The sequence below is a fragment of the Lampetra fluviatilis genome, chromosome 49 (genome assembly GCF_964198595.1).
Source record: "Lampetra fluviatilis chromosome 49, kcLamFluv1.1, whole genome shotgun sequence".
Classification (NCBI taxonomy): domain Eukaryota; kingdom Metazoa; phylum Chordata; class Hyperoartia; order Petromyzontiformes; family Petromyzontidae; genus Lampetra; species Lampetra fluviatilis.
This window is the reverse complement of record NC_136323.1, coordinates 9,380,147-9,452,235: the sequence shown is the minus strand read 5'-3', so window position 1 is coordinate 9,452,235 and position 72,089 is coordinate 9,380,147.

Below are 72,089 nucleotides of genomic sequence, written 5' to 3'. Positions count from 1 at the left end.
TCAATCTTAATTTAGGAGCTTTCGTGACTGCAGGAATTATTCTTTGGTTCTTTTCGGTTAAGTCACGTCTAAAAATAAAATAATAAATTAAAATAAAATAACATATTACGACGTTTCGATTGCAACACAAGCAATCATCATCAGGCATAAAAGAAATAGCAACAAAAATCTAACTAGAAAAAACTATAGACAGACATACAAGCAGACAGACATCACAACGGCACACAGAGAGAGGAGCAAGCTGACAACGCGGCACGGGCACGCAAGCCTGAAAATTAGGAGGCAGGCACACAAAAATTAAATAACCTAGTAAAATATCGAAATGTGATGTAATACAACACAGAGAGTCGGTTAACACACAATTAACGCATAGCCTGGTTGATTACGTGTTTCAAAATTTGCTAAGTTAGAATTTTAAGTGTGAGCAACAAAAATCTAACTAGAAAACTATAGACAGACATACAAGCAGACAGACATCACAACGGCACACAGAGAGAGGACACAAATCGGCACAAAGAGAGGGGTCGTTTCTGTGACGGTCCCTTAAATATAGAGAAGAGGGGGTGGGGACGGGGAGAGGGAGAGGGCAGAGAGAATCAAGCATATCAAAGACTGCACGCCAACGTACTCCTATTGTAAGTAAACTGACAACGCGGCACGGGAGCGCAAGCCTGAAAATTAGGAGACAGGCACAACGAAAATTAAATTAGTGTCATCTCCTTGGAATTTTCACACTTAAAATTCTAACTTAGCAAATTTTGAAACACGTAATCAACCAGGCTATGCGTTAATTGTGTGTTAACCGACTCTCTGTGTTGTATTACATCACATTTCGATATTTTACTAGGTTATTTAATTTTCGTTGTGCCTGTCTCCTAATTTTCAGGCTTGCGCTCCCGTGCCGCGTTGTCAGTTTACTTACAATAGGAGTACGTTGGCCTGCAGTCTTTGATATGCTTGATTCTCTCTGCCCTCTCCCTCTCCCCGTCCCCACCCCCTCTTCTCTATATTTAAGGGACCGTCACAGAAACGACCCCTCTCTTTGTGCCGATTTGTGTCCTCTCTCTGTGTGCCGTTGTGATGTCTGTCTGCTTGTATGTCTGTCTATAGTTTTCTAGTTAGATTTTTGTTGCTCACACTTAAAATTCTAACTTAGCAAATTTTGAAACACGTAATCAACCAGGCTATGCGTTAATTGTGTGTTAACCGACTCTCTGTGTTGTATTACATCACATTTCGATATTTTACTAGGTTATTTAATTTTCGTGTGCCTGCCTCCTAATTTTCAGGCTTGCGTGCCCGTGCCGCGTTGTCAGCTTGCTCCTCTCTCTGTGTGCCGTTGTGATGTCTGTCTGCTTGTATGTCTGTCTATAGTTTTTTCTAGTTAGATTTTTGTTGCTATTTCTTTTATGCCTGATGATGATTGCTTGTGTTGCAATCGAAACGTCGTAATATGTTATTTTATTTTAATTTATTATTTTATTTTTAGACGTGACTTAACCGAAAAGAACCAAAGAATATAATGTGACATCAATCAACAACGACATTGCACCGAGCGAAACGCAGCATCGTAAAAAACGAGCAGTGCAGACAAGTCACAAGAAGACAGGAGAGGTCACTCACAGGCAAGCGATGTCCACACCTCGTGTGAGTTATCCGTGCTACTGGCCACGGTAGCGCACCTCCTCCTCACCCTCCGCCCCTCTCTCTGTACCGCCACGGACACCATGAGTTGTACTTTGTTATTTTGTTGACTGTTATATATGTGTATATGCTAAACAGAATAGCATTCTACAACAACGGCATTCCCAAAGGCGACGACTCCTGTGCCACTGCGCTCGACGCACGAAGCGCGGGACACTGTTTGATAGAGAAATGGTGAAGGAGTGCTCCTGCTGAACGTATCCTGTGGTGCGATTCCATTTAAGCTACCATAAGGGACCTTTCTTGCCAGTATCAAAATATAAGAATATGTTTTACCATTTCTGCCAATGAAACAGGTGGTAAGATACTAAAACACCAAATGGAACCTTTTGCAAGGAATCCTGTCTGTGTTTTAACATATTAGCACCTGTTTTATTGCCAGAAAGGGTAACACCTATTCTTATATTTTGATACTGGCAAGAAAGGTCCCATATTGTAGCTGCTATACATTCCCTGATAGTGCATTGTCTTTGTGCTGTTCGCCTTTTGGCGTTCTATGGTCTGACACCGTTTGAGACGAGGCCATAAAGAAGGCTGTCTCTGGAGTAGGCCAATCAGTCTCAAAGACAAGGCATACATTACCAGAGCATGTTTTCGTTTGCATGCTCACCACAAGTACGTGTGGTTCATGCAGACAGGATTCCTTGATAAATGTTATTGTTTGGTGTTTTAACATCGTAACACCTGTTTTATTGCCAGAAAGGGTAAACCCTATTCTTATATCCACGTAAGCTATTTAAGCTTCCGCTCAAGCTTCCCTGCCTCTCTGTGTGCTGTGAAGAAGCGCCGTGGTGTCCAAAACGCCACCTGTTGTGTACTCGACCTTATTGAGGCCACACACAGAGGGTCAGTTGTGCCGTGTTGATGCCATGACCTTGCCATTCGGAACTTGACCTGCGCGGTTGTTTTTTTGTTGATGGTTGTTTGGCTTTGCTCTTGCCAGGCTTCTATGGTGCAACGCCAGGTCCCCCGTCGATCATGAGATTTTATTTCCCAATGGCGCTTTTCCTTTGCCAAAACGACCACAAACCCCAGCCAGTGTTATTGACGAATATGTTCAGTTTTTTTGCTATGTGTAAGCCAAAATAACCACAAAATAACCACAATTACCATAAACCCTTGCAAGTGTTATTGACGAATGTGTTGAGTTGTTTTGCTACTTGTAAGCCACTCGCTACTTTCTGTCTCCACTCCGCAGGAGGCGTTTGTGGTTTCCCACTCTAATGGACGTGGATCAGTGCTGACCTCCCGTTTACAGCCTCGAGGTGGTGCTGGTAATTCCACCTTTCTCTGTCAGAGGCACAGCAACTGAAAAGTGGATGAGCTTACCCCGACTGTGTTTTAATTCACAACCTTCCTATGGCAATAATAATAAATCATATTTATTTTGTTAACTTGTAACGCCTCACTGAGTCCCGGAACTATTTTCAAGTGTTTGCAGTCGGGGGGGGGCAATGTTGCTGTTGCTGCTGTGTGAAATCCCAATTGAGTAATTTGTGAGGAATTTTCCATCATTGAGATGTTTGGCCAATACCAGTTATGCTCTATGGGTTTTTTTTGCTATGGGAGGAAACCGGAGAACCTGGAGGAAACCCATGGCAGAACAGGGGAAAAGAATACAAACTCCACACAGGAAGGCGCCCGTGACGGGTATCGAACTCCAGCTCCTGACTTGCTGTGTAAGACACGAGCACTACACCACTTGGCTGCCCGCCCTGGCGATATTCACAGTGACAGAGGATGCTTTCCGAAACACGGATTGGGGAAATGAAGGCATGAACGTAAATGGATAAATATTAACCATCTCATACGTGCTGATGGGACACGGGAACCAGAGTATAAATTAATATTTGTGGCAAATAATTGACGAAGATGACGAAGGATGCTGCGAAGTCGATCTCAAGATAAATACGAGAATAGGGCTTAGAAAATACGGCGTGGCGTTCATAAAATGCACTCCGTTGCAATGATATATTGGTAAATAAATCGTTTAAGTTGTTTAAATTCTATCTCCAAACACTCCTAATGCTCCTTCAGGCCTCGCTTCAATAACGCGGCAGCGGTTCCGTGATTGATGTCCCGCGCCGGGCTCCGGGACAGACCGCCGCGGCTGCAGCAGCTCGGGGTCTCCACCGCCACCACCACCGCCACACCGAGCCTCGCAGCCCCGTGGAGGTGAGGGGAAGGGGAGGTGAGGGGAGGCGATACATTGCAGGGACTTTTGCACTCAAATTAGGCCCATAAATTAAAACACACAGCCCCGAGCCATCCAAGCACGCTGTGCGAATTCCACGACTAAGTGGTGTGATACATCACACGCTCCGACCCCACATTCCCGAGCAGACACAGCAAGCTGGTTAACTTAATGACACCTATTATTAGATACACGCTCTCCCAGCTCGAGTTGATTGCTGCGATGTTGACCTCCGTGAACCCATTTGACTCACTGTCTCGTTTTCTCGCTCCATCCTCCCTCCCGCTCCTCCCCCTCCCTCCGCTGCGTTCCTCTTTCTCTCTCTCGCCACGGTGGGAAGATGTCACCTACCTCGCCTGGTATACAGGAGGTCGTGGGTTCGATCCCGACCCTGACGCCTGCTGATGTATATTTGTAGTTTGCATGTCCCTTTCTCCCCATGGTTGCATGGATTTTTCTCTGGGTCCTCAGGTTTTTCCCTCCACATTTAGAATCAACGTCACGCGTTTAGAGTATTTGGCTGCTAGACATTTCTACGTGATGATAAGCCGCTTTGTTCTTCTGTCATTTGTGGCCAGATCGCTTCTTTAAAAATAGCTATATAGCTCGGTGGGCCCTACCTGGTATAATAAAAAAAATGTTTAGTTTTTAGTAGTTTTAGTCCATCCTGCTCATCTGAGTCCCCTTGTGTGTTTCCGTCAATCGTCGCTTTGCCCATCCCGGCGAATGCGTGTTTCGTGACTAAATCCCCACGCGTAAATATTTGCCTCATGATTCATAGGGCATTGCCAGTGATCTAATAACTCATCTTCCCCTCTCGGGGTGCTGTTACACAGGGTCTGCAGAATGCGTGGTTATTTGATTGTAGCTGTAGACACTCTATGTGGACAGTTGTCTTCAGAGACTGAAGTTGTATTGCTGCCCATTAAGCAAAATAATTGATTTCTACCACCCACCAATTTCAGGAGCTGTCACGATTCGGGCTCAAGATTCGATTCGAGAATCAATCATCTTTTTTTACCGTAGTGGAGTTCAAATCCTGGTCGGGAGTTCATTCAGCCCATCATTCCTCTGAGGTTAATAAAATAAGTACCGCGTTGTCGGGAAGTCGATCAACGGTGGTTGTCCTTATGGATAGACTTGTCCCCAACGTGGAATTTCCACCGCTGCCCACTGGAGCAGTACATCGCGTTGACTTTGACTCTTTCACCCACGGTTGCTGTAGCATCGCTTACGGTAATGTCCACTGTGGTAACGGCCACGTGCAGCTACCCGGCGCTTGCCTCGTGCTCACATGGGACCTGTAACGGCGCCGTGGTTCAGGCGGCGCCTCGGCCGTTATGCTCGGTGCGAGCCACAAAAAGAACACGGACAGGGCTTGTTCACGTCCTTCTCTACGCATAGCTAGTAACCGAATGAAAGACCGGTATTAACCCGGTTTTTGTATCTTACCTGGTAAGACCCAGTTAGCTATTAGCCTATCTTTAAGATGCCTGGCCATCACAAATTATAGCTCAAAGTAGTGGCTTATCATCAGCCAGAGTTTGATTCGCAGGCACGGCTCCCATCAGTGGCGAGTGTAAACCTACAGTGGTCCTGCTGGCCCACACACTCTCTTAACCAACTCGCATTGGCCAGAATGGTAAAGTATGGGTAACCAACCTCCATTACTGATATGTGTCATGGGGAGAGGGGGTGGGGGGGCTTTCACCCCATACATGTCAACCCCTTATCAATGTCTACCTTATGATAGACCAATTCAGACTTTATTGGTCACCGCGTGCCCTTATAAATTTCAAAGTTCATCCTACAAAGTCCCATCACAAGGGAGAAACACAAACAATTTTTGCCCGTATTGAAACGGCTGTACGCCGTATGGACCTGCAAACTCAATTTTCCTGTACAAGAATAAGGGGTAAACCGTCTGGGTTGACAGGCATGTCAACCAGTTATGGATTGTGAAAAAGGTGTGAACGTTATTAAAGTATTCACATTTCCGTATTTTATCAAAAATAATTGTTCACATAAAACCCACGGCAATTAGTGGATAGAGGTGTTTAGGAAGCACATTAAGAGGTCGACTTTGACGTCACCCATATTTCACAATGAGCAGGGGCGGTTTCTTCATTAGGGCGATTGGGCGACGCACCACCAATGTGTGAAAGGGACTTTTTCAATCACATTAACAATCTCATTCAACCACAGAGCTATGCTAGCCGTATCTGTGCCTCTGGATATAGTCCAATCAGCGTCATGTCACGTTCTGTGGAGTACCGCCTCTTTTTGGGCGATTTCACTCTGGCTGAGAATCGCCCCGTGTGGTCCCATAGATTTACATTCAAAGATGTTTTTTTTCGAAGGGCGGGCGCTGCAATGCATTCTCTATGGCTTCCGGGAGGGCTCCCACTAACGTGCTTACGTCATCATACGTAAGCACGTTTCAGTCAACAAAATTATTTGTCGCCACCTAGTGGAATCTTTAATAAAAGAAACTGAGTGGATTGTAATAATAGTGAGTATAGAAACAAACAAGATGTATTGTAAGAGTCACTTTATTTTTCATTAATATTAAAGAAGTGAAGTTGCCTTTACATGCTTAAGCTGTTAATTTATCCATTGCATGGGTGGACCTTATCCTTATCAATCATCCAGACATTTGCCCCCCCTGAGAGATTTTGCAGGAGCCGCCACTGACAATGAGGTGGCACTTTGTGAAATACATCTTCAAGGAACGCAACGTATGTTGGAGCTCGCTCTACCGATGTATTTATGATTTAGGTTAGAAAAAATGTAGTACGAGCCGCAGAATTAATACTTGGTCCAAGGGGCGTGTGATTCCAAGGTAAAAAACCCCTCAATATTTCAAGAGCTGCAAACGCACTACGGTGAATACAAGACGCTGGTCCCTTAATAAATAACGTCACGAAGCGGTCCCTCAAAGAATCGCAAGACAGCTCACGGAGCCGCAGGTTGCCGACCCCTGGGACAGGAAGCTGCTTCCAAAGAGAATTGAAGAGACCCTCTATCTCTCTCGACATAGAGAGGAGTATGTCTCGAGTATGTTGCTAATATGGACAGCAAAGATGCAATTAGGTTCTACGAGGTCACGACGTCCGCGGTGGCGGCTTTTCACGGGGCGCTCGAGCTGCCGACTTAATTGTGATGGAGCAGCATGCAGCCTCTGCTTACCGGACTCTTACCGTTAGCGTGGTCTGCATTGATTGACATAGCGGCAGCAGCGGCAGCAGCAGCCAGCGCGGCACATCAGCACATTCTATTGCTCTGCCTCATTTCTCTCAGAACCGTGAATTGCTGGGCAATTAGCGATGGCGCTGAAAACCCAATGGGCTGTCGAGGGTTAATTGACGGATGAGCAACACAATGAGCCAGAGAGCCAAGTGCCCTTAACCCATTCCCCCAGACTATTTCACAATCGAATGCCCGAATGCAAATTTTTTGCACCCAAAGGCTTTTGTGTTTGGCATTTTTAAGATTTTGTTTATTCTGTGTTGCAAATTGCACCGTCGGAATTAAAACAATCATTGCGTGTAACGCCGCGCGTTGATTTTTCGCTGCTCGCCGCAATGCGATATTCTCACTCGTAAGAATGCAAAGCAGTGCTCAACGTCTCATGCGGAGACAATCACGACATGAGAGCCCTGTGACGTCCGATTGGACTCCGGTCAACGTGGAACGTTGGTCCAACGTTGGCTCAACGTTGGTCCAGCGGTTCCAACCACATTGATAACTCATTTCTTCAGAACTGATTTGCGTGTTTTAGTTTGTTGTCTTTCCTCTCGCACCTCAGATCAGCACGGTTGCCTACGTATGGTGCAAAAGAAGATCAACACACATTAGATACATAGACTCATAGAGAGACCCATAGACTCACACAGAGACCCATAGTTTGTTGTCCTTCCCCCGCAACTCCGATTGGCACGGTTGGCTGCGTACGGTACGAAAGAAGTTCAACATACATGCTATGCATGGCAATGTTTGCCCAACGTTATGCTTTATATGCATATAGATCACGGCTTTCCGACTCGGATTATCCATCCATAGTCACCGCGTGGGTTATCGAGTCCAGTTCAGAGTGAGCACTGCGCTCCGTAGCAATGAGCGGAGCGAGCGGCGTGTGGAAATCCAAAAATATCAATCACCGCATGGCACGTTCCGACAAAGACAAAGATCCCCCCCCAGTGTAGGCTCAACAGACGGTTTTAGGCAAGTGCTGTTAGTGAGAAGCACCTATGAAGGTCTGCATGGCACACGAGGGATGGGTGGCCAGCAGCACACCCGGCGCCTTTGTCTCCCAAATGTCGATGTCTATACACTGTACCAGTTATTCGTTTGAGGCAGAGTCGACCTAGGGGAGCCCCAGGACCGGTCCAGATAATCGTCCCCAGTGTTGGGCGTGAGCGAGAATCGAACTCAGTCGCCGGGTTCGTAGCGCAACGCGCTGACCGCTGCATATTTGTCGGAGGGACGTTTAGCAAACTGGTTTTGCATAACGTTTGTTTTTGAGTTATTTACCCCGAGTCCAACTTGGCAGCCCTCTCTGTTCCTAAGCCATTCGAAGATTTTCTGCAGTTTGCTTCGACGGCACGTGACAGTGACCGGATCAATGGCAAATCAGAAATGTGTTCTAGGGTACTCCCTGTTATTATTTTTACTCCTTCATGTCTCCAATCCAATTTTCAGAAAACGTTTTCTCATGTCACTGTGCATTATTAAATTTTTTATTTTACCAGGTAAGGCCCACTGAGCTATGTAGCCCTTTTTCAGAAGCGGCCTGGCCACAAATGATAGCTCAATGAAGTGGCTTGTCACGTGGAAATGTACTTCAGCCAAATACTCGAAACGTGTGTTGATTCTAAAATGTGGAGGAAAAAATCGGAGGACCCGAAGAAAAATCTATGGGGAGAGAGACACGCAAATGCCAAATATAGAGGCGTCAGGGACGGGATCGAACCCACCACCTTCTGTATATCAGGCAAGGTAGTTAACATCTCAAAAGGTGGCACCTAGTCGGACTCAGCTTTCACATGCAAGTTGGTACCACAACTTGCTGCCTATTCATCAGATTCTGGAATCGACCAATGATCCTCAATAGCCTTCGCGCCTGCCCTTCGACTCGGTAGAAGTGGATTCAGTCATCTCGTAAGCAATGACCTGAAGAAATAATATTATTATATAATTTCAAAATTCGGTCCGTTTAAAAAAGAGGATCAAGATTACACAAGACTCGAGAGCTAGCTGAAACTTCGGTGTCGTTGTGACAGTTAATTGCAGTATTCTTAAGACTGTAGTCTGCTGCGATGATTTAGAGATACTGGGAAGGTTGAAACTGGTCCAGAGTTTTCCTGCTCTAAAAAATGCTCCTGGATCATATTGATCTGGAAAGCCAATATGCCGATGGACTAAACATAAATAATTATATGCTAGGTGGAGACAGAATGGAGTTCTGCTCATATGTGTAGTGTTATAGTACTGGCAGGTGGAGAGCGGCAGCAACTGTGGTGGACAGACAGTACAGACGCCGGTGAGGGTGTGCACGGGGTGTGGGCAGAGCAGAAGAACTGGGGCAAGGGTCACGGAGGACCCCATCTGGAGATCCCTGGAACCTGCTATCGGGTTTGAGAAGGGAGGCGCGGTCAGGGCGGAGCCAGGCCGCGCTGGGAGCATAAAAGAAGCTGAGAGCGGGGGGCTCGAGGCTGCCGGTTCTGGGGGTGGACTCGTCTCGTCGTCGCTGTCGTCTCCTCGCCGTCGTTGCTAAACGTCTCCGCTAGATATTGCGCTACGAATTATAGTTGGCTATCTCAGTCAGCACCGTCAGTGTTAGACGGCTAGTGTTGTGTACAGGTGAGGCTAAGCTACTGTGGAGAGTGTGTGGACGAGACCATGAAAGTTGTTAATAAAGAAAGTACCTCCTAGAAACTCTGTCTCTGAATCGTTGACACTACATATTAATGAGATTCACGATCACGTTTTTTGGGTTAGGTTTGTGTGAAGGTGGATGTGTTGTACACCCACCTCCATCTGGCACAGCCAATTCGTGGGGTTTGTCACGTGAACAGCACATACTGCAGCACACTGACAGCAAACCCACTGCATTTACAACTGAGTATGACGTGTCGCTGGTGATTACAACCAGCATCATCAGGCGTGACAATCCTTACTGATTGGCTGTGCCGGGTGGAGGTGGGTGTGCGACACATTCACGCGTTGTGGCCCAAAAAACGTGATCATAAATAGTATTGGTCGCGAAAGCCTGTGTGTTAAATATGTGTATCAGACAACACATCCACCTCCCCCTCCCTCATCTATATAATCCCTTGTTACTAGCAGCTCTTTGGCCTACTTCAGCAAGTGTGTCTTGCTGTGGTTGTTCCCACCTGATGACCGACGCTTGTGTTGCGCCCGAAACGTCGTGATTTAATTTATTTTATATTTTATACCTACGTGACTTTACCGAAAGAACCAAAGACTATGTGTATCAGACTTTGCACTTGTACAGCAAAGTGGTCTGTTTTCACTGTTTCGTGCATGACTAACAATTTTTTTTTTAAACGCTGCACATTTTCTTGCATGAAGTGGTGTGGACAGGCAGGGCTTTACAACTCGACGGAGACTCATCGTGCAGAACGGTATTTTGTACTTTCATCATGCGATGCATCCGCTCGTTTTTTTTTAGGTCAAACATTGGTTAAACGCGACAGTCGCAAACGAGTCCGCGATTATCCAGCACTTGAACAAACTTTCCTCTTGACTCGGTGCTCCTCGATGATTGGTGGGGCCGTGGGAGATGCAGCCCGGTTGTAAACCACCGGGCTGCGCGCCCGCCAGCCCTCCATTAGTGGCCCCCGGGATGACTGGCCGAGCTTTTAAGGGCTGCCCTATTTAATCTAATAATTGGCGGTGCCTTTCACCCACCGATCCCGTGGCTTTTAAGAGAGGCACGATTGACTGTTGGCAGGAAAAAATAATATAACAATTCCGAGTACCGCAAAATGGATGCAAATAACTGTGATTCATCGTGAGAATCTCGCACCACGCTCACGGCGCGCCGTGTTGGCAGCAAATGGCTACAAGAGCTTCCGTGCGGGCAGCGATCTCTCTCGCTGGTTTCTGCGGAGAATCGCGGGCGTGCGTGCATGCGTCACACTCCTGTGGCAGGCAGCGCATGGCAATCCTTCACACCGTAACAGTTCTTCACCGCCAACCGATAAGCCGGGGACCGTACGTTTGAAACTACGATTGTAAAGCGCTGTCTCAGTAAACATGCCAATGTTGGGCCCAAAGTTGGCATGTTGGCCGAACGTTGGGCACAACGTTTGGGCCAACATTCCATATTTCCTGGGATGCAGCGTTTTTCCTGCACTTATCACATTTGGGGCACTCTCACTTAAAATATCACCACATCCGGCAGGCCTCTGTTTTTTTAATTCAAAGAATTTGCGGTTACAATCTTTCCGCGTTTTCAAAAATCGTAACGGCTTCAAAAACCAAACATTGCAAAACATCGTTGGAAAGTTTAAAATGAAGGGAAACATTGCTGATCAGATATACATTGAAACTCCTGTTATCTGTATCTTCGTTATCCGTGGGCAACAATCTGTCTGATAACTCCCATTATCCAAAGGTCGATTCTCGTATCCAACATCTTTACAGATAATCACGTGCGTTAATGGTCGCAGCAGATGCTTAACTCGCCATGCAATCGAAGGGCGGCCCCGTGCACGACACTCGGCATTCCGGATCTCCGTCTCATTCTTGTACATTGTGACTGATGTGCAATTTAGCGGTAAATTCATCCTGTCATTCGTGATGATCACGGATACAAATGAGGACCACGGAGTGGAATTTATGGATTCCACTTGGCTTGAAGCGACCTGTAGTGATTCTATCATTCGCCGTTAATGTCGTAAGATGATCCACCGTGCGGTCATTCGAGATCTCTGTGACAGCACCGGGCGGCACGGCGTAGCCAAGAGCGCCGTGTCGCGCCGTTCGGCGCGTGCGGATTTTTTGTGTTTCTGATCCAAGCATCGTTGCGGACGATGTTAAACGATTAAACCATACTTCTTCTTAAGGCCACATTGCTCGATTGTTTTTTTTTTACGATCAAGCTCAGCTTTCCAGAGGCACTCCAACCCTGACCTCATCCCATCGCCATTCACATCATCTTGATCCCGGCCCGGGCCTTTCGCTCCGCTGGGTTCCAGCTGCGTCCCTCCGACTGACGTCTCCACTTGTTGAGCGAACTCGTTGCTCAACGTGACCCGTGTTTTGTTCACATTCATGCCATGTCCAACTTTGCAGTCTTCCTCGCTGTTAAACAGCTTGACAGGTACGGACAACCGATAACCGGTTGTTTCGTTTTTATTCGTGCGATTATCAGTAATTAAAAGGGAACAAAAACCCTGTGTTATAACAACCCCAGTTACAAGTACATTTGCGCAATTTCCTGCCTGGAAAATGCGAGCGGAGTGGAGCTTATCTCGCCAGTTGAGTCTGCGCAGAGCCTTATCTCTCTCTAAGTGAGAGGAGGGGAACAGCCCCAGTGTGAGTGAGCGACTGCGCGGAGGCTATGATTAGCACGGCAATGCTTTCAGCCCGAATGTGCAAGATGATAAACGGCAATTAGTAGTGCGAATCCTTACAGTGCGCTCACACGTCCTTGCTAAGTGCCGTGGATGGAAATGAGCATTATTTGCATTGCTCGAGGCAGTTAAAATATTACATTCCAAAGGTACATCGTATATATATCGTCTGCAATCGTTAACCGACATTGTGTGTGTGTGTGCGTGTGCTTATAAAGATCCATCGTGGTCAGGAATTTCTGCAATGATCAGAGCTGACACGATTGAGTTTTGAGACGCCCAAAGTGCCCCACAAGCCCTGCGTCTATTGTACCGCGTGGATGCAGACCGGATGCAACCTGTAGATGCGGCCAGGAGGTGCAGTGGTACAGCGAACGGCTCGCCGAGTAAAAATCCTCGGTGGAATTTGACTCGGCAGATCATCCATCTGGGGTCGAAACAATCCACACCACTTAGTGGGCAAGTCAACAGCGGCCATCCTATGTATATACTCGCCCCCGCCATGTGAATGTAGAATTTCTGCTGCTGGTTGAGAGCAGAAGGACCACCGCCTCAATCCTCCGTCGGGCAGGAAATCTCTTTCTGACTTTGGGGAATGGTGCGGCGCAGCAGCAGAGCAATCTCTCAATGGGAAGCATTTAATTCCAGTCGGGAGAAAACCCAGCCCATCATTCCTCTGCGGTAGATAAAGCACGTACCACTTTGATGGGACGTCAACAGTGGCAGATCTATGGGAAGACTTGTGACATCATTTGAAATTAATGAGTAAGTAAAATTAAGGAACATCTGTAAGTGTGACATGCACAGTAATTTAAAAAGATAAAAACAAATCTACAAGTCTGTATGAAGTCCACTGCTGGGGAGAGGTGGTGGAGGCGGGGGGGGGGGGGCTTGGTTGTGTTGACCATACTTCACTGTGTTGGCAGCGCTCTAGTCGAGATTCGAACCGAACGCTGAAACAGCGGAAGCGTGCTAGGCCTCGGCAAGGTAAGGTAAAAGGTAAAAACAATGAGCCTACCTTTACCCTACCTTTTACCTTACCACAATACAATCACTCTACCCTTACCTTTTACCCTTTAGCAAGGTAAGGTAAAAGGTCAAAAGCAACGGGCCTACCTTTACCCTACCCTACCTTTTACCCTTACCCCATACAAATTACCCAGTTACAGGTTAATTACTGGGTTACTACTACACATGAATAAGGTTTATAACAGGTAAATGCTAGGAAGAGCGCTTTATTCATGTAATGCGAGCAAGGATTGAGGGGGGGTGGAGTCTGGGTCACGTGGAGAGTGGGTGGAGTTAGGGTCACGTGGGGGGAGAAGATTTAAGGAGAGAACCGGAAGGGGAAAGAGGAGTTGAGACGGAGTGAAATACAAGGAGGCCACGCTGGGCAAGACGGAGAGTGTGGCACGGTTGCCACGCGGTGGGAGACGTCGACACCGACGGCCATCGGTGTCAGACGAAGAGAGCTAACGGGGCAGTGAGAGGCTAGCTGTGAAAGGGGCAGCAGTGACGCTAGATAGCGGGGCAGCGGTGTGGCTGCAAGGATTGCCTGACGGGGCAGCAGTGAGACTGCATATTGGAACAGCAGGGAGCCTGCACAACGGAGCAGCCGAGGGCTGTGGAGAGGTCGTCGAGCGGGACGCAGGCCTGAGCGAGACGCCATGGTACGGAGATTCTATGAACCCAATAAAGGACAACGGAGATCGACATCTGAGAGAGAGTCCTTTATTACATTGGTGTCAGAAGTGAAACGGCATTTCAAAACAGCTCAGGAAGAAGACCGTCCCTGCACCATCTTCGGCAACATCTTCCGACGACGACCTCCCTCCAGCGGTGGCGCTACCCACGATGGAGGAGGAAAGCGGAGCGGGGACGAGCGGGGTTCCAGCCGTGCAGGACGTGGCCGCCTCGGTGGGCCCATCCGCGCGGCTGGACGCTGACGACGGATGGCGACAGGTGGCGGCGCAACTAGAGGCGCTGAAGATGGTACAGGCGCAATTGTGTGTTCTCGTCACGCCGGCGACGACTTCGGGGAGGCCCGGCGAGGAACAACGGACCGGGGCCTTGCCGTCGCCGTCAGCCCTCCCGACCATGCGGCACGAAGACGCCATCTTGGGCGTGGCCGAGGAAGAACGGCGGGAAGCCGCCATCTTGCGCCCTCCGCCGCAGGAAGCTGCCATCTTGCACACGTTGCGGAGCGACGCCATCTTGTCGCTGCCGCGCGTGTCACCATCAGAGGAGGACGGAGGAGCAAGAACCCGCAGCCGTCATTTAACAACGGTCAAAGAATTTTCAATCGGCGGCGATTGGAGCGCATTCGCCTGCCGTTTTCAAGCGGCCATACGCTCCGCCATGTGGACGGACGCGGAGGCCCTGGAAGTCTTACCAACACTTCTCGATGACGAGTCCGTCCGGTTCTTCTGCTCCATCAAGGCCGACAAGAAGAAGATGCTGCAGGGTGTATTCGAGGAGATGCCGGATGCGTACCAGCCTCCGGACGACGCCCATCGGAGATTTGTTCAGCGCCAACGGGTGCCTGATGAATCGCCGGTGGCCTACAGAGGCGCAGTTCTGGAACTGGCGATGGCGGCATACCCCGAGACGGAGCCCGATTTGTTGGAGCCCCTCGTGTTGGGCAAGATGCTCGAATTATCTAGAGACCTTGGGATCCCCATGCCGGTGTGCAGCCATGATAAATTGATGTCCCGTGCTGTGGCTAAGTGCTTGGATGCTCAATTTAATCTCCGACGCTGGAAGCAGGTGTTGGCTTGGACGGGGGGGCCCATCGTTGAAGGCGGTGCTACGGGGTGGGATCCTACGAAGGCGATCTACGTTCCTGACGACAAGGGACCACAGGAGTTGACGGCCGCCTCCGCCCAGTGGCCTGCTCCGGGGGGGACGGGGCCGAGGTCCGCGCTGCTGGCGCGGGAACGTCGGGACAAAGGGGGTGCCGCGCGTCGGAATGACGTCGAGTGCTTCCGCTGCGGCCGTAAGGGCCACTTCGCAAGGGACTGCTGGGCTCGCATCCCGGGGCCGCGATAGCAGGAGGCCTTGACCACGGACGCCGCACTAAAAGACCCACCAGTACAGACAAACCAGCCGTGACGCAGGCGGATGTGGCGAATCCTGCTCTGGGTGGGCCTACCACGGCGACGGGGCCACTTGGCCCCGCTGCCCTTCCAACCCCACCACAGACACGGTTGCCGGAGACCCCGGACTTGGGTCTCCCTGGGGGACGGGACCTTGGCGTTGACGGGCCTCCAACAGCGGCGGGCGGTTCTACTCCTGTCGATCTTAAGACCCCGTCGCGTTCTCGGTCTGTGGGGGTACCGCCGCCCGTTCAGGACGGGCCGGCGACCCGCACGCATTCCAAATCCCTTTCCTTTCGTTGATTGTTATTGTTCTTGTTCTTGTTATCGTTTTATACTCTCCGTTGTCCTGTGATGCCAGATGGTTCCAATATTGCTCGCATTATTCTTTTTTGTAATTGTTGCAGCCGGGGACGGCTGGGTTTTCATTAGGGGGTGGGGGGTAGTGTAATGCGAGCAAGGATTGAGGGGGGGTGGAGTCTGGGTCACGTGGGGAATGGGTGGAGTTAGGGTCACGTGGGGAGAGAGGATTTAAGGAGAGAACCGGAAGGGGAAAGGGGAGTTGAGACGGAGTGAAATACAAGGAGGCCACGCTGGGCAAGACGGAGAGTGTGGCGCGGTTGCCACGCGGTGGGAGACGTCGACACCGACGGCCATCGGTGTCAGACGAAGAGAGCTAACGGGGCAGTGAGAGGCTAGCTGTGAAAGGGGCAGCAGTGACGCTAGATAGCGGGGCAGCGGTGTGGCTGCAAGGATTGCCTGACGGGGCAGCAGTGAGACTGCATATTGGAACAGCAGGGAGCCTGCACAACGGAGCAGCCGAGGGCTGTGGAGAGGTCGTCGAGCGGGACGCAGGCCTGAGCGAGACGCCGTGGTACGGAGATTCTATGAACTCAATAAAGGACAACGGAGATCGACATCTGAGAAAGAGTCCTTTATTACATTGGTGTCAGAAGTGAAACGGCATGTCAAAACAGCTCAGGAAGAAGACCGTCCCTGCACCATCTTCGGCAACATCTTCCGACGACGACCTCCCTCCAGCGGTGGCGCTACCCACGATGGAGGAGGAAAGCAGAGCGGGGACGAGCGGTTTTCCAGCCGTGCAGGACGTGGCCGCCTCGGTGGGCCCATCCGCGCGGCTGGACGCTAACGACGGATGGCGACAGGTGGCGGCGCAACTAGAGGCGCTGAAGACGGTACTGGCGCAATTGTGTGTTCTCGTCACGCCGGCGACGACTTCGGGGAGGCCCGGCGAGGAACAACGGGCCGGGGCCTTGCCGTCGCCATCAGCCCTCCCGACCACGCGGCACGAAGACGCCATCTTGGGCGTGGCCGAGGAAGAACGGCGGGAAGCCGCCATCTTGCGCCCTCCGCCGCGGGAAGCCGCCATCTTGCACACGTTGCGGAGCGACGCCATCTTGTCGCTGCCGCGCGTGTCACCATCAGAGGAGGACGGAGGAGCAAGAACCCGCAGCCGTCATTTAACAACGGTCAAAGAATTTTCAATCGGCGGCGATTGGAGCGCATTCGCCTGCCGTTTTCAAGCGGCCATACGCTCCGCCATGTGGACGGACGCGGAGGCCCTGGAAGTCTTACCAACACTTCTCGATGATGAGTCCGTCCGGTTCTTCCGCTCCATCAAGGCCAACAAGAAGAAGACGCTGCAGGGTGTCTTCGAGGAGATGGCGGATGCGTACGAGCCTCCGGACGACGCCCATCGGAGATTTGTTCAGCGCCAACGGGTGCTTGATGAATCGCCGGTGGCCTACAGAGGTGCAGTTCTGGAACTGGCGATGGCGGCATACCCCGAGACGGAGCCCGATTTGTTGGAGCCCCTCATGTTGGGCAAGATGCTCGAATTATCTAGAGACCTTAGGATCCCCATGCCGGTGTGCAGCCATGATAAATTGATGTCCCGTGCTGTGGCTAAGTGCTTGGATGCTCAATTTAATCTCCGACGCTGGAAGCAGGTGTCGGCTTGGACGGGGGGGCCCATCGTTGAAGGCGGTGCTACGGGGTGGGATCCTACGAAGGCGATCTACGTTCCTGACGACAAGGGACCGCAGGAGTTGACGGCCGCCTCCGTCTAGTGGCCTGCTCGGGGGGGGACGGGGCCGAGGTCCGCGCCGCTGGCGCGGGAACGTCGGGACAAAGGGGGTGCCGCGCGTCGGAACGACGTCGAGTGCTTCCGCTGCGGCCGTAAGGGCCACTTCGCAAGGGACTGCTGGGCTCGCATCCCGGGGCCGCCCCAGCAGGAGGCCTCGACCACGGACGCCACACGAAAAGACCCACCAGTACAGACAAACCAGCCGTGACGCAGGCGGATGTGGCGAATCCTGCTCTGGGTGGGCCTACCACGGCGACGGGGCCACTTGGCCCCGCTGCCCTTCCAACCCCACCACAGACACGGTTGCCGGAGACCCCGGACTTGGGTCTCCCTGGGGGACGGGACCTTGGCGTTGACGGGCCTCCAACAGCGGCGGGCGGTTCTACTCCCGTCGATCTTAAGACCCCGTCGCGTTCTCGGTCCGTGGGGGTACCGCCGCCCGTTCGGGACGGGCCGGCGACCCGCACGCGTTCCAAATCCCTTTCCTTTCGTTGATTGTTATTGTTCTTGTTATCGTTTTATACTCTCCGTTGTCCTGTGATGCCAGATGGTTCCAATAATGCTCGCATTATTTTTTTTGTAATTGTTGCAGCCGGGGACGGCTGGGTTTTCATTAAGGGGTGGGGGGTAGTGTAATGCGAGCAAGGATTGAGGGGGGGTGGAGTCTGGGTCACGTGGGGAGTGGGTGGAGTTAGGGTCACGTGTGGGGAGAGGATTTAAGGAGAGAACTGGAAGGGGAAAGGGGAGTTGAGACGGAGTGAAATACAAGGAGGCCACGCTGGGCAAGACGGAGAGTGTGGCGCGGTGGCCACGCAGTGAGAGATGTCGACACCGACGGCCATCGGTGTCAGACGAAGAGAGCTAATGGGGCAGTGAGAGGCTAGCTGTGAAAGGGGCAGCAGTGACGCTAGATAGCGGGGCAGCGGTGTGGCTGCAAGGATTGCCTGACGGGGCAGCAGTGAGACTGCATATTGGAACAGCAGGGAGCCTGCACAACGGAGCAGCCGAGGGCTGTGGAGAGGTCGTCGAGCGGGACACGGGCCTGAGCGAGACGCCGTGGTACGGAGATTCTACGAACCCAATAAATGACAACGGAGATCGACATCTGAGAGAGAGTCCTTTATTACATTCATATAGAATACTCTCGATGATTCCAATTTTAAATGGAGGCCACGGACTGCACCACGGAGTTTTTAGCGAGCAGTAAACAGGGTATGTATCGGGTAATACTTCGCGCTACCTTTACCCTACCCTTTACCTTACCGCTTTGCATGTCGACACCTTTACCCTTTACTCTTTTACACGGTAAAAAGGGTAAATTACCTTACCTTGCCGAGGCCTAAGCGTGCATTGCTCCACGTGGCCGTGTAGACGGGCCGGCGCGCTGGAGATGCATTCCCATCACAGAGGCTGTCTGCGCCTTTGAGTAGCCGGGGGGCGGGGAACGGGGACCGTGTTGACAGAAAATCCAACAGCTCGTTTCAACAGTGAATCATCAGTGGGGGGATGAGTGTAGGTGAATAATGATTTTGTGTAATTCGTGAGGGGGTGTAGATGGGTGTGGATAGGTGTAGATGGGTGTAGATGAGTGTCGATGGGTGTCGATGGGTGTAGACTTGTGTAGATGGGTGTAGGTCTGTGTTAATGAGAGCTGATTTTTGGACTAAAAGGAGTGACGTTTCATTTTCCGTACGTTGTATCTGTTTGCCGCACACCTGATTAACATGGTTGGCTTCGTATGGCGCGAAAGGTGTTAACCGTGCATACGCTCATGCTGAACCCCCCCCCCCCGACCGCTCCTCGACCTTGCCCACGCACCATGACCCGCTGACCCCCCTGCTCTGCCAGGGGGCCTCCTCGCGGGAGCATTGCCGCCTGTGTCACGCGGGGTGAAGCCCATAGCCAGTTCGGATGTCACGGTGGGTGAGGGGGGCGGGGTCACCGCAGTGCAGAAACTCGAGCAAGGTGGACTACGCCTCGACCGGGCCGCATTGTAGTCCACCTTGCCAAGGGCGACGGTTGCCGCCTGCCCTGGTTTTCCCAGGGATCCGTCCTCTCTGCTGCGAGGGAGCTGCTCTTCTCAGTTCAGTTCTTTTGTAAGTACCCTGTGAGCTAAGTAGCTCTTGAATCGGGTTTCACCAACAAAAACATCGTTTCCCTGGCAAACATAGCATACATAACAGGTCAAATCCTGAGACATATGTGTATCTTCTTTCCCAGGACGTGAAAAGTTGTCAGTTGTGTTGTAATGCACCGATCACCTGCACCTCCGGTTAGCACGGTTGACTACGTCCGGTTTAAAAGAAATTCAGCACACACGTGTACACGCTCGAGACACTGCGTGCACGAGACGCTGCGTGCACGAGACGCTGCATGTCCACGCAATTCTCCCCTCCGTATGTTTGTTGAGCTTATTTCGCCCTCAAGTCGCCAACCGTGATAATTGGAGGTGCGGGGGAAGGACAACAAACTAAAAACAAAAATAAGTTCAAAATAAATGCGTTTTCAATCTAGATGATGATTTAAAAGTGCACGGCTCCAGTGGCTTCCTAATATCGGAAGGAAGAGCACGTTCCAGACTGCCACAGAAGCGCATCTGAAAGCGCGATGCACTGAATATTGGGTGCTATCGTGAGCTATTCATCTTCCCATGATGCATCCCAGTTGTGTAGTACCTCAGAAGTGACAACCTTGACATAATTATAATGATTTTTTTAAGTGTAATTTTGTCGAACATACTTTCACAGTGACAGCCACTTACCACGAGAATATAGACTTGTCACGCTACCTCAGCCTGGCCTTGCCTAGATTGCCGCTGAGCAAAGAAATATGTTTGCAGTGGGTGATCTGCAAGCAGAGTGAGTTTATGGACTTCGCCAAACTCCGCAGGGAGACAGCGTCACACGCGGGGCTGGCGTTATGGGTTCGATGCAGACCTGCTGATTGGCTGCCATCCTCTTGAGTGCCCTGCGCAATGGCGGTGTCTTTGGTTCGAACTTCCTCCGTCACGACCCACCATGAGTTTTTTCGCCTCCCCTCTTCTTTTGAAGCAGATCTTTCTGCCTCTCGGTCTCTTTCCCCACATCCTTCCTGAACCTCCTCGAGCCGCTCTCACCTGGGAACTCGGCATTTCTCTCTCTCTCTCCATCCAACCGGGGTTCTACATTAGACAACTTCTGTTGTTGCTGCGTGTCGAGGTTGACCCTGGCTTATGTGTGTCGGGTGGCAGCAGTAATTTATTCATACCATCATCTGTTTCCGTTACTGTGTTGACGTTTATAGTATTTTTAGAGTTACAGCATGGTATTTGATGACGATCTATATTTAACAAAATGTTTCTTTAAAAAAAAAATTATATTGCGATTATGATTTGCGAGCTAATTTTTACTTCTCCTTACCTGTTGTTAATTATTGATTTATTTTACTGCTACTTGTTGCGTTTTTCGGAGAAGTGGTGGTGTTGTATCTGTTGGTGAAACCCGATTTAAAAGCTTCTTGGCTCACAGGGTACTTCAAAATTAACTGAACTGATTGCAGTATACTGCACAGTTTTGATAAGAGCCCTTGGCTGACTGAGACACCATACCCTAGACCCCATATCCCACATCTCGTGGCGTTATAAATTGGCTGTAGCACGAGGTGATTTCAGAGCAGAAGAATCTCTACATTTTTTATAACGCGGATGCGAATGAGATGCAGCGCGATCGAGTGAACGGAACTGCGTCGCGCGAGTAGGAATACGCGGTTGTACGGCTGCCTCGGCGTAGCATCGCACAAGGCGGGATGCTGCTGGATGCTTCTAGACATTACCCATGCTTCTGTCTTTGTTCAGCCCGCGTATGCATCTCACGTGTTATCACGGACTGTGCTTTACCCCTACATTATATACTTTATTTATTATAAAGCGATTTTTCTATAACGCGGCGTTATTCAGGAACCCAACTACTACCACGTTATAGAAGAACAGATCTGTACACACACCGCCTCGGTAGGTGGACCAGCTGCAGTGGGCGCTGTGGCCGACGCTGCTGTGCCACCGTCTGGACTCATTTGCACGTGGGGCGACAATCCCAACCCCTTTAACTCGCCAAGATATTTCCCACATCGACACCAAACCCCTTGAGGTGGAGCATCTCGCCGTTGGTGAGTGCGGGGGTCGTCTCGGGGTGAGCGCCGTCGTGGTTAGCGTAACCATGTTGGCGTGTTCGCAATCAGATTGAGGAACATATCTACGGGACCTTTTTTAGCAGAATCCTAAATGATGAAAAATAGGAATGTTTTACCCTTTCAGGCAATAAAAGAGGTGTTAAGATGTTAAAACACCAAAAAGATTTCTCCTGCAAGGCATCACGTCTGCATTAACCCCACGTACTCATGAATGAGGAAGTTTTCCTGAAGCAAGGGACAACACCCTCCAGGTCACAGTGCACCACAGTCCTTAGCAGCTCACGCCGTTGTGTGTGTTTGTGTGTGTCTGTGTGTCTGATGTCTGTGTGTGTCTGTGTGTGTGTCTATGTGTGTGTGTGTCTGTGTGCGTGTGTCTGTGTGTGTGTGTCTGTGTGTGCGTGTGTGTCTGCGTGTGTGTCTGTGTGTGTGTCTGTGTGTGTGTGTCTGTGTGTGTCTGTGTGTGTCGAACTTCTTTCGTGCCGCGCGTATCCAACCGTGCTCATCGGAGGAGCCATCCTTGTTGCCGACGGGAACGTTGCCAACGCGTCAACGTTCCCGGTCCACCCGTACGTCGTTGCCATGGTGTCAGCCGCACACGATGGAGGAGACTGTTGGGGCAGACCTCGGAGCTCGTGGGTCTCTACTGCGAAGCAGCAGCTTATCTGGCAGTCCTCATCAAAAGTTTCATTCTGTAATCTATCGGTCTATCCAGGAGACCTGTACTGAGTCGTACGACTCGTACGAGGACGGTCCTTCGTCGGGTTTTTATTTTACGATGTTTTCAGCTGTTCATTAGACATTGGCTGGCTTTGCTTATTTTCTTTGTCAAAGCAGCGTGAGTCGTAAATTCCCCACGTCAAACCACGCACCACCACAGATCTGCTTCCAGCAGAGTTGCCGTGCGAAACGTGCTTTGGGGTTGACTCAGCCAATCAACCTTCCGAAAGTCGATACAATAGGTACCACTTGGTGGAAAAAGTCGACAGTTGTCCTATGAAGATACCTGAATTTCAGCCACTAATTTAGGTCTGTAAATATGAAATAAGTACCACCTCAGTGGTCATTTGAGCGGTAAATCACTTTGACTTCGCAGACTTCACTCTTCACTCATCCTCTCTCTCTTCGCGCCGTGAATAAGAGCCATTGCCCGCAACGTCACCGGCTTTGCACTTTTGTTCTTTACAAGGCCACGCAGTGTTATTGTCAAACGTGTCGAGTTGGTGGGTCTGCAGAGAGTTGCCCTTGACCGCGAACGCGACGCGACGGCTGGCGATGGGTGGCCCCTGCTCGTGGCTACCTGCGCTCCGATTGAGGCTCGCCGCTCCGAACTCCATCCCTGCCGCTACGTCCTCCCGAGCGATCGCAACGATTCCACAGCGCGTCACACCACCAGGGGGATCGGGATGCTCTTCGTTCCGCTATGCCGACGATCTGGCAACACTTGCCAGCAACGATGCCCTGTGTTGTGGGTGCCACGGCAACGCCGAGTCCTGTGGGTGCCACGGCAACGCCGAGTCCTAACCCCCCCCCCCCCCCGGGCACGGTGGGGTCAATTAGTAAACAAGCCGTGAGTGCGACAATTCTGCCGTTTATTACATATTCAACGTATAGGCAGCCTTCTATGATGCACGCAACTTTGCGGTAAATGCTTTTAGCATGTGCGCGTGTTGCAGTGGATGCTATTGTGCTCTTTGTCGTGTCGAACGGCGAACAATCGCTGCAGTGCGCAGACAATGAAGGGGCTTATTTATATGTAGAACCGGTGGCCCCACCAATGTCCCGAGCTCAAAATCCTGGCCCTAGTTTGAATTTGGCGGAGCACCTGGATCATTGCGCAAAATGTGCACGTGCAAACCCCCGAGGCATGCATTTTTTTTCGCGTCACATTTCATCACGTTTTGGTGATGTTTTCATGCCACGTTTAATCACACGCTGGAATGTTTGCCTCTTTAAAGTGTCTTCTTAGATTGTTTTTTCTTGTTTACAGAAGACGCTCGCATCAAGGGTGCACAAATTACCCGATGTGACAAATCGGGTCATGCTGTCGTGGTAAGGGAAGTGCGTGTCCTGTTTGTTGCATTGTACATTTTAACCCTTTGCGTCCCTCTCCCAACACATAGGTAATTTTTTTATCCTTATTTTATTAACGTATGAAAGCTTGTTTTTTACGATGATATGCAGCTATTTTGGGAATATATTCTACCGATTGATGTATTGCTACACCATATGCATCAATTTCAAAGTTCTTTTGCTGATGTCATAATTATAAATTTCTTGCATCATCGCCAAACTTTCATTGCATTGTATAAAAGTTCCGGTTCAGTCTGAAGCCCCCACCCCTACACCCCCCAGCGCCCTTCACAATCCGATCACATTTATGCATTTTCCTCACTTACAAATTGCAAGCAGGGCAGTGGAGAGTCTGATGGGTCCAGTGAGTCCGGGGGGTTTGGTCGGTCTCGTGGGTCCAGTGGGTCTGATGGGTCTGGAGGGTGTTCAGGAAGGAGCGATGCTGGTGCTCGTTGTACACGCAGGAGGTTCTGAAGGAGCGTTTCCCATGGGCGCTTTTCAAAATTAAAACATCGCTAGCGAACGAGAGCGCTCCATGGCTAATTAACAGCGCTGCGTACTCTCGTAAGGATGCAGCGGGGCATACAGATGCAAGAGATGTTTATCATTTTAATTGCTGTGGTTTTTTTCCTTCATACACCTCCCCCTTGATTTTGTTTTGGTTACTCCCCACGTAAAGAAAAAACACAAAGTTCCAGCAGCGCAGAAGCACAACGTCCGCAATCACTTGTTGCTATATTTTTTTGTCGCATTCTCTTCATCGCATTCCCCTTCACGGCCCCGCGGGGATCGCGCGCCAACACGATCACGTCGTCGCACAAGCACGTCTGAGTTATCGTGCGGGAGAGTGAGCGGTGATGGACGAGTGCGGAGAGAGGTGAGCGCAACAATGAGAGCTGTGGGGACATCAACGGGGAGCCACTGCGAGCAGCCTCATCCCTCGATTTGAGTGCCAATGATGCCCAAGGGCAGGCGTGTGGCTCAAGCTCCCTCCATCCCATAAGATCACACTCCTTAAGCAGCAGTAGTAATAATAATAACACTGTGTAACAAAAACATTTTGTTCCTGGGTAGTAAGTGTTATTTCTGAATTGCTTATGCTTCAAAAGTACAGAAAATGGCTATTATTCCCCACAAACTTTGCTTTTGTGACCAGGACAGTGATATTTAGAAATGTACCTATTTTCAATGAGAAAATGTGTGCATTTGTGTCTTTCGTTCATATAAAGTCTTGGTCACAAAAGCAAAGTTTTTGGGGAATAATAGCCATTTTATATACTTTTTAGGCATAAACAATTAAAAAATCATACTTAGTACCCAGGAACAAAAATTGTGTTACATAATGTAATGCAATTTATAACATCTACTAAAATATTTATTTTATTTTACCAGGTAAGACCCACTGGGCTATGTCGCTCTTTTCAGAAGCGACATTTTCATGAATGATATCTCAATGAAGTGGCTTATGTGGAAATTTATAGCAGCCAAATACTCTGAACACATGATTCTAAATGCGGAAGGAAAAACCGGAGGATCCGGAGAAAAATCCAAGCGACCACGGGGAGAACGTTAAAACTCTAAATATGAAGGCGTCAGGGTTGAGATTGAACCCACGACCTCCTGTATACCAGGCGAGGTAGTTACCATCTCACTACCGTGGCGCCCAAGGACGTAAAAGTCGTAACGTCGTAACAAAGTTTCCGTAGGTGAACCTGCGGAAGGATCGTTACTGGCAGCGTGTGCGCCTTCAGTGTCTGCAGCACTGGCGTTGGTGGCCGCGGGAGGTCGCCCGAAATAACGCCCGGAAGTGACCATGGTCCTGCTCCTTGAAGTAGAGAGGAGGTTGGGAGTCACGCTGCTGATGCTGCTGCTGCAGAAGAAAGTTCAACCGTGAATTGTGGTGCAAGGCGACAGGAGGGAAGACAAACACGGTGAACGACCGAGAGTAGAGGCTCGGTGGTGTCATAGGCAGCAGGCGATGTTGGGTGACGGGCTGAGGAGGACTCGGGCCAGATGGTTTTGCGACAGTTGGTAGTTTCTTGAGGCCACTCGATGAAGATCCGACGATGACGGGGCTGCAGTAGACGAGGTGAGACCCGACTATGCTGCAGGCGAGGGTGTCGGCGATTTTGGTGGGGATGAGCGGGCGCACACTGATGGAGGGCGCTGAGGTGGTAGATGCAGGATATGACGATGCGGTTGATGTAGCTATGAAAGGACAAGGTGGGGTCGAGACTGATGCTGAACAGATAATGTAGAGTGGAGCCAGCTATTAACTTGCTAGAAGGGAGTGTGGGCGTGGCTAGACAAAGTCTGGTGCCGATCAGGATGCCAGCGGATTGGGAAGCGTTTCAAGGGGGGATTCTGGTTCAAGGAGGGATCGTGGTTCCCTGAACCGCTGTTGCAAGGCGGTCAACTCTGAGAAATATCTCGGGTTCTAGAGGCATCGATGGACTCAATATTAGGAGAAGAGTCGGGAGTCACCTGTTCTAGAAATGCTATTTGACACCAAAGCTTTCAATAAGGTGTTCCCGTTTTGAGCTTGAAAGACCTCGTGACCGGATAGGGCGGCTTTGCAAGTGACGGCCAGTGGAAAATCAGGCATGGGTCCAGGTGTCGGAGGTAAACTGAATGTCGATATGATTGGTCAGGGATGGTGCCGCGAATGAGGGAAGATTTGTTGGTGATGGAGTGGAGTTCAGGAGGACGAGGTGAACGACCGGTGGTGTGGACGAGGGTCTTAGGGGGCAGGTGTGGCACCACGGTGGTGAAATATTAACTACCTCGCCTGGTATACAGAAGGTCGTGGGTTCGATCCAAGTGGTCACGTGGATTTTTCTCTAGGTCCGGATTTTCCCTCCACATTTAGGATCATGTGTTTGAGAGTATTTGGCTTCAGCAAAAAAAAAAATCATTGCTGTGGTTTCCCACCTGCTGATGATTGCTTGTGTTGTGATCGAAACCTCGTGATTTATTTTATACCTACGTGACTTTACCGAAAGAACCAAAGAGTATGGATTCCTGCAGTCACGACAGCTTCAAATCTAGATTAGATTAAATGCATACGTGTTGATAAGCCACTTTGTTGAGCTATTATTTATGGACAGGTCGCTTCTGAAAAAAGAGCTCTATAGCTCAGTGGGCCTATATTTGGTAAAATAAGAATAGTTCATAGTTTAGTTTAGATGAGTTCCGGCAGGTGATTGCCGGAAGCTGCTGGAGGGTTGACTGACAAGCTACTGCTCCATGTTACTGCTGTACATCCTATTCTGAACTGCCAAGTTTGCTTCGCCTATCCTGCCATGAAATTCCTATCAGCGTACAGAAATATGAAATGGCTACCAGATGAGATGTTCCTTCTCAAGGGATTAGCCTGGTGAAATATTTTAATAGATTTTATTTTTGTGCAGCCCATTGTACGGCCCATATACCCCCCCTCTACCCACCATCCCCAGACGTCAATAAACCACAGAATAATGAACGGGAAGAAACTCGAAGGATGTGACCCACAAAGGTGTACTGGCACGGCAGTAATGATGTTGGAAAGCATTGAAAATGAAGTTATTAAAAAAAAAGTTCGCTTTTAATATGAGGTGCAGCAGGCTTTTTTTATTTTAAATTAAAATATTGGAGAGAAAAAAATCTCCCATAAAAATTAGCTCGCAAAAAATTACGACAAATTTCAAAGGACGTTTTCGTGAAATCGTAACGAATTATATTATACAGTCAAGTATATCGTTTGAGTCAGATTCGTGTTTCCTGAAAACAACAGTCGCTGTCTACTTCGAGACAGAGCCCGAGTTGAGCCGCAGCCATTACATTGGAGGTCTCACCCCATTAAGGACACCATTAGGGGCAAGAGTATGGGATCCAGGGGGCAGGGGAGCGAGGAAAGGCTCCATTAGCGGGATCTGTCCACAGCCCCTGCGAGGCGCATTGTGTTGGGCGGAAGGCCGTGGAGAGAGAAAGAGAGAAAGAAGGTTGGCCCCCTCCGGACACGCCGCCATAATTGATTGGTGATCTTGAATAACCGAGACACGGAGGGGGTTGGGGAGGGCTTCCCGCGCGATGTAGTGTTAGTTACAGCAGCTAAATGCCAGTTTGCAAAACAATAATGCGGGGGGGGGGGGCAAAGGACGTGCGGTCGTGGCGGGGTAGGGGAGGAAAATGGACAGTAATGCAGTATTTATGAAACTGCACTACGGTTTGCTTTTTATACATAGACCTGCTGTGCAGTTACTGCTTAAATTTCGATTTAAAGCTTTCGTGACTGCAGGGATTCATCTTCATGGTTCTTTCGGTAAAGTCACGTAGAAGGGAAATAATAAAATAATAAAACATAATAAAATAATTCTCACGACGTTTCGGCCACAACGCAAGCAGCCGTTCTCAGGTGAAGAACAGGTCTGTCGGAAAGACAGCATCTGAATGAACACCACCAGGATTGGCAGCGTATGTTTAAGCTGTGTGGTAGGGGGAAGAGCGCCTTGACAAAGGAATTTGCATATGAAAAGGAATTTAGCATATTTATGGGAAATGCAGATATGGGATTAGTCACTACTTGTGGAATGCGTAGGAGGTGGGCGGGGGGTTTCAAAGTCATATTATGCACGTGCATTATGCAGGATTAGCAGCATCACAGGGAGGGAGTAGGGTTAGCATTAATAAAGGGAAGGAATGTTAATAGTATGGAGCTGCAGCAACTAAACCACCACGTAAAAAACTAAAATATAAACTACATCAGTATACTAAATATACTCTCCAATAAGCTGAGCTACTAACAGTAAGTCACATTACAATTCTATGTCGCAAAAAATATATAATATGCCTCCAGCTAAACTTTTTTCTCTTACATCACACGGGTCTACCCCGTACTATATACTGCCATAGACAAACCCAACATTAAATTATATACTGTATTACTATACACCACCCTATACCTTCGACTATACATTGTAATGTTATACTATGTATTATTCTACCCACCCTACTGTATACCACACTACTGTGTATTCACTATACAATTACGATACTATATATTACCTTATACATTATATTAAACATTACACTTTAATACTATTTATTATTATACAATCTGCTATACACTATACCATTGACTGTCGCGTGAAAGGTACTAAGAAGAAGCAACGAAATATGTCAATGGGAGAGTGGTGAAAGGAGACTTGCAGCGGCGCAAAGAATCCATTCCCTGCGGAGAATAAAAGATATATAGTCAATGCCAGTGAGTGGACTGCGGTCTGAAAGTCACCATAAACGTGAACACAATCAGTTAAGATCCGAAATGGTTTATTACGTCCTTCCAATGATTGCTGAGCCAGAATCTATTTTCTCGGTTGAAATTGTCTCTGTGTTTGTATATGTGGATCGCCTCATGAACGAATCTCGAACGAATCTCTCATGGTATACCATGGTATATACCATGGTATACCATGAGAGATTCGTTCATGAGGAGATCCACATATACAAACACAGAGACAATGGTGTATAGTAATACAGTATGTAATTTAATGTTGGGGTTGTCTATGGCAGTATATAGTATGGGATAGACCCGTGTGATGTAAGAGAAAAAAGTTTAGCTGGAGGCTTATTATATATTTTTTGCGACATAGAATTGTAATGTATGACTTACTGTTAGTAGCTCAGCTTATTGGAGAGTATATTTAGTATACTGATGATACTGATGTAGTTTATATTTTAGTTTTTTACGTGGTGGTTTAGTTGCTGCAGCTCCATACTATTAACATTCCTTCCCTTTATTAATGCTAACCCTACTCCCTCCCTTTGATGCTGCTAATCTTGCATAATGCACAGGCATAATATGACTTTGAAACCCCCCGCACACCTCCTACGCATTCCACAAGTAGTGACTAATCCCATATCTGCATTTCCCATAAATATGATAAATTCCTCTTGATATGCAAATTCCTTTGTCAAGGCAATCTTCCCCCTCCCACCCAGCTTAAATATACGCTGCCAATCCTGGTGGTGTTCATTCAGACGCTGTCTTTCCGACAGACCTGTTCTTCACCTGAGGACGGCTGCTTGCGTTGTGGCCGAAACGTCGTGAGAATCATTTTATTATGTTTAATTTTTATTATTTTAATATTTCCCTTCTACGTGACTTTACCGAAAGAACCAAGAAGACAGTTACTGCTTATTAAGAGAAACACCTTCGGCTGTGCTGCTGCTACTGAGACAAAAAGGCCCGCTGAGCATGGCTACCCCGGTAAACGGGCAACGTTGGCCTCAACGTTTCCTGTTTATTGAATTACATCTACCCAGTAAACGGGCAAAGTTGTGCCCAACGTTGCCTACTTACTGGGTAGGTGTAATTCGCGGGAGGATATTTCATCAAAGTAATGCAGCGGCGAATGCTGGATTACAAGGGTTCGTTTCACTACTTTAAAAAAATATCCATCAAGCATGTGGGCCTTCCGGAGTAATGTTTTCCAGCGGCTTTTGTTTGGGTGGCCAATTTTTTATGGGGCTTTCAACTTTTACAAGTCATCAGCAGTTGTGCGGCCCATTTGAACAAATGCGCAAGAAAACATTTCTCCACAAGACTCATAAGTCAGGGGCCTACATTTTTATTTGCATTGCACATACAGTGAGGGAAAAAAGTATTTGATCCCCTGCTGATTTTGTACGTTTGCCCACTGACAAAGAAATGATCAGTCTATAATTTTAATGGTAGGTTTATTTGAACAATGAGAGACAGAATAACAACAACAAAATCCAGAAAAACACACGTCAAAAATGTTATAAATTGATTTGCATTTTAATGAGGGAAAAAAGTATTTGACCCCTTCTCAATCAGAAAGTTTTCTGGCTCCCAGGTGTCTTTTATACAGGTAACAAGCTGAGATTAGGAGCACTCCCTTTAAGAGTGTGCTCCTAATCTCAGCTCGTTACCTGCATAAAAGACACCTGTTCACAGAAGCAATCAATCAATCAGATTACAAACTCTCCACCATGGCCAAGACGAAAGAGCTCTCCAAGGATGTCAGGGACAAGATTGTAGACCTCACAAGGCTGGAATGGGCTACAAGACCATCGCCAAGACAACAGTTGGTGCGATTATTCGCAAATGGAAGAAACACAAAAGAACTGTCAATCTCCCTCGGCCTGGGGCTCCATGCAAGATCTCACCTCGTCGAGTTGCAATGATCATGAGAACGGTGAGGAATCAGCCCAGAACTACACGGGACCATAGTCACCAAGAAAACAGTTGGTAACACACTACGCCGTGAAGGACTGAAATCCTGCAGCGCCCGCAAGGTCCCCCTGCTCAAGAAAGCACATATACATGCCCGTCTGAAGTTTGCCAATGAACATCTGAATGATTCAGAGGACAACTGGGTGAAAGTGTTGGGGTCAGATGAGACCAAAATGGAGCTCTTTGGCATCAACTCAACTCGCCGTGTTTGGAGGAGGAGGAATGCTGCCTATGACCCCAAGAACACCATCCCCACCGTCAAACATGGAGGTGGAAACATTATGCTTTGGGGGTGTTTTTCTGCTAAGGGGACAGGACAACTTCACCGCATCAAAGGGACGATGGACAGGGCCATGTACCGTCAAATCTTGGGTGAGAACCTCCTTCCCTCAGCCAGGGCATTGAAAATGGGTCGTGGATGGGTATTCCAGCATGACAATGACCCAAAACACACGGCCAAGGCAACAAAGGAGTGGCTCAAGAAGAAGCACATTAAGGTCCTGGAGTGGCCTAGCCAGTCTCCGGACCTTAATCCCATAGAAAATCTGTGGAGGGAGCTGAAGGTTCGAGTTGCCAAACGTCAGCCTCGAAACCTTAATGACTTGGAGAAGATCTGCAAAGAGGAGTGGGACAAAATCCCTCCTGAGATGTGTGCAAACCTGGTGGCCAACTACAAGAAACGTCTGACCTCTGTGATTGCCACCAAGGGTTTTGCCACCAAGTACTAAGTCATATTTTGCAGAAGGGTCAAATACTTGTTTCCCTCATTAAAATGCAAATCAATTTATAACATTTTTGACATGCGCTTTTCTGGATTTTGTTGTTGTTATTCTGTCTCTCACTGTTCAAATAAACCTACCATTAAAATTATAGACTGATCATTTCCTTGTCAGTAGACAAACGTACAAAATCAGCAGGGGATCAAATACTTGTTTCCCTCACTGTATAAATCCAACCCATGCCCATTTATTTTCCTCTAACCCACAATGCACCACAATGGCATACAGTACCAAGTTAGTTGGTATATGTAATAGTCTAATGTGTCATTTGTTTGTGACTTCATGTCTATATAAAGAGGGTCGAAGTCAATCGTAAACTTCTTTCATATGGCGAATGCAGAGCAACAATTAAAATTTCACATTCAGGTGGTTAAGCCAGATAACCGCGTCAGGAGCAGTGGAGTGTATCGTTGTGATGTCTCCTTCGTATACGTGGAACGGGGCATTGTATCGTCATACATTGTACTATGGTCTGTTCTGAATGACCACAGTTGCACACAACTGGAGAGTTTAAAATTTTCCATTTGTGCATCAGGTAATCCGCAGCTGCTCTGGTTTGTGTGGATGTGATTTGGGGTGGACCATGAGCTTTGTGGAGGATCAAACCAAGTGATCTTCTGTGGTGGATCTTTCACAAGGCTTAAACTGGGAAGTACTGTCACAAATTGTACTTTGTACAAATAACTGCACTTCTCCAAGTGCGGTTACCTGACACCAGCAGTCGTACTCCTGAGAAGTGGAGTCGGGCAGTATTACGTTTCTATTTGTGTTGTGTGTGTGCTGACACCATCATATGTCTTGCAGGCACACCCCAGCACATGTGGGAATATTGGCCAAACGTTTCACCAAGACTGATCTTACTGTCGGTCCAACAGTTACCAACTGCACGTTAATGCTGGCCCAACGTTGTACGTTTACCAGGACTCGGGTCACAACCCTGGGCAGTGACTCCCATCTCTGCCTCTTTTGCGTGAAACACTGCATGGCAGGGGCTCGTGCTTGCAAGAGAGGCCATTAGGTTAATCCGCAGGCGAGCACTGTGACCGTGAGCTGTTTCTCTATGTGGTGCCTAATTGACACAGGATTGCCAAATGCTACGCAGCAAAGCTCCGTTATCCGGCACCCATGGAGAATGGAGGGTGCCGGTTAATCAAACATGCAAGCTATCTGAGAGTTATACTCGTGGTTCACCACATTTTCCAAGTACTGTGCACAACACTTTTCAAAGAAAGAAACTAAGCCTGCATGTTGTACGTACGTATGTTGAACGTCGTCCCGTGCATAGCCAACCGTGATAATCGGAGGTGCGAAACTACGATATAAGAGATACACTCTTTTACAGTCAGTTGTAGAGCAGTCTAAGTTGATTGTAGAGAAGCAGTGGCGCCGTTTAGAGTATAGTATACAGTAGTAGAGTACTGTATACAATAGTACAGTGTTGTATGTTGCACACTCGAAATGAAGGACGTGGGCAGGTGCTCCAAATCGAGGGCAAACACATTTATTGTGGTAAATCTGTAAAATGCCACAGCGTGTGTGTCAAACAGCAACCCTCAACTGAATCGCCATTAACCACGTGACTGGTGTACCAGTCCGGTTAAGCAATACCAGTTTCTCTTAACCCAATTATACTACTGATAAACCATCTTTGTCTTTGACAATAACCTTTGCACTTCACTATTCGAATATTACTTTAATGCTAAGCTGTTTGTCTATCTATACCGTCCACTTATATCGGTATCTTATGCCTGTTATCTGTACTGTATGTGTACAGTATACGTACTGTACTTGTCACCATTGTACAACTTACATTGCAAGTAGTCATACTCTGGGTGCATAGGCATGGTTGTAGAATAAACAGTATTAGGGTTAGAGAATTACAAGTATTAACTACAGTACGTCATCCTTTACAGTGCACAGTGATAAAACCCCTCCTATTGAATATATCACAACCTAACAATTCAAAGCCAAGCTTGAAGTCTAGAACAAGTCTAGAACATTTATTTAACGATCAAAAACAACCTTTGGGCCCTTTACCTGTAAAATTCAACAGCACGTGGTGACACACACAGCAATCCTCAACCGAGTCGCCATTAACCACGTAACTGGTGTACAAGTCCGGTTAATCAATAACCCTGCCAGCCACCCACATGCCCAACTCAGTTATCGCATGCTGGTGTACACACGTGCATCGATGTACTGCACAGCACATAAGGACTTTCACAAAACCACACTTTACTCCCTTGCTGCACGAGGAAATAATTAAAAGTGGTCGATTCTAATGTGCCACATATACAGTAGTACAGTACTGTATGTACAAACTTCTGCGAGCGCCACCACTCGGCAGCATCCTCAAGCTCCCGTAAACAAGATCGGCACGATGCCGGATGCGTGAAGGAAGATTTGTATTGCCCTTTATGACAGATGCCGGCTAATGGAGCATTCCGGATGGTAGAGTGCCGGGTAACAGAGCTTTTGCTGTGCAATGTTAATGTACACGTGATGACAGCATAGCGATATTTTCGTACTTTTGTTTTAAGTGTGATTACAAAAACACGAAGTGAAAAATGTGGGTGGCATGGTGGCGCGGTGACATGGTGTTAACATTCACACCTCACAGCAAGAAGGTCTTGGGTTCAATTCCCGACTCAGGCACCTTTCTGTGTGGAGTGTGAATGTTCTCCCCCAGTTCTGCAAGGAGATTTCTTCGGGACCTCAGGTTTCCTCCAATAGCAAAATAAATTAAGAAAATACATACAACGTAACTGGTATTGGCCAAATATCCCAATGCTGAGAAATTATCCGCAAACTACTCGGGTTACACAGCGGAAATATCGTTCCCAGCAACACCGTTTCCTGGGCGAGCGAGCGAGTACGCGTCAAGAAAGAGTGTGATCACATGAAATTCTGATAGACCGAACAAATGCGCCATGCGGTACTCGATGCTCACCTCTCATTACCCGCCCAATGCCAAATTTGCCAATCACCTTCATGTCCGTGCACCTTTTAGCTAACTTTTGCATCAAAGTAGTCCATTGGGATGTGAAAATTCACCTACCTCTCATTTTGTAATGGGGTATTTTCCCCATACATTTCGTCGTCTTCTTCGTCGTCATCGGGGTGTGTTATTGGAGCATATGCTTGGATGATTTTGTCACTTGTTGGCCGCGTAGTCTTAGTGTAGTGGGTTCTAAGTTGGCACACACCGAGTCTTGGAGGCAACACGTTTATTTACTAACACAACTCGAACCGGCTAACATAATAGATAACTGCGCAACGCTCCGAGGTTAACTATGTACATCACGGGTTAACTATGTACATTACGGGTTAACTACATAGGATGGTGGCCACCGCTCCTAACCACCTAATCACTTGAACGGGATCATTACAATATTGGACCAAGACAGTTAACACGCTGCCTGGCCCTCGTGCGTGAAGACCGAAGAGCGAGGATCGAAGAAGGTGGCTTCATTCCCGGGTCGAACAGCCCAGCTCCCTATCGGGACTGGGCTTATATCCGCTGCGGCGTGACCGGGCTCCGCCCCTGGCCTCGCCCTCTTCTAGATCCTTCGTGGAGGCTCTCGGTCCATACCACGTGGCCCCCTCACCCCCTTCTGGGGGTCCCCGTGCCCCCTCGTCCGGTCACGTGCTCTCGCGGGTTCACGCAGGCTGTCATATCCTGACCCAACCTCCGTGACACCTGGACCCTGCCCTCTAGTGAGCCACTTATTGCAGTACACACTCTGGTGCCATAGAACGGCACCCCGCGTGCAGTACCACTCTTTCCTCGGTACTGTTGCTACACTGTAGTGATACCATTTATGTCGCTACATCAGTGACGGTTCGGTTTCACGCTGTCTCAAGCTTGATGATTACAATCCCAGCCGCACTCAAGATTTCTGTGAGCTGAGCCTAAGCCAAGCCACGGCTCAGCCGCTCATGCCACCTTGGAGGCAACTGAGCAGCTCAAGCCTGAGTGCTAGAGGTAGAGCCAGGGCCAACCAATGCCTAAGATTTTTGGCCCACAGTGTTTTGAGAGCCTTAGTTTATGCTGGACAACTCGATCTGATAAACTTCTTAAACTTGATGACTGATTACCAGAGAAATTAAGAAGATTCGCTCCTTCATAATTACAATAAACCCTCGTTCTGTAGTATGAATGGTCGCCACTGATCAGAAGCATGGGGCTTGTCCGCCTTTCCTTCGCTCACCTCGATAACCCTGAGCCTGATTGATGACAGACGGATGGGGCTGACTATCCCCCAAATCTGCTGTCATTCTGCCAAAACGAGGGGGGTGGGGTGGGCAGTTACAATGGCCATGAAATCTTTACGAATTGGGCCTTTGAACTCTTGAATCCACTGCAAGAAACAATCTCAGTAATTCAATTTTAATAATTTCTCATGGGGAAGCTCATAAAGCCTGGCAGGCTAGATTCATTTAATGGTTAATATGCTTCGTGTTAACCTACTATAAATAACTTAGAATCGTGATAAATAATTATCCTTTTCACTCTTTGTTTACGTATATATATACATAAATATAACACGCACAACCACAACGCGATTCCAATGGCCTACAGCCAGGAGTGCGAGAGCATGGGCGTTATTAACACGGATTCGGTGAAGCTGGAAAGAGTAAACAAATATGTTCGGAGCGTGCCGACGGAAAAAGAACAAGCAAGACTCTGCGAGAATGCAAGAGTAATGCAGTAAGTAAGACTTGGACTTATATCGAGGCCATTCACACAAGGCATCACTTGGCTTTCCAAAACAGTCCCAGTAAAAACCCTTAACGTCAAGACTAAGAGCAAAACAACTCTACACAGACGGATACGCAAGAGAAAATACAGTAGAACCCTTCTTAACGACCACCCCTGTCAACGACTAATCGCTTAACGATGGGTCTCCATAGAGCCCAATGTGTAGTGTATAGTAGTGTATAGTGTAGTGCAGTGGCGCCACTAGGGGGGTGCGGGGGGTGCGGACCGCACCGGGTGACACCATCAGAGGGGGTGACACCAAAACGGCTATACAATGTTTGTGCAGTTTCAGCAGAAATGTATTCTTTTTTATTAAAATATCCCTGTAGTTAATTATAACAAACCTTCTAATGCGCTCCGGTCAGAGCTGTCATTATTACCCGATTACAGTGACGCTTCAAATCACGTGGTTTCGTCTGCACGCGCTACAGCACGCGCTGTTATTTTCATCGCCACTTGTGTTTTTAAAGTCGCTGATTTTGTATAATTTTCTGGTGTTTTAGCTACAATATTGTGGTAATTAGTATTTGTGAACCTATATCAATAACTTTTTTTGAAAATTACGTAGTAATTAAAGGAAATATTGTAATTTAAAGGTATAATTAAAAATGTTCTAGTTGTTTACGTCACTACTATTTCCATTACATTCAGTGATATACGGGAATTACAATTTACGAGTAACATTAGTACAAAAAACATGACAAAGGGTTCTGTCTGGTCTCGTATGGGCGGACGTCCATGAGGGGTGACACCATGAGTTACCGCACTGGGTGGCACCAACCCTAGTGACGCCACTGGTGTATATATATAGTAGTGTAGTACACAGTATAGTGTATAATAGTATAGTGTATAGTAGTGTATTGTGTAGTGTAGAGTAGAACCCCTGTTAACGACTAATCAGTTAACGACGGGCCGCCATGGAGCCCAATGTGTTCACTTACCGACCATTCCCCTGTTAACGACAGGCTGTTGTAGGTACAGTAAATGTTAATGCATTTGTAGTGGTGATACGCGCTGGGGGTATACGTCGTGTGCCAGCTCGTATGTACGTGTGTGTGTGTGGTGACGCGCGCTGACGGGGAGGAGCAGGCGTCAGCGCGCGGGTGGGGGTAGTGCTGCTGATTGGCTGTGTGCCGGTGACGCGCTGAGAGGGAGTGATCGGGTGGCAGCGCGGTGTGATTGGTCGAGGAGTGGAAACACGCGCTGGGCGGAAACGGATCGTAGAGATAGCGCGTGGTGATTGGGTAACTGAGGAGCGGTGCCGACGTTGAGGTCCGCATCCGCTCCGTCTCCCGGGAGGAAGGGATATATAAGGTGATGAACAGAGGAGTAGGGGGGAGAAGTGGAACCATCTAGGAATGAAGATGAAGGTGCAGAGATAGAGCCCGGAGAGGAGAGTAATGGAGAGTAATGTACAAGGTGTAGCCAGAGAGAGAGGAAGGTCTACACGAGCCGAGTAATGTACAGTGTGTAGCCAGAGAGAGTGTAAGGTCTACACGAGCCGAGTAATGCATACGGTGTAGCCAGAGAGAGTGTAAGGTCTACACGAGCCGAGTAATGCATACGGTGTAGCCAGAGAGAGGATAAGGTCTACACGAGATAGGTACTGAAGAGTGTGTAGCCGGAGATGTAAGGTCTACACGAGACGGGTACTGAAGAGTGTGTAGCCAGATGTGTAAAGTCTACACGAGACGAGTGAAGAGTGTAGCGGAGGCGTAAAGTCTACACGAGACAAGAGAAGAGTGTAGCAGAGGCGCGGAGTCTACACGAGGCACAGAGAGTCAGCAGCACAGAATCTACGGGAGAGAAGAGGTCACGAGTTGTACCGTTGTATGGTGACCGTACTGTGAAGAAGAGAGGCCACGCGTTGTATCGTTACAAGTCAAGATTTAATAAAAGAAGTGTGTTCCCGTCAAAGGAGTTTCCTGCCGTCATTTCCAATACTTCATCTGGCGTCAGAAGTGAAACGAGCTTCCAAGTATGGAGACAAGGAAGACCCGTAGGACCCACGGGATTGACCGCGAGGAAAACCTGGACGACTCGGGGCCGCTGGTGGCAGGGGGTGAGGAGGACGACTTGCCCACGCTACAGGATCCGTCGACGGCGCCGGGCGAGCGACCGGGGACGGAGGCCGTGCTTCGTGAGGCGCACTCCCGACTGGCGGAGCTGCTGCTCGCCGCCGCGTCCATCTTGTCGGAGATCAGCTCGTCGGGAGGAGCGGGGACGGTGGGGGACATTTTACAAGGTCGCCCCGCAGATTCCCGCCAAAACGAATGGGGGATTCCCGCCATTGCGCCTGGGCCTACTTTTGGCGGGAACGGCGAGCGCCACGTGGTGGTGGGATCCCAAGCGCGCGCATCGACGTCATCGGCGCGCGATGGGGTCCGCCATTTTACGTCTGCCGCTGGAGCCGCCATCTTACACACCGACGGAGAGGCGGAGAGGAACCACGAGGCGGATGACTTCATTTTTCAGCAGCGTCTGCCCACGTTGTCAGCCTTCAAGGCGGAAGGCGGAGACTGGGGCCAATTTCAGTGAAGGTTTTTGGCGCATCAAGAGATGTCCGCGTGGTCCGATGCTACGGCGCTGCGGGCGTTGCCTGCCATGCTGGACGACGACGCGCTCGCGGCCTTCAGGTCCGCACGGAAGTCGGACCGCTCCACGCTGAAGGATGCGCTGGGTCTGTTGGCCAGGGTCTACGGACTTCCCTAGGCGTGCCGCCATCATTTCTACGCAAGACGGAAAGCGGCCACGGAGACCGCGCTGGCCTATCGCACGGCGTTGCTGGCTCTTGCTGATGCTGCGTTCCCTCGGATGGACGAGGAGGGCCAAGACGCGATGGTTTTGGAGCAGCTGCTTAAGTTGGCGCAGGACCTGGGGGTCCCCATCAACACAGCTGACGAGATTGATATTTCTTCTTTGAGAGTCGCCACGAGTATTCAAGCGCACGAAGCCCTACAACGGAAACAAGGAGTTGGTTGCAACGCTGCCGTCGTCGCAGCTCCGGGTTCGGTGGTCACCGAACCCCAAGTCGTCAGCCCACGAGAGGAGGCATTCGCCGCGGGACGACCAGGGGACTGGAGGCCGGGGGCTCGGTCGCCTCTGCGATCAGGCCGAAAGTCGGAGCAGCCGAGATCTACTCCGACCCTCGTCACGTGCTATAACTGCGGCCTCCGGGGCCACGTGGCGTCCGGGTGCCGCGCTCCGCGTCAGCGCGCCATGGGGGCTCGGCTGGACGACGACCGAGAGCCCAAGTCATCTCTACAATCCCCGGCAAGTCGCGGCACCTCACACGCTCGTCTGTATGCTCGACACACATGGGACGCCGCGTCGCGGCGGAGGAGGGCCGGTTAAGGTTCGGGGATTCGGTTCGGCCAGGGGGGTTCGGCCGGGACCAGGGAGATATTGAATGGGCGGAATTGGGGCATAGAATTGTGGCTGCTTCGGCGGGTTCGTCCGTTGTTACAGGATCTATTGATGGGGTCGAGATTAGGGTGTTAGTGGACACGGGGGCGTCGGCAACTATTATATCGGACCTCATTTATAATATTCTTCCAGTCCAATGTCGTCCGCTGCTCCCGGTGGATGTGCCATTTTACGCCGCTAATGGGGGATCGTTGGGCATTATCGGTCAGATTAGGGCGTCCATTTGCATTGGAGATATCAAATTGTCGGGACCCGTTTTCGTTTCGTCTTCTTTGGCGGTTCCTTGTCATTTGGGCACTGATTTTTTGGCTAAAATGCCCATTAAAATTCTTATCGATCAACGATGCATTGAACTGCCATCGGGTCGCCGGATTGCATTTTTAACGAGCCCTACTGACATTCGGACGGCGTGCGCTACGATACAAGCGGTGGCGACACAGACCGTGCATGTGCCCCCGGGTTCACAGATGTTAATTCCCCTCCGGCTGCGGAAACCGTGGGTGAGGGAGGCTTCGGAACAAAGTATGCTTTTGGCTCCTTCTAACAAGGCTGTCGGGGGTCTTGATTTATCGGTGGCTCACACTTTGGTGCGGGCTGACAGGGATCCGTTTGTAATGGTTTTGAACGCGGGGTCGCGGCCAGCTGTCATTCAACAGGGCACCGTGCTGGCTCACGCGGCGCGGGTCCCTGTGGATGATGGGTTGGTTGTGCAGGTGGGCTCGAGCCCCACGCAGAACGTTGAGCTAAGGGAGGACCTTGAGTGGGTCCATTCGCTATGCGCCGCCTCGGACGGGTTGTCGGCGGTGCAGTTGGGTGCGCTGCGCGAGTTGCTCATAGAATTTTCTGATGTGTTCAGTAAACATAAGTATGACATTGGGTGCACGGATTTGTTGCACCACCACATTGAAACGGGCGATGCGGCGCCGGTCAGGCTAAATCCCTTCCGCCTGAGTCCTGCGGAGAAGGAACACGTTCAGTCGGCTGTTAACGAAATGCTAGAAGCCGACATTATTTCGCCCTCCTCCAGCCCGTGGGGAGCGCCTATTGTGCTGGTTAAGAAGCAGGACGGGTCCCTGCGATTCTGCGTTGATTTCCGTCGCCTGAATAAGATCTCTGTGGCTGACGCGTATCCGCTCCCCAGGATGGATGAGTCCCTCGATGCATTGTCTGGTGCGCGATATTTTTCGACTCTTGATTTGTTATCGGGGTTTTGGCAGTTGCCACTCGACGAAGAGTCGAAACCTAAGACAGCATTTCGGACTCCAGGGGGGCTGTTCCAGTTTAACCGGTTACCCATGGGACTTCACTCCTCTCCAGCGACGTTTCAGCGACTTATGGAGTTGGTTTTGTCGGGCTTGCAGTGGGATACATGCTTGATTTATATGGACGATGTCATTGTTTTCAGTAAAACATTTGAAGAACACCTCCAGCGATTGAGAGGGGTGTTCTTGCGCATGCGATCGGCTAAACTAAAATTTAAACCGGCCAAATGTCACCTCCTTCGTAAGTCGGTTAGATACTTGGGTCACATTGTCGATTCTTCGGGGATCTCCACCGATCCCGCGAAGACGGATTGTGTCGGTTCTTGGCCGACACCTACGTCCGTTTCCGACGTGCGTAGTTTCATCGGGTTTGCTTCTTATTACCGGCGGTTCGTTGAGCACTTCGCCACTATTGCAAAACCCTTGCACGCTCTAACGGCGAAGGGAGTGAAGTTCAAATGGGGACCGGAGGAGGAAGCCGCGTTTCGCTCCCTCCGGGACGCCTTGGTGGGTGCCCCACCCTTGTGTTATCCCGATTTTACGAGTCCCTTTTTGCTGGACACGGATGCTAGCAACACGGGCATTGGGGGGGTGCTATCCCAAGTCGTCGGGGGTGTCGAAAGAGTTGTCGCCTATGGTAGTAGGGTGTTGTCTCCGGCGGAGCAGCGCTACTGCGTCACCCGTCGCGAGCTGCTTGCCATTGTCTTTTTTGTGCAACAGTTCAGACCATATCTCTATGGCCGTCACTTTACGGTCCGAACGGACCACGCGGCGCTACAGTATTCATTGAGGGTCGCCCAACCCTCGGGCCAGTTGTCGCGGTGGTTGGAAGTCCTCCAGGACTATCAGTTTACGACTACGTACCGTAAGGGGTTGCGACACACAAATGCCGATTGCCTGTCACAGTTGTTGCCTTGTAATGAATGCGCGTGTTTGTCGGGATCGGCGCGCTGTAAACCGACGCTTGCGGGGGAGATGAGGGCACTGGCTGCGACAGCGGGCGCACCGATCGTGGATGATTCCACTGCCTCTCAGGGTCGGGACTCGCTGCTCTCGTTGTCGCTCAGCGAATGGGGCCGTCTCCAGATGGCGGACAGCTCGCTGCTAGCATTGCGCCGCAAGGTGGGGGGTCCCGAGGGGGACCAGGAGCGCACCGGCTCCTATGTACTTAAGCAGGGCATGTTATTAAGATGGGACAGTTTGTCCCGGCGGAACTCACTCGTGGTGCCTTCCGCTGTAAGGGGGAGGGTTGTTTTGGCGGCCCACGAACGCCTCTTGCATTTGGGAGTTAACAAGACGCTTGCCCTGCTTCAGCGTGACTATTACTGGCCGGGAATGGGAAGTGATGTGGTAAATATTCTGAAGGGTTGCGTTGAGTGCGCCAGACGTAAACCACCGCCCGTGGCAGCTAATCCACCGCTGCAATCTATTCAGGTCTCGCGCACTAACGAGCTCGTTGCACTCGATATTTGGGGCCCTTTCCAGTCACGCCGAGAGGGAATAAATACTTGTTAGTGGGGGTCGAATACTTTACCCGATGGCCTATGGCGTGGCCTCTCGCTAACCAGTCGGCAGCGGCTGTGACGGACGCCTTCGTCCAGGGCTATGTCCTGGACAAGGGGGCTCCCGAACGCCTGCTCACCGACCAAGGTAAAAAATTTTCGAGTAAATTGTTGCAAGAGGTGTGCGATCTGTTGGGTACCAAGAAGGTGCGTACCTCCCCGTACCACCCGCAGACAGACGGGATGATGGAGAGACTTCATAAAACTTTGACTTCCATGCTGTGCCAGCAGGTGTGTGAGGCACATGTAGATTGGGACCTGCAAGTCCCGGGGGTCCTTGCCGCGTATAGAATGGCCCCCCATGCAGCTACGGGGTTTTCCCCATTCTATTTGATGTACGGTCGGGAAGCTGACCCGCCAATGGAAACGCAACTTGGCCTGTCCGCTCCACGAAATAATTCTAAATTGGCAGAACATATTAAGTTTAATATTCACAAGCTGACAGAGGCAAGGGAGGCCGCACGGCTTAATTCGCGGGCTCGCCAAATTGCTAATGAACGGTTGCGGGCACGGAAGGTGTCCATGTACGAATGGAAACCAGGTGACAGGGCCTGGCTGCATTGCCCTCAGGCACCCTTGGCTACGTCGCCTAAATTGTTGAGACCGTGGAGGGGACCCGTGGAGGTCGTGCGCGTTGCACGGCCCCAGTGCGTTCAGATAAAGTGGGGAAAGCGCCGTTGGTACGTTCACCCCTCCCGACTGAAACCGTTCTCGCCTCCATATGGCCTCCCCTTGTGTCGTGAGGGCCGAGCGTGTGACGTGACCGGCGACCCACAGGGGGAAATGTCTCTGCCTGATCCACACGTATTTTCGCCTGATCTGCTCCCAGGTGTCTCGGAACTGACAGCTGCCGACCACCGGCGGCCGGATCTCCGCGGCGGGGCCGGCCCTTTCAGGCCCGTTCCGCGCCGTCTGGAGCAGCCGGAACCGCCGGACGGTCGTCAGTGTCCCGCCCCATACGACGGACCAGCCAGATGGACTCGCGCCAGGTCGCGCTACTTTGCGTGACCCGCCTCGTGAGGAGTCGGGGCAGTTGGAGCGCCTCGTCACTGCGTGTAGTCGCAGGGACGCTGGGCGCGTTCGTTTTCTGGAATTCGCTTGTATTGTGTTGTTGTTGACTTTTCTTGTGTTCGTTGTCAATTTGTACATAGTTCTTGTTGTTGTTATGTTACAGGGCACACTGGGGGGTTACGGGGTTTTTTGTTGTTGTTTTGGTTGTCGTCTTATCGTTGCGGTTGGTTGTTGTTAGCAGCCGGGCCGGCTGCGAGCTATGTGGGAGGGGGTGATGTAGTGGTGATACGCGCTGGGGGTATACGTCGTGTGCCAGCGCGTATGTACGTGTGTGTGTGTGTGTGTGGTGACGCGCGCTGACGGGGAGGAGCAGGCGTCAGCGCGCGGATGGGGGTAGTGCTGCTGATTGGCTGTGTGCCGGTGACGCGCTGAGAGGGAGTGATCGGGTGGCAGCGCGGTGTGATTGGTCGAGGAGTGGAAACACGCGCTGGGCGGAAACGGATCGTAGAGATAGCGCGTGGTGATTGGGTAACTGAGGAGCGGTGCCGACGTTGAGGTCCGCATCCGCTCCGTCTCCCGGGAGGAAGGGATATATAAGGTGATGCACAGAGGAGTAGGGGGGAGAAGTGGAACCATCTAGGAATGAAGACGAAGGTGCAGAGATAGAGCCCGGAGAGGAGAGTAATGGAGAGTAATGGAGAGTAATGTACAAGGTGTAGCCAGAGAGAGAGGAAGGTCTACACGAGCCGAGTAATGTACAGTGTGTAGCCAGAGAGAGTGTAAGGTCTACACGAGCCGAGTAATGCATACGGTGTAGCCAGAGAGAGTGTAAGTTCTACACGAGCCGAGTAAAGCATACGGTGTAGCCAGAGAGAGGATAAGGTCTACACGAGATAGGTACTGAAGAGTGTGTAGCCGGAGATGTAAGGTCTACACGAGACGGGTACTGAAGAGGGTGTAGCCAGATGTGTAAAGTCTACACGAGACGAGTGAAGAGTGTAGCGGAGGCGTAAAGTCTACACGAGACGAGGGAAGAGTGTAGCAGAGGCGCGGAGTCTACACGAGGCACAGAGAGTCAGCAGCACAGAATCTACGGGAGTCGAGAGAAGTGTGGAGCGGAGAGAAGAGGTCACGAGTTGTACCGTTGTATGGTGACCGTACTGTGAAGAAGAGAGGCCACGCGTTGTATCGTTACAAGTCAAGATTTAATAAAAGAAGTGTGTTCCCGTCAAAGGAGTTTCCTGCCGTCATTTCCAATACTTCACATTTATTCACCATGTTTATTTTAATATTCTGTGTTTTTTATGTTGTTAAATCTTTATACATTAATATCCATTATTAAGTGTTATAAAAAAAATGTTTGGGGTGAAAGGGTAACTTTCGATGCTGTTGGAACGAATGAAGCCTTCAACATGTGTTTCATATGCTCGCTTAACGACCAAATCACTTAACGACCAGTATCGTAGAACCAATTATCGTCGTTAAGAGGGGTTCTACTGTAAATGTGTTTTCAGACGAATCTTAAAAACCTCGACCGACGGAGCTCAGAAGCCGAATATTTATTTATACTGGAGGTATCCGATGAGCTATGAAGCTATTTTTCACAGATGTTCAGTGTGGCTACCGTCCTCCAATTTCTACATCTTTGCCATCCGATGCAACCCCAATTTTCCTTGATGCAACGCAGAAAGCTCATTTGGCACATTTTTCGCTTCTGTGCTTCCACGTGTCTTTGCCGATATTGCCATAACATTTATGGCATCTCTCCCGTAGGTGACGTGCACATACAAGTCCCATGCAATAAGGCAGAAATACGAAAGTTAAACTGCAACTGCTGCTGTGAAATATCTATGCGATGATCCTCATTTCATCAGTAGAATTAAATAAACCACCGAGAGCTCGATGTTGTCACTTTTTGTCCGTATAGTTCAAAGGTTGACTCTGTTACACCGCGTGAGACTCTATTTTTTATTTTGCCAGGTAAGGCCTACTGTGCTATGTCGCTCTTTTTCAGAAGCGACCCTGGCTAGCACAAGTGATAACTCGACGAAGTGACGAAATGTGGAAATGGAGAGCGGCCAAACGTTGTAAACGCGCACGCTGATTCTAGATGTCACAAATGTGCACCACGAGTGGTGGCCCCTCTGAGTCCACGACTCGGCTGTGATGCAGTTTTTCTCTCTCTGGCACAAAAATGTAGTTTCCTTTCAAATATTGACCTCTTTCGCTCTCTCTTTCTGCAACTGCAAAAACCTTTCCATACAGTTTATGCGGCACAACGTGCGACAATAAACTGCCCCTACGTTGATAATTGGTTCTTTACCCTTCTATCTGGCAACAAAACTGACACCTTTTTTACAAGGAGTCATGTTTGCATAGACGCAATACCTGCAGTCATAATACAAACAAAAGAACATAACTCTGATAATGTGCACTGTCCTTAAAGTTGATTGATCCACACCCGAGACAGCTTTCCTTAGAGCCTAGTCTCATATGGGTTGGACCAGATGACGCCAAAAGGCGCACAACTCAAAGACAATGCACCATCAGAGTATGAGAGCTCGGGGCAAGCATCTACACTATGGGAACCTCATTTGCCAGTAAAAATATGATAATTGGTTCTTTACCCTTCTATCTGGCAACAAAACTGACACCTTTTTTACAAGGAGTCATGTTTGCATAGACCGCAATACCTGCAGTCATAATACAAACAAAAGAACATAACTCTGATAATGTGCACTGTCCTTAAAGTTGATTGATCCACACCCGAGACAGCTTTCCTTAGAGCCTAGTCTCATATGGGTTGGACCAGATGACGCCAAAAGGCGCACAACTCAAAGACAATGCACCATCAGAGTATGAGAGCTCGGGGCAAGCATCTACACTATGGGAACCTGATTTGCCAGTAAAAATATGATAATTGGTTCTTTACCCTTCTATCTGGCAACAAAACTGACACCTTTTTTACAAAGAGTCATGTTTGCATAGACCGCAATACCTGCAGTCATAATACAAACAAAAGAACAAAACTCTGATAATGTGCACTGTCCTTAAAGTTGATTGATCCACACCCGAGACAGCTTTCCTTAGAGCCTAGTCTCATATGGGTTGGACCAGATGACGCCAAAAGGCGTCATCTGGTCCAATTATCATATTATCATATTGGTCAGCCCTTCGTGTCCCCTTCAAGCCCCTGACACGTAGCCAATGTGAGCGAGTTCTCCAGTCACATTGGAGGCAATCGCCTGCCATGAGAGAGCAAGCATGGTTCCGCGATACTGTGCCTCCTTTACAATGATACCCGAGTACCATGGTGTTGGCCAGCTTGCTGCGTCGACACATCGTGCAATCGTGAGCATTATACGGTCACATCTCACAACAATTTAGCCCTGAGCCTGGAAAATTCCCACAGCAGCAGCAGCCGATATGGGAATGCGGCCGTGGCGAACACAGAGCCCGGTCAGCGTGTGACGCGTTCACTCCCATAGAAACGGCCGCGCTATGTCGCCTTTGGGCGCAGAATGCAGATTGTCTCTGGCTTCCCACGACAAACTGTTTGCCTTGAGCGTTTGCTGCGGGGACGGTAAAGAGACGTTGGGGTAAGTGGCTGTCGCGATTTACCTCCCCCCGCGCCGGCGTAACACCGCTCTCGTTCCAGCCTCTCTACAGCAGCAGTTGTTTTTCTTTCTCTCACACAATTTCAATTGGGCACCGGCGTGTTTTGAAGGCCACCCCGGTCAACCTACCTTGAAATACGAGCGAGTTGGCGAGTTGACCGGGTGAGCTAAAGTAAAGCCTGCAAGCTTAGCTTGGCTTTGTATCAGAGCGTTTCATGGATCGTGTGCTGTGCGCATCACACTTGCACGTGATCTCACCGGTTCTGCACACCTGTGCTACTCGAAAGAGTGATTATTCATTTAAAAAAATAGCAAAAAACTACGACGTTTCCATCACAATGCAAGCGGTCGTCATCAGGAAAGCCCCTTTTCCGGATGACGACCGCTTGTACCGTAGTTTTTTGTTATTTTTTGTTGTTTTATTTGAACCTATCTGCGTGACTTTACCGAAAGACCCAAATAATATGAATTCCGGCAGTCACGAAAACTTTAAGTCAGTGATTATTCACATCAAGAAAAACCTGAATACTAATACTAACTTGTTATATTTGTCGGAAATTGTAGATAACATGAATGTAGTTCACAATTCATGGGGCCCATTCCAAATGGACTACAGGAAGATTATGTTCTTTTTATTCACACAACGCCTGCCATTTGCAGCTTAACTTTGAGTTTTCTGATGAAAGGAAGGAGAAATCTGAGGAGAACGGGCCCATGTCTCACAGAGGTCCTTGTCAATATACATCGGGCAGTCCACCAGCACTGGTTTATGCAAGGCCGACTCTGCTGATGTGTATATATGTTGAATTTATTTCGCACACGATGAGACACTGAATAACAAAACCGGTCCAGAGATCGCTTGTATTAAACCAGTGCTGCTAAAAAACAATCACACCCAGAAGACCATGTCGCCCATAGATCGTGCAGAAAATGCTTTTATTATGAGCATGAAGGGACAAATGTGGTTTGACTAAATCAAACAACGTTTTATTTCCTAAACAGTTTTTATTTTTATTTTACGTGGTAAGACCCTCTGAGCTATTGCTCTCTTTCAGAAGCGACCTGGCCACAACTTACACTAATAGCGGGAAAATACTCGAAGCAAATTTTGATTATAAATGTGGAGGGAAAATCCCCTCGCCTGGTATACGTTGTGGGTTCGATCCCGACACTGATGCCTGCTGTATATTTGGGGTTTGCGTGTCTCCTTCCCCGTGGTTACGTGTACTTTTCTCCGGGTCCTCCGGTTTTTCCCTCTACATCTAGAATCAACACGCATTCAGAGTATTTGGCTGCTATACATTCCCACTTGATAAGCCACTTCGTTGATCTATTATTTGTGATAGCCAGCTCGCTTCTGAAAAAAAGCTATATAGCTCAGTGGGCCTTACCTGGTCAAAACATGTTTTTTGTTTTAATCCACTCTCCCATGGGGACGGACCCTGAGAATGCGGCCACAAGAATCTGTGGCGACGGCCTCCCTCCCCGCCGTTGCCGCCTCCGTGGCTCGGCGTGGTGCAGGGCGCGTCACTGCACCTGGTGCCGCCACAGCCACGCGCGTCGTGGCGCCCGGAGCGCGCATTCCGCACCGCGCATTCCCAATTCCTCTCCGGGTTTATCCGGCAAAAAAAACTACGCTTATTAATGTTTGTTGACATTTGCCGGGGCCATGGAGACAGGTCCGCCGGGAGTGGGGGCCAGCGCTGGCAGATGCAGGCCCTGTAATGAGCGGTTTTTGATTCATTACCGCGTGCGAGGGAAACAAAGCACTCCACGCGTTGAGGATGAATAGTCACGTTATGAACCTCGCATTGGTTGTCCAAACACCTTTTCAGCCCATGCCCATTAACGCTTTCGATAAGCAATTGCAATGTACGCAACTGCATCGACGAAAAGTTTTGTGAAACTAAACTCGGTAAGAAATCTGCACAACAGGCAACTCTTTGTAAAAATAATAATGATAATAGTTAAAAACAGCAACGGTTTTAACGGCATCGTTGCGCTACATGCACCCAGCCGAATCCAGCCAGCGGCACTGTGGCTCGGATTCTCAACTCGCAGGGCACAGCCGCAGGCTTCCACGTGTCGGCGTGAGGTCGACGCGCTCTCCCCTCGAGACTCCGCGCTCGCGCGGTGGCAGCAGCGAGAGTCGGAGCCACCTCCCTCACAGAATCAACTGATCCATCGGTAAGCTCACGCCCATTGTCAACACTGTGAAGTGTAGTAGATTGCTAACTGTACTGTGTGCGGTGCCGTAGTAATCTACAACCGCGAGGGTTCAACAACATAACGCCGATACCAGCTCTCGGTACAAATCAATCCTTGCCACCCAACACACACACACACACCAATTCCCCGGCATGTGGCAACCCTATTGGGGTGGTGAGTGACCGAGTGCGTCAGTGAGCGAGTGCGTAAGTGAGTGAGCTTCTGAGTGACGTGGTAAGTGAGTGAGTTGGTGAGTGGGTGATTTGGCAAATTAATGAGTGAGTGGATGGGTGAGTGGGTGGGCGAGTGAGTGGGTGGGTGAGTTGCAGGATTTTCACCTTTTCCACTGTAGACCAAACCCAGGCATATTTTTCAGCCCAAGTCTATGATCAAAACTGCATGGTCCTGAATCCCGGCGCACTCGTGTGAATGCATCATTGTCTGTGCAACACGAGATGCCGTGTAAGGCGAGGACTAGTTTAAAGGACATTTATTTTTTGAACAGTAAAAAACAATTATTTAAAAGCTGTACTTATATACATTTCCAACAAATGTCATCTGGAAATAAATCCTACTCACGCTACCTACTGTGCTGTGTAGAAGGAGCCATCGCCCAAAACGTCGCCTCTCTTATATACCTTTTCAGGCTAGATGGCGTTATTTCCGAAAGTATTGGATGTTCGCTTGTTTTTTTCGCAAGCTTGAAACGTAATGTTTTTCTTAAAATCAGCCAATTTAATTCCCTAGTGGTTTTGAGTTATGTTGGTTCAATGCGAATGAGCCCAACTAAATAATAATAAATATACGACTGTAATGCCAGATTCGCTTACGCCATGAGATATTCAATTACACACTGTGCTCTCGAGTGTGGAAATGGCGATCGTGGTGAGATTTTAGCTACGTTTGTGTACAGTGTCTCGGTTGAGAAGTTCAACATACACAACGTACGTGCTTATGTTGAACTTCTTTCGCACCGTACGTAACCAACCGTGCTAATCGGAGGTGCGGGGGAAGGACATCAAACTAAACACAAAAGCGGTTCGAAAGGAATCAGTTTTCAACCGAGATTATTTAAAAGTGCATAACTCCAGTGTCTTTCTAATATCGGAAGGAAGAGCGTTCCAGATGGCCGCAGAAACGCGTCTGAAAGGGCCACTATGTGTATGAGTGTGTGTGCTTGCTGGCCGTCATAGGTGCTACTCGCTAAACAGCACTTGCCCTCACAGGCTATAGGGGCAACATTTGTCGGCATATGTATGAATGTTCAACTTCGTTGGCACTGTACGTAGCCAACCGTGTCTATCGAAGGTGCGGGTGGAAGAACAACAACCTAAATACAAAAAAGCACTTCTAATAAAATTGAGTCTTCAATTGAGAGGAATTAAAAGCGCACAGCTCCAGTTTCTTCCGAATTGTCGCGACGGCTCCTGGGCGCGACAACGTCCACGAGCGCGTCCGCCACCTCCTCCTCCACTGCCTCCTCCTCCTTCTCCACTGCCTCCGCTGCCTTCCCCTCACTGCTGCTGCTGTTGCTGCTGCTGCCACCACAACTCACAACAGTAACGCGATATTAACTTAAAATTTATCAACGGCAACAAAAAAACACATTTGTATAATGGGAAACCTTTCTCACGCCTCACGAAAAAAACATCGACGGATGCGTGATGTTTTTTTTGGTCCGTCCTGTTTTTTTTCCTGGCTAAAGTAATACGCGTTTAATTATGAATAATGGGAAGTACGGGAGGTTTTCACAAATGACACATGTGCAGGCCTCGCGGGAGAGTGCCAGCTAAAAGCCACTGGCAGCCACTCTAAAAGCCCGCCGCATAATGACGGTTATTATTTTGCTATCGATGAAAAGTGCGAGCACGCGCTTTCCCTTCCACTCCGCCCTACAGAGTGCAAGAAATCGTGCGGGAATGCGTGGCAGAGGAACCCAAAGCGTGCAGGCGCGAACGTGGGAACGTGATTCGCACGGACAACGCTGTGCGGTTCGGAGGAGCATTCTCGTGCCAACACTGCGTTGGGCTCATTTGTTTTGTGGTCGTCCAAAACGGAGACTGCTTTAAGTGTCACGCGAGCTTGAGGGTACACACGACCGTAAGGAGTGTGTGATTTTATTGCGAATACATGGACACTAAACTGCACAGGGTGTGGCTCTGTGATGTAAACGTTCTCCTGCGGTTCTAAATATCGACCTGTTTGGCACAAGACGCACATTGAAGGGGATGAGCATCACAAGTCAGTGCCCCTATCTGGAGGGCTGGACACTCCGTGAGCCTTCTTTGGATACATAAGTGGCATTATTATTATCTAACGTTATTACTACTGCTATGCTTGTGTACCTTGGAAAGCCTCGCTGAGTCTCCAGGCTTTTTCAGGAGGCTCCTACCGTGAGTGATCCCAATTGAGTAATATTCACATCACTTTTCAGCATTGGGATCATTGCCCAATACCCGTTACATTGTATGGTGTTTTTTTGTATCAATGTAAGCAAAAACATGCAGGACAGGAGCAGAACATACAAACTCCACGCAGTAAGGTGCCTGCATTGGGTATCAAACCCAGGAGTTATTGCTGGGAGGCACCACCTTGCCCCCCAACACAGTCACAAATGCATGCATAGGGCAGTCCCCCGACTTATGAACATCCGCACTTATGAACGAGCTACTGTAAGATACTTATTTTTGTATTCATCTTACTTGCGAACCGTAGCCGCGGAACAATTTACAGTGTTATGTGCAGATGTACAACATTTATTTGTATTTATGAGTTTAACAACTCTTCCCTTTTTTGTTGAACCGTAACGCATTTCATAATGCTGACCGCAATGTGCATTTAAATGCGGTACATCACTGTCTTCAAACTTACGAACGGTTCGACTTACGAACGAATGTCTCAGGAACGGAACCCATTCGTAAGTCGAGGAACTGCCCGTATAATTACACAATGCTGTTTATCAGCAATACAAACAATGGGAAGTAAGCAAGGCGAGCTTGCGTTTGTTAAATGTGACGACAAATGTGTGCATAAAACCGATCCCGGGCCAAAATTGGATCGAGCTGCCGCGCTGAGATGCATTTGGCGTTGCGAGGTGAAGCAGCGGAGTGGCCACCCAGATGTAGGTTTGGTTGCATCTTCACGTGAAGAAGAAGAAGAGCAGCGCTCACTGAGCAGCTCGTCCTCGGGCAACTAGATGAGCCTGACGACCGAGACAGTCGCCCGCGGTTGCTCTTGGCTGGCGACGTTTAGGACGGTGGGATTTGCTCAGCGTGGCATAGCGGACACGAGCGTTAGCCTGCCGGAGCCTCGGAGGGAAACGGAATGTGAATCGTCTTCACGGCTCCTCTGAGCGGCGGTGTCTGTCAGCTGTGATGAATGCGGCTGCATTAGGAGAGGAAAGCCATAAAAGCATTGCGCTGCTGCTATACCTCATTGAGATGATGATAACGACATATCTCATTGACAACAGCTTATTGTACGTGTCTCAGAGCAAAGTGTGTCCGTTTTTTTCCCGAAGAGAAACGTACGTATATATTGTAGCCTGGCTGGAGTTGAATTGATTCGTTGGCCTCCGCTAGGCTGCCCATTCCAAAATGTAGGAGTCAAAATGGGTCAAGGGCCTTCTCAATTGTGGCCCCCAAATTCTCGAGTGAATTTCTCACTGATGTCAATACTCCAACCCTACGATCTTTATCTGCATTGAGGGCATTTGCTCCACGACTACTGCTGCCACGTTTGTAAATGCTGTTAGTCAAGCTGTTTGTGAACGGAAGTTCAATAATAATTTTTTGGAGAAAAAAACTTCACTCGAAATAGGAAATGCAATTGTAATCCTTCCTGTTAGAAATTTAATTTTAATTTCCACGTCTGAGTTCCTCTCCCTCGTGGCACGCACGACGTGCTGATTGTGAACTACATGCCAGACTTGCATTGTACCCAGTTCTGATTGTTTATTATTATTATTTGCCATGTTTATAACATTTCCCTGCTTTTGTTCTTTGCAGCCCTTGTAAAACCCCAGTCCCCATGTAGCATGCTGCCTACCGTCGTACCAGCCACTCTATGCAGCGCCTGTAAACCCTTCATGTGTAGCGTGCCGGAGACCGTCGTCCCAGCCACTCTATGCAGCACTTGTAAACCCTCCCTTCAACCATTGGATCGGAAGCACTTCCACCTAGACAGCCGCAGATTGTTAGACGAGATGGCTACATTGTAAGTTATGCCTTACGCATCTCACAAGCTCAGCAGATTCGCGCCTGGATCGTGCTTCAATTAGGTAACCCCCTGCGGGCACTACCTGGGAAACGCGGGAGAGTGGAGCAAAAAAAAATGTGACACTCAACTTGGATTTCCCCTCGTCTGTCTTCCCCACTGCTGGGGCATCAGAGGCCGGTGTTGTCTGCAGCAGTCCTGCCCCCCCCACTCACCAACCCGCACTGACGAGCGTGGTGAGGTACGGTCAAGTAGCCCTCATGATCCGCATGGTGATCAATTACACGTTGCTCGAATATAGCAAGGATGTTACGTGCCTGCATGTGGAGTTTTACACTGAAACTTATTCTGAATTAATTTTTGTATTTGTACAGCCACTCGCCACCGGTCGCCTGTGAAATATACACATTGCCTGCGACTAGTACTTATACATTCTTGTGCCATGGAATAGACGTTATGTATACGGTATATATACAAACATTTTCCACGTTTGACTTGGAAGGGTTACTTTGTGCCACGGTCGGTTCCCTCGTTGCCTGTGTGGCTCGCGCGATGTGCTGGCTGCTGAGCGAAACGCAAATTACTTTCCGCGTGAGCGAATTCACATTTACTGCAACCACTTAATGATCTAATGACCTCGCGTTAAACCGTCGGCTAGAAGCCGTTGTCAAGACCTCGTGGTAACTCCAAGCGATGAGCGTATGCGCACAGCCTTCGCGATCCCCGTGGATCCTCTGGGTGGCGAGATGTTAACTACCTCGCCTGGTATGCAGGAGGTCGTGGATTCGATCTCGTCCCTGACGCCTGCTGTATATTTGGAGTTTGCGTGTCTCTCTCCCCGTGGTCACGTGGGTTTTTTCTGGTCCCTCCGGTTTCCCCTCCACATTTAGAATTAACGTGCGTTTAGAGTATTTGAATGCTATACATTTCCACATGATAAGCCACTTCATTGAGCAATCATTTATGATAGCCAGAGCGTTTCTGAAAAAAGCTATAAAGTTTAGTGGGCATTACCTGGTAAAATAAAAAACAGTAGTTTCATTGTTTAGATTAATATGCCCTTCCACACATCCCACGCCCGAAAGACAGACATTTCCCCATATAGCAGGGATGACTCCCGGACGCAAGTGTTGTTAGCAAGTACTTACGATGACTAATACGGCCCCTCGAGGTGGTAGTGTGGCTAGCAACAAGCCCGACCTCCTTTGTCTCCCCAGTGATAATTTAATTTATTTCGAGCGTGCGTTTTTGAGACTGGCGTCCATAGAGTTGCAGAGCCGAGGGGTTGCTCGCCGCTGGTTGCATCGGTGACGAGGGCCGCTGTGTGAGTGCTGAATCCAGTACGCCCTAGTGGAGGAAATATTTACACACCGGGCACTCATCGGAGTCGACCTAGGGGAGGACCACGACTGGCTGATTCGATCTAGGGGAGAGGCCAAGGACCGGTGCAGGAATTCGTCACCGATGTTGACGCTGAGAAGTAATCGAACTCGGGTCGCCGGGTTTATAGCGCAGTGCGCTAACGACTGCACCACCGCTCTCCTCACATCTGCACGCACACGCACGCGCGCGCGATGCTGCCTACACACACACGCAAGTAGACGCCTGCCCAGGTGTAAACACAATTTGACAATTCACAGTAAAGCGTTCACTGTTCTCCTAAGGCAATGCCACACTTTTGATGGGCGATGTTAAAGTGGCGTCTTACAATCACGTCCGTCAAGACATTCATTGCACAGATACGATTTACTAAGATACATCGCATAGAAACGATTTGCTAAGATACATTGCACAAATACGATTTACTAAGATACATCGCATATATACGATTTACTAAGATACATTGCATAGATACGATTTACTAAGATACATTGCACAGATACGATTTACTAAGATACATCGCATATATACGATTTACTAAGATACATTGCATAGAAAGATTTACTAAGATAAATCGCATAAATACGATTTTCTAAGATACATTGCATAGAAACGATTTACTAAGACACATTGCATAGATACGATTTACTAAGATACATTGCATATATACGATTTACTAAGATACATTGCACAGATACGATTTACTAAGATACATTGCATATATACGATTTACTAAGATACATCACATAGAAACGATGTACTAAGATACATAGCATAGAAACGATTTACTAAGATACATCGCATAGAAACGATTTACTAAGACACATTGCACAGAAACGATTTGCTAAGATACATTGCATAGATATGATTTACTAAGATACATTGCACAGATACTATTTACTAAGATACATTGCATATATACGATTTACTAAAATACATCACATAGAAACGATGTACTAAGATACATAGCATAGAAACGATTTACTAAGATACATCGCATAGAAACGATTTACTAAGATAAATCGCATAAAAACGATTTACTAAGATACATCGCATGAATACGATTTGCTAAGATACATTGCATAGAAACGATTTACTAAGACACATTGCATAGATACGATTTACTAAGATACATTGCATATATACGATTTACTAAGATACATTGCACATATACGATTTACTAAGATACATTGCATATATACGATTTACTAAGATACATCACATAGAAACGATGTACTAAGATACATAGCATAGAAACGATTTACTAAGATACATCGCATAGAAACGATTTACTAAGACACATTGCATAGAAACGATTTGCTAAGATACATTGCATAGATACGATTTACTAAGATAGATTGCACAGATACGATTTACTAAGATACATTGCATATATACGATTTACTAAGATACATCACATAGAAACGATGTACGAAGATACATAGCATAGAAACGATTTACTAAGATACATCGCATAGAAACGATTTACTAAGGTACATCGCATAGAAACGATTTACTAAGATACATCGCATAGAAACGATTTACTAAGATACATCGCATAGAAACGATTTACTAAGATACATCGCATAGAAATGATTTACTAAGATACATCGCATAGAAACGATTTACTAAAATACATCGCATAGAAACGATTTACTAAGATAAATCGCATAAATACGATTTGCTAGGATACATCGCAAGATGTATCATTTCCTGAGATTGATCGTATGGATACGATCCTGCTAAGCGGCAAGGCAATGAGGACTGCTCAACGACATTCACTGCTGAGTTCGCGATCGGCGCCTCCGCGTCTGGCCGCGCAATCTGGAAAACGGCCGATGACATTTGAGGCCAATTTTTTACAGTTGTAGTGGGTTCGAATTAGGTGCACACACACGCAGCTTGGAGGCAACACTATTTATTAACCGGTAAGTAATATAACACTGTACATGAGGTGGTGACCACCTTCCTCAACTCACTAACACTCTGGAACGCGACACAGACTGGACCAGGCAGGCAACGGCCTGCCTGGCCCAGGACGACGACTCGGGACTTGACGACCGATGATGTCTTCACTTTGGAGCCCAGTACAACAGCCTCGCTCTGCGTTCACACCACGCTTATATCTGCTTTTGCGTGGCTGGCTCCGCCCCGGCGTGGCTGGCTCTCTTTAGGCCACGCCTCCCTTCCCAGGACACGCCTCACTTCCCCCACCTCTGGGAAGGTCCGGATCCCTCCACCACGTGACCCCCAGGCACCCCCTTGGGGCCCCCAGCCTTCGTACAGGCCGACACAGTAGTGACCGTTCTATGTCACTACATCACCCCCCCCCCCCCCCTGTATAAACACACAGCCGTCCCCGGCTGTAACACAACTGTGAAACATCGAAAAGGTGTGCCTCCGAACCAGCAACATCAATAAATGACCGGCGACCGATAAGAAATACAATCACGTAATATATACAGAATCGACGAGGGTAAAAGGGAACCGCATAGAAAACGGGGAATTAACAACAAATATACATGAAAACTGGCTAACCCACTTACGCTCCAGCACAGCCCCCCCCGTGAGAATCACGCATGCACTGACATGTGAGTGTGGCCATTGGAACGACGGCGTAGGCAATGAGCAAGGAGTCTGAAAGGCATGTAGAGCAGCCAGTCTTCAACGAGTCCATGTGGCCGGGCCTGGGAAACCAGAAGCGGCCCAAAGGGCACGGCCCCTCCCCCCAGGAGTCAGAACAGGAGGAGCAGGAGTAGCTGACGCATGCTCCACTCCCCCCCCAGCCCATAGCCGGTCGGCATAACCGGCGACTCCAAGGTGCCAGGTAGATACTGCCTCCTGTGACGAGAACCAAACCCTCCTGAGGCATCACTCAACGAACACTCGCCTCCGCTCTTCGGACATGACAGTCACCCGTTAGCACCCCCCCGCCTTTCCGACGTGGCGTCACAACCAGTAGCACGCGTCGGCCATATCGGGGGGAAGAATTTCCATGTTACCACCCCACCGCCTTTCCGACGCGGCGTCACAACCAGTAGCACGCGTCGGCCATATCGGGGGGGGAATTTCCATGTTACTACCCCACCGCCTTTCTGACGCGGCGTCACAACCAGTAGCACGCGTCGGCCATATCGGGGGGATTTTAACCCAGTCTCTCTCCAAGACTCGCATCGCAGCATATAGCTGTACCGACCGAGCTGAGACCCAGTCTCTCTCCAAGACTCGCATCGCAGCATATAGCTGTACCGACCGAGCTGAGACGACCCAGTCTCTCTCCAAGACTCGCATCGCAGCATATAGCTGTACCGACCGAGCTGAGATGACCCAGTCTCTCTCCAAGACTCGCATCGCAGCTTATAGCTGTACCGACCGAGCTGAGACGACCCATCGTTCATTCACTGCACAACATGCACCCTAACAACTGAGAGATACAGTCCCAACGTAACAGGACAACTCCACCTGAACCTTACGAATCTCCAGCCCACTGTTTCAACGCACCTCGGAGTGTCTCACTCTCCGGGCCGTCAGGTCAAGCCATCAGACACAGCATGATGGGACCATACTCTCTGAGCCATGTGAGCGCACAGCCCACTAGGCTAGACAAGCCACGGAGTGTCTCGATCTCCGGGCTGTCAGGTCAAGCTGTCAGACACAGCATGACGGGACCACACTCTCTGAGCCATGTGAGCGCACAGCCCACTAGGCTAGACAAACCACGGAGTGTCTCGATCTCCGGGCTGTCAGGTCAAGCCGTCAGACACAGCATGACGGGACCACACTCTCTGAGCCATGTGAGCGCACAGCCCACTAGGCTAGACAAGCCACGGAGTGTCTCGATCTCCGGGCTGTCAGGTCAAGCCGTCAGACACAGCATGACGGGACCACAATGTTCGTGTTAGACACGCAACTCTCACTGGGCCATCCTGGTCAGGATCTGCGCCCCAAGATAAGTGACAGCCAGCACCACAATTCCAAATCCCTGGCAGCATGTCACCATCGCAATTTAACACCATCACAACACATACAATTTGAATTATGATCCCCCACAGAACTGATCCAATGCCGAACAGGTACGCACAATTTGTGACGATCCCGAATATTCAATGGTCACAACAATACACCTCACATCCCGTATCCATACACATCATCTCCGAGACTCGCATTGCAGCATGCAGCTGTACCAACCGAGTGGAGAGAGCAACGCAATTTGACAGCAATTAACGGAAACGCACCCCCGATCGATGTAGAACACAAGGGGCATTCCCGTACAAAAGACATCATCTGTGCAACAACGGACAGGAGCCAACCAGTGAGGTTGAAACACACCGAACCTGTCATTTTAAAAACCCCTTCAACATTAACCATGGGACTCAGGGCATTCGAATTTTGAGAGCAAAAAAACTATACACAAACCCCAAGAATCGCCGAATTTATTAATACAGTATATGCAGTATATGAAATTCGTACAGTCAATCATTTGGCGCAATGCTCCATCCAGTCCCCACATGGCAACACACACAATCAATACTCCAGACAATCCGTACATAGTAAATAATCACAAGCAAGTACCCAACAGTCCATACACTGTTAACAATTTCAAGCAAAGCTCCATACGGTCTGTACATTGGCAACAATGACGATCAAAGTTTCTGACAGTTACAAGTGACAATCACGAGCGAAACTCCATACAGTATACACAATAACAATGGCGATTTCGCAACACAACGATGTAACAACACGAGTCATTAACACGGCAACATACAGGATATCAACGGGGCTCGGGACACCAACAACGAATTAATCATTAACTACACCCAGAAGATACCGATCTCGACGCCGTAATTAACAACAACACTGTTACAAGCAGAAACCCGCATGGTCGCCGCGTCACTTTATCACGCACACAACCGGACGAACACGCTCCGCAAACCAGCGAGTTAAAAAAAAAATACACCCGCGATCGCAACCCGGCACACGCAAGATGGGTGAAGTTATTATTATTTTTCTTGAGGCCGGGTGCTTGTCATGTCACGACTCACCTGGCAATCTGTGAATAGCGGAGGGCGGCAAGGTGGAGCACTGGGACACCCCGAAGAATCTTGCATGGTGAACACGGCCTGCTCTTGCGAACCCCCATCCACAAGACGGGGGCGCCACCTGCACGTGTGGAACTCCCCCTCCGCAGGCGTTGATGTCGGCAGGAGCGGCGCTTTGGCGGGAACAGCGCCCCGACCCGCCGCCGAAATGGCGGGAGCGGCGTTTTGGCGGGAACAGCGCCCCGACCCGCCGCCGAAATGGCGGGAGCGGCGTTTTGGCGGGAACAGCGCCCCGACCCGCCGCCGAAATGGCGGGCCCACCACGTGGCCCGCATGCCCGGGCATCCCCCGCCAGCCCCCGCAGCAACGATGGTGTCCTCTCCCCGCGGCTCCGTCGCTCCGTTCCCGATGGCGGCGAAGCAGTAGTGCGATGCAAGTCCTACCACTCCGCGTGCAGCGCCATCTCTCTCTCTCTCTGTCACCGGGGCTGCCATCCCTGGGGCTGTCCGAAGGATGGTCGTCACACCGTCCCCGTCGTACGAAGGCGTCCAGGTGAGTTTTATATTTGTTTTTCGTGTGCCCATTTTACTTCCCTAGGATAACACCTAGCAATATTTATTTTTCCACAACTTCTGACGCCAAATGTAGTGGGTTCGAATTAGGTGCACACACACGCAGCTTGGAGGCAACACTATTTATTAAACGGTAAGTAATATAACACTGTACATGAGGTGGTGACCACCTTCCTCAACTCACTAACACTCTGGAACGCGACACAGACTGGACCAGGCAGGCAACGGCCTGCCTGGCCCAGGACGACGACTCGGGACTTGACGACCGATGATGTCTTCACTTTGGAGTCCAGTACAACAGCCTCACTCTGCGTTCACACCACGCTTATATCTGCTTTTGCGTGGCTGGCTCCGCCCCGGCGTGGCTGGCTCTCTTCAGGCCACGCCTCCCTTCCCAGGACACGCCTCACTTCCCCCACCTCTGGGAAGGTCCGGATCCCTCCACCACGTGACCCCCCAGGCACCCCCTTGGGGCCCCCAGCCTTCGTACAGGCCGACACAGTAGTGACCGTTCTATGTCACTACACAGTGATGGGTTCAACGGAAAAAATCCAGTCTCAAGATGTTGAGAAACTGCCTCTTTAATATACAGCGCATGTTCTTGTCCATGTGGCTGACAAATTCCTTACGGCGCTGCACCCAGTAGCGCTGGTGTCCCCCGTCCATTCAGTACGCTCACGCGTGATGCATGCGTGGGTAAAACCGCTCGCTAGCAGCTCTCGTACGCAGAGAGCTCGGGGAGAGTCACGATTTGTGGCTGCTCTTCCGTCCACCTGCGATTCCTCTGTCGCGTTGATTCACAGAGTTGATTCACAATCACAGTCTATTCACCGTCCATCTTATTTATGTCTGTTCTCAGCAGATGAGCTAATGATTATTCTGTGTTGCCCGTTTTATCTCTCTGTGTCGAACTCGGCGCCGTATCTTAAAGAAGACGATCCTTGCCTATAACCTTGGGCAGTTCGACAGCATTGGTTAAAGCGAACTTGGTTCTGCCGGTTAGGCTCAATGGGCTTTACTTGTGAAATCAACTTCTGAACTTCTGATGTCGCAACCAGTCCCGATATTTCTTGAGTTTTACCAATGCTGTTGGAATTATGCACCCCTCAGAAGGCCGTGGGGCTGATGGGTTGTGTCAAAAATACATTTATATTTTTAAACTATTAAGTTATTTTTATTTTACCAGGTAAAGTCCACTGAGCTATGCATATTATTTTTCAGAAATCACCTGGCCACAAATGATAGCTCAACAAAGTGGCTTGTCTTGCCTCACGGCAGATGTGGAGCGTACGGTCACAGGAAGTTCCTGTTTTTTTATGCTAATGTTGGTCACGTGACCAGGAAGTGACGATGTTAGATTTCCACTGTACCACGCGGGCGTCAGCCATTACACAGATAAGTCAAGATGGCGGCACGCATCGCATCTCAGTGAGACCACAGCCGCACTTGTCCATTGTGGGAGCTTAAGAAGCATTATCTGTAAGCTGTTTATATTCCTATAATATTAGAAATGCTGTTGTAATGTTGGAATGACCGTTATAGCAATGTAAATGCCTTTATGGTGCCGTTAAGTTGTTGTAGTAAATACGAGGCCTAGTTAGTAACGAAGCCTGTGACTTTCCTTATTGTGGATGTTACTTGTGATTTAGTAGGTCGAGTCAGACTTGTGCCTATGTTGCGATCCTGAGAGTGATGACGAAGTATCTCATCCACAGTTTAGTGTTAAGTGTAATGCTGTACATTTGGGGTGCAGTGGGATGAATACACTATGTGCCTGTATGCAACACACCAGCTTGTGCCTTTGTCTAGTTGTTCAGGGGTAATGTGGGGGCCTGGTCTTTCCAGGATCTATTGTTATCTGAGACAATGTTCTGATGCTGTGGTGTTCATTGTGGGTGTTTCCGAATTATAACAGATGCTGTATCTGTGTTTTCTCACCAGTTTTACCTGTTACAATCAATAAATGACGATCGGAGTTGGACGGTCATCCTGGCTCCGAGGGTTTATTGAACACATGGTTATCTACTCGACTAGCGGTGCAACGCAGCGCACGGCGAGGCCGAGATAGTAAAAAGATATTCTTCTTAAAGCTCCCAAGAAGCTCTGCAGCCAGCTCTGCAGCCAGCTCTGCAGCCAGCCCTGCAGCCAGCTCTGCAGCCAGCCCTGCAGTCAACTCTGCAGCCAGCCCTGCAGCCAGCTCTGCAGCCAGCTCTGCAGCCAGCTCTGCAGTCAGCTCTGCAGTCAGCCCTGCAGCCAGCCCTGCAGCCAGCCCTGCAGCCAGCCCTGCAGCCAGCCCTGCAGCCAGCCCTGCAGCCAGCCCTGCAGCCAGCCCTGCAGCCAGCTCTGCAGTCAGCTCTGCAGTCAGCCCTGCAGCCAGCCCTGCAGCCAGCCCTGCAGCCAGCCCTGCAGCCAGCTCTGCAGCCAGCCCTGCAGCCAGCCCTGCAGCCAGCTCTGCAGTCAGCTCTGCAGCCAGCCCTGAAGTCAACTCTGCAGCCAGCTCTGCAGCCAGCCCTGCAGTCAGCCTGCAACAAGCAAGGAGCTCTGCAACGAGTCTACATTAAAATCGTGCTGCAAGCATCGCAGCATGGAAAGCCACAGTTCAGCAGGGAGAGATGCTGAAGAAGGTGAACCAAGCAATCCAACATCCCCCATCCTGCCTCAAGAGGACCAAGGGAGTTCAAGGCCCCAGAGGGAGGTCAGGTTGACGCAACGGGCCTTGGAAAGCTATGAGGCTGAGAAACAGGACCTGGATGCCAGGATACAACGGGCATGGAACCGGGTTGAAGCAGATTTATCTGAAGCTTCAAACGCCTCAGACACAGTGGCCTCAATTCAGCGGGCCATCCAGCGAATGAATGTGAGCAGCTCAAGCTACAAGCTCCTGGCAAATAGATACATCTCCCTCCTGATGAAGGTGAAAACAGATGAGGGCATTGAGGGAGTGCGCAGACAAGAGCACTTCCTTGAACTGCTCGATGATAACGTGCAGGCAGTGATACAAGATGCAATGGACCGTGTGGAGGGCTTAAGAGAGACACGATCTCAGCACTCTGTCTCATCCAGGTCCACCACAAGATCTAAAGCCTCAGCGCACTCACAGACATCATCTACTAGTATGGCAGCAGCTCAGGCACGCGCAGCAGCAGAAGCAGCAAGCGCCCGTATTGCCTACATGGCTGAAGAGGAAGCCATGCTAATTGAAAAGGCTCGCATACAAGAAGAAGCAAGCATAGCAGAGAGTACATTAGTGGCTACCGCCACACGGAAGAAAATTGAGCTGGATGCTAAGTTAAGCACTCTACATCTCAAAAAAGAAGCAGCTGCTGCAAGGGCCCAGGCAGAGGTGCTCGAGGCAGCAGCCAACATGGATAAGGAAGAGAATTGGAGTGAGTTTGGCACTCAGATACCTGTCAAGGACCGTGATCAACTCACCAGAAAAAATATTTTGGACTGGTCTGAACAATGCATCAATGCTCCTCCACCAAACCATACTGAACAAAGGGTGGACGTTCAGGCATTGTCATCTCCACTCCGAATGAACATGAATGCTGTCTACAGGAATGGTGGAAATGCATATCCCGCTCTGGCAGTTAGTCGCCAACTCAGCGTCGCGCACGTGGGGTCAGACGTGGATGTACCAAGTCAGACCCACATTCCAGACAGTCACATAAGGGGATCCAACCAACGTGATCGAAACCCTTTGGGCCCACAGTCCAACGCCATCGCAAATGACGACATGCTAGGCAATACAGCCAATAATGCCGCCTCACAAGCGCCAGTATGGACACACCCTGGATCAGCAGGACTAGGAGACTTTGCTAGGTACCTGGCTCACCGCGAACTAATCAACACAGGACTCGTTAAGTTTGATGACCACTCTGAGAACTATCGAGCCTGGAGATCTACCTTCAGGAATGCAATCCGAAATGCAGACATCTCTGCAAGTGAAGAACTCGACCTGTTGGTGAAATGGTTAGGAAATGAATCTGCAGAGTACGCAAAGAGGATCCGGTCAGCAAACTGACGACCCCGCCTCAAGCCTGCATGCGGTGTGGGAGAGGCTCGAGGAGTGCTATGGTAGCCCAGAAACCATTGAGAAGGCTCTCTTCAAGAAGTTGCAGAACTTTCCAAAAATCTCTGGTCGAGACAATAAAAGGTTACGGGAGCTTGGAGATATTTTGATGGAGCTTGAATCAGCCCAGGCTGATCCCTACTTACCAGGTCTCATTTTCTTGAATACCTACCATGGCGTGAACCCCATCGTAGAGAAATTGCCATTTGACGTGCAGGAAAAATGGAGAACAGCGGGTTCAAGATACAAGTCAGAGCATCAGGTTGCATTCCCCCCATTCTCTTTATTCTCAAAGTTTATCCGCAACCTGGCTAAGACTAGAAATGACCCGAGTTTCATGTTTGGCACCACGGGGATTTCCAGTCCAGATTTCCCAAAAATGGAAAGGACAACGGCGAAACGAGGAACAGCGAGAGTGCCAATTTCCGTACACAAGACTGAGGTCTCTCCTGCGACATTCGCAAACTCCGTCCAGGCAACCACCACAAAGAAAAAGATAGAGGATCCAGAGAAGCAATGCTCATTGCATGATAAACCTCACTCCCTCCAGAAATGCCGTGAGTTCAGGAGGAAGCCATTGGAAGAGCGGAAGAACATGCTGAAAGAATTTGGAGTGTGCTTCAAATGCTGTGCTTCTACAAACCACCTTGCAAGGAATTGCAAGGCAGATATCAAGTGCGAGGAATGTGGCAGCGACAAACACGCAACTGCTTTGCACACATTTTACTCGAAACCCAGTAGCACTAAGGCTTCCGATCCCGAAGCAGAGCACGGCGGGGAGCAAGGCGAGACTGCCGCACTCATTTCGTCAATCACAACCAAATGCACATAAGTCTGTGGAGAAGGCTTCAAAGGAAGATCTTGCTCAAAGATATGCCTCGTCCGAGTCTATCCCAAAGGACATCCTGAAAGGGCAGTAAGGATGTACGCCATAATGGACGACCAGAGCAACAGGTCTTTGGCAAGGTCAGAGTTCTTTGATCAGCTAAGTGTGGGTGGGAATTCCTTTCCATACACGCTCAGAACATGCTCAGGACTGATGGAGACAGCGGGAAGAAGAGCGAGCGGCCTCATGGTGGAAACCATAGATAGCACCATGAAGCTAGCCCTTCCTACGGTGACAGAGTGCAACGAGATACCGGACGACAGGAGTGAGATTCCCACGCCCGAAGTTGCACGTCACCACCCACACCTGAAACCCATAGCAGAGTTCATCCCGCCATTGGATCACGCGGCACAGATTTTTCTTCTGCTCGGCAGGGACATGCTGAGAGTCCACAAGGTTCGTAACCAACGCAATGGACCTCACGACGCTCCCTATGCCCAGAGACTCGACCTAGGATGGGTCATCGTAGGTGACGTTTGTCTGAAGGGAATACACAAACCAGACCACATTAGCACATTCAGAACGAGTGTGCTCACGAATGGACGCACGTCGCTCTTCAAACCGTGCCCCAACCACTTCACACTGAAAGAGGAACTCGGCGAGAGAAGTCAAGGCTGTACCGTGCAGACTTACGAAGAAACCACCATGACTTCACTTGTGCATCCACCGTCTTCGTTGGAGTTTGTTCCTCCACGTTTCTCCAAGCCAGTCCTCACTGACAAGAGGAAGCCAAAGACGAAGCCGCTGCTCGTCGCTCTGCTGGTGGTCGTGGCGGTGGTTGCTGCGGCCGTGGCCTCTTCGTTCCGAGACCCAGAGCTGTTATCCGAGTGGGAATCCTGGAAGGAGTTCCACGGCAAGGCCCCACAACCGCAACATACCATCCCAAGGCTTGAGCTGTGTGGAGCGGTTCTTGCTACAGAGGTGGCGGAACTGATCTTAGACGAATTTGACGTCAAACTGGACGCGGTCAAGTTCTACACGGACAGTAAGGTCGTACTAGGCTACATAAACAACCAAACCAGAAGGTTCTACACCTACATCAGCAACCGGGTGGAGCGCATCAGGAGATCGACGCAGCCGGAGCAATGGAATTACGTTCCAACTGACCAGAATCCAGCAGATCTCGCAACTAGGTCCATCCCTGCATCTCTGCTGAATCAAACCATCTGGCTGACGGGTCCAGCGTTCCTGTTACGACGTGACGTTGGCCCATGTACTACCAAGGAGACCTTTGGACTCTTAGAGCCCGAGTCCGACAAGGAGATTCGTCCTCTCGTGACAACTTTCGTAACAAATGTGCGACCAAGAAGTCCACTGAGTCCACACCATTTTGAACATTTCTCGAAATGGACGACGCTCGTGCGAGCGATAGCACATTTAACGCATATTGCAGACTGCTTCCATCGCCCAATGAGAGGCACCACTGGTAGCTGCAATGGATGGCATCACTGCACAGTGCCACGCACTGAAGACGAGCTTTCCAGAGCAAGGAAATCAATCTTCCGCTGTGTGCAACAGGCAGCTTATGCAAGTGAGATCAAGGCCATCAACAAGGGAGAAGACCTTCCTAGGGTCAGCACCCTCAGGAAGCTAAACCCCGGGATGGACAAAGACGACTTGCTCAGGATCGGTGGTCGGCTAGGGAATGCAAAATTAGATGAGAATGAACGAAACCCCCTCATAATCCCAAGCCAGAGCCACATCGCAATCTTACTCGTGCGCCACTACCACGAGAAGGTCAAGCACCAAGGTCGGCACTTCACAGAAGGAGCAATCCGATCTGCAGGGCTGTGGATCGTTGGAGCAAAGAGGTGCATCGCCAGCACAATCCACAAGTGTATCCGGTGTCGCAAGCTACGTGGAAAACAGGAAGAACAGAAAATGGCAGACCTCCCAGCCGATCGACTCAGTGTGGAACCTCCCTTCACCTCTGTAGGGATTGACGTGTTCGGACCGTGGACAGTCATCTCCCGCCGCACCAGAGGAGGGCTCGCGAACAGCAAACGTTGGGCAGTGCTTTTCACCTGTATGAGTACACGAGCAGTGCACATCGAAGTCATCGAGTCCATGGACTCTTCGAGCTTTATAAATGCACTCCGGAGGTTCTTCGCCATCAGAGGGCCAGCCAAGCAACTCTGTTCTGATTGTGGAACCAATTTCATAGGAGCATGTAAAGAGCTTAAGATCAATACGGAGAATGTCGAAGATTATTCTGTCAGGAAATACCTTAGTGACCAAGGCTGCACATGGATCTTCAATCCTCCCCACTCTTCGCACATGGGTGGAGCCTGGGAACGCATGATCGGGATTGCTCGACGCATTCTCGACTTCATGCTATGTGATGTCGGGTCCACACGGCTCTCTCACGAGGTCTTGACCACTCTCATGGCCGAGGTCTCAGCCATAATTAACTCAAGACCCCTGATCCCCGTCTCAACCGACCCAGAGTCACCATTCATCTTGACTCCTGCTACACTTCTTACCCAGCAGACAGATGTGCTCACAGCACCTACAGAGGAGGCCAGCACTGCAGACCTCTACAGACGTCAATGGAGACAAGTGCAGAGCTTCGCGAACACGTTCTGGCGTCGCTGGAAAAACGAGTACCTTACGACACTCCAAGTGCGCAACAAGTGGCAGTCTAATAGACCAGACATCCAAGAAGGCGACCTCGTCCTACTGAAGCACAACCAAGCCAAACGGAATGAGTGGCCAATGGGCCGCATCCTCAAGTCGATTCCAAGTGCCGATGGAAAAGTTCGAAAGGTCGAGGTTATGATTGCGAAGCAAGGTGTCGCAAGAACTTTCATCAGGCCCATAGTCGAGATAGTACTACTTCTCTCTCGCAAAGATATGGACAAATAAGTCGACCCGTTGAAGTTGTTATACACTTGTTTATGAGATAGGAAATAAATGGTGGTATCTCCTAGATACCAGACTGGGAGTGTCTTGCCTCACGGCAGATGTGGAGCGTACGGTCATAGGAAGTTCCTGTTTTTTGATGCTAATGTTGGTCACGTGACCAGGAAGTGACGATGTAAGATTTCCACTGTACCACGCGGGCGTCAGCCATTACACAGATAAGTCAAGATGGCGGCACGCATCGCATCTCAGTGAGACCACAGCCGCACTTGTCCATTGTGGGAGCTTAAGAAGCATTATTTGTAAGTTGTTTATATTCCTATAATATTGGAAATGCTGTTGTAATGTTGGAATGACCGTTATAGCAATGTAAATGCCTTTATAGTGCCGTTAAGTTGTTGTAGTAAATACGAGGCCTAGTTAGTAACGAAGCCTGTGACTTTCCTTATTGTGGATGTTACTTGTGATTTAGTAGGTCGAGTCAGACTTGTGCCTATGTTGCGATCCTGAGAGTGATGACGAAGTATCTCATCCACAGTTTAGTGTTAAGTGTAATGCTGTACATTTGGGGTGCAGTGGGATGAATACACTATGTGCCTGTATGCAACGCACCAGCTTGTGCCTTTGTCTAGTTGTTCAGGGGTAATGTGGGGGCCTGGTCCTTCCAGGATCTATTGTTATCTGAGACAATGTTCTGATGCTGTGGTGTTCGTTGTGTGGGTGTTTCCGAATTATAACAGATGCTGAATCTGTGTTTTCTCACCAGTTTTACCTGTTACAATCAATAAATGACGATCGGAGTTGGACGGTCATCCTGGCTCCGAGGGTTTATTGAACACATGGTTATCTACTCGACTAGCGGTGCAACGCAGCGCACGGCGAGGCCGAGATATGGCTTATGTGGATATTTAGTGCAGGTAAACCTCTAAACGCGTGTTTCTAAATGTGTAGGGAAAATTCCGGAGGTCCCAGAGAAAAATCCATGCGACCACGGGGAGAAAATGCTAACTCCAAATTTACACTCATATTTTGATACTGACAAGAAAGGTCCCATGATCCAAATGTACAGTTGAACATGTCGGCTTTCGCGACCAATATCCATAATAGAGTTTTTCTTTTCGAGGTTAGAGCACGTTAATATACATTTACAGGCGTCAGGATCGAACCCACGACTTCCTGTATAGCAGGCAAAGTAGTTAACATCTCACCACTGCAGCACCTCTATTTGATGTGGAGAGACGGATATGGGAGAGAGGAGCCAACATATTTATTTATTGTTTACTCCGTTCCATTGAAGTTTCAAATATTACATTTTAAACGCACCACAGCGTAACGTACTCGTTTTTACATTTCGAAGAGCTGGAGTTTATTTTTATAAAGTCTGGTTGTCCACTAGAGGTGCTTATTTTAGATATGCACACTTAAATCACGTGGCATTCATACACGTTTAAGTTCCATGTCATCGGGTGTATTGTTCCGTTCCAAACGGAGAGTGAGGCATCATTACACGATTACGATATATTGTATTTCTGTGTAAACATTTAGTGAGCAATTCCGCTGATTTCGAGCTCCTGCTTCTTTCGCGATTTCCACAGTCATGCCATCCGAATGAAAGAGCCGCAGACGACATTGGCATCTCATCGCACGTACACACATTAATCACTAAGATCGTCTTTCAGGAACGGAATCACAAAAAAAGTGGAAGCTGACCAACCACGGAAGCCAGCAGAGTTTAGGAAAGGTTTCTCTACCATCGGCCACATGGATGCTGCCGATCATTAATCACCACTGCTCCGCACGGCTTTGATCTGCCAAGAAAACTACAGAACAGCAAACTGGTCACTGCTGCGCCCACACCTCCTCCACAAGTGGAGAAATAAAGACAACCCAAAGTGTGACTGCGACCACCCGAACCAGACAATGGACCACCGTATCGCGAACAACTGCATCCCGACAACCTCTCTCCAGCGGACTGAGCATCATTAGTTGCGGATACTCCCGAAGCGATCGAATGGCTCACAGACTTAAACTTGGACGTGTGATTTACACAGAATTGCCGTCCACTAGAACAAGAAGATTTCAGAATTTGCCAAATGAAGAATAATGATAGAATTGGAAAGAACTGCAGGAAGTGTTCGACGAACTTAATTCAAAGAAGGCTGCAAAGCTGGGTTCAGGGCAAAGGTCGTGAACATATTTCGCTAACCCATTGGAGATATCCGTCGGAGGGACGCAGCTTGGACAACATAGAGGCGCTGACGTTGTTTTTGCGATTGAAGGCGACCGTGATGGAAGCGATGAAATGCAGCGGCGGGCGAGAGAAGGGAAAGGCTGCAGTGAACAAAGCAGCGTGTGCCGACAGGGGAGCGTTCAGTCGTCTCACGCTTCCTTGCTGTGGTTCGAAAAGTGGTCATTAACAAACAAACCTAAAAAGTGGAACAAAATGTTTAAAAGTGTGCGGAGAGGCGTGGAGAGATGTATTCTTGGAATTACGTTGAAAGACAAAAAGAGGATCACGTGGAATGTAGAACATGCACAGGTTAATGGGATAATTACTTTTTTTTACTTTATTTACTTTATTTATTTAACCAGGACATGAAATTAAAACCCATAGAGGCACATGGAACGTAATGTGGGATTGGGCCAGGACACGTCACGAGGAGTGATGGTGGCATATGGTCAAGAGTAGTGATGAAGTAGCAGGCCAAAGGTATGGAATGCATCCCAGAGGGTGTTTATTGAGCAGATGTAACGATGGAATCGGCTCATGTGGAGGTAATCAACGATTTTTGGGTTTAGATCGCGTTATTTATAAATGTGTCGTAACCCTCCCGACACGGCCAATCAGTAAAAAAAAAGTGTCACGTTGACAAAAGACAAATAGTTCACTGCTTTAGCCCACCGGTGTGTTGAAGCAGTGAACTATTTGTCTTTTGTCAACGTGACACTTTTTTTTTTTACTGATTGGCCGTGTCGGGAGGGTTACGACACATTTATAAATAACGCGATCTAAACCCAAAAATCGTTGACTATGAACAATATTGGTCGCGAAAGCCTACGTGTTAAACTCATGTGGAGGTGCTGGGTGGATGAACCTTCGCCTTCAGGATCGCGAGAGGTGGCAGCTTGAGGAGGCCTTCATCCAGCAGTTCATTGATCATGGCTGATGATGATCTACAGATTCCCCTTCCTCTCACTTTGTATACAATGGCTACAATTGACACGTTTTAGATAGGAGCGGTGGCGCAGTGGTTTGCAC